This window comes from Carya illinoinensis, chromosome 7, assembly GCF_018687715.1.
Source record: "Carya illinoinensis cultivar Pawnee chromosome 7, C.illinoinensisPawnee_v1, whole genome shotgun sequence".
NCBI classification, from domain to species: Eukaryota; Viridiplantae; Streptophyta; class Magnoliopsida; order Fagales; family Juglandaceae; genus Carya; species Carya illinoinensis.
The window spans coordinates 4,348,988-4,421,076 of NC_056758.1; the positions used below are offsets into that span (position 1 = coordinate 4,348,988).

The 72,089-nt window shown below is 35.3% G+C and overlaps 4 protein-coding genes and 2 pseudogenes across 6 annotated transcripts; 2 read left to right on the forward strand and 4 right to left on the reverse strand.

The window, feature by feature from the left end:
* Positions 1–3,003: 3,003 nt before the first annotated feature.
* LOC122317264 (trafficking protein particle complex subunit 4-like) lies at positions 3,004–6,713 on the reverse strand. Of its 2 annotated transcripts, none has more exons than XM_043134250.1 (3): positions 6,526–6,713; positions 5,741–5,909; positions 3,004–3,496 (listed from the first exon to the last, which is right to left on the reverse strand). In XM_043134250.1, exons 1-3 carry the CDS (start codon positions 6,583–6,585, stop codon positions 3,300–3,302), a joined length of 426 nt encoding a protein of 141 aa, XP_042990184.1. In that variant the 5' UTR covers positions 6,586–6,713; the 3' UTR covers positions 3,004–3,299. The 2 variants fall into 2 exon arrangements, with proteins under 2 accessions (XP_042990184.1, XP_042990185.1); XM_043134251.1 differs by having other exon boundaries at positions 5,741–5,957; positions 6,526–6,667.
* Positions 6,714–9,577: 2,864 nt separating this feature from the next.
* On the forward strand, positions 9,578–23,272 carry LOC122314781 (annotated as a pseudogene).
* A 5,799-nt stretch (positions 23,273–29,071) lies between these two features.
* Positions 29,072–32,750, reverse strand: LOC122316654 (ADP-ribosylation factor). The gene is made up of 7 exons (XM_043133340.1): positions 32,595–32,750; positions 31,658–31,817; positions 31,402–31,472; positions 29,824–29,943; positions 29,582–29,700; positions 29,406–29,487; positions 29,072–29,317 (listed from the first exon to the last, which is right to left on the reverse strand). Exons 2-7 carry the CDS (start codon positions 31,803–31,805, stop codon positions 29,312–29,314), a joined length of 546 nt encoding a protein of 181 aa, XP_042989274.1. The 5' UTR covers positions 31,806–31,817; positions 32,595–32,750; the 3' UTR covers positions 29,072–29,311.
* Positions 32,751–52,301: 19,551 nt separating this feature from the next.
* Positions 52,302–57,098, reverse strand: LOC122315251 (WAT1-related protein At1g09380-like). Of its 2 annotated transcripts, XM_043131067.1 has the most exons (7): positions 56,709–57,094; positions 54,361–54,423; positions 54,036–54,152; positions 53,671–53,926; positions 53,295–53,453; positions 52,906–53,057; positions 52,302–52,653 (listed from the first exon to the last, which is right to left on the reverse strand). In XM_043131067.1, the coding sequence occupies exons 1-7, from the start codon at positions 56,882–56,884 to the stop codon at positions 52,398–52,400; spliced, it is 1,179 nt and encodes a 392-aa protein (XP_042987001.1). In that variant the 5' UTR covers positions 56,885–57,094; the 3' UTR covers positions 52,302–52,397. The 2 variants fall into 2 exon arrangements, with proteins under 2 accessions (XP_042987001.1, XP_042987002.1); XM_043131068.1 differs by lacking the exon at positions 54,361–54,423 and having other exon boundaries at positions 56,709–57,098.
* Positions 57,099–67,297: 10,199 nt separating this feature from the next.
* LOC122316752 (GDSL esterase/lipase At1g09390-like) lies at positions 67,298–71,108 on the forward strand. Its single transcript, XM_043133516.1, has 5 exons — positions 67,298–67,657; positions 69,058–69,246; positions 69,755–69,915; positions 70,045–70,309; positions 70,695–71,108. Exons 1-5 carry the CDS (start codon positions 67,405–67,407, stop codon positions 70,928–70,930), a joined length of 1,104 nt encoding a protein of 367 aa, XP_042989450.1. The 5' UTR covers positions 67,298–67,404; the 3' UTR covers positions 70,931–71,108.
* A 374-nt stretch (positions 71,109–71,482) lies between these two features.
* The window catches only part of LOC122316103, a 2,586-nt pseudogene continuing 1,979 nt past the window's right edge, over positions 71,483–72,089 (reverse strand).

A 72,089-nucleotide genomic window follows, 5' to 3' on the forward strand; every position in this document is an offset into this window, starting at 1 on the left:
TAGTCATGCTGGGTTTGGCAGCATTGGAGGCGGGAGCTCATGGAGGGGAAGATCTAATCCCTAATGCCTTTCTGATTGACCCTGCAGTGCCTGCAGCGGACCCTAATTCTCTAGTAGCGGGTCCTACTAAGTCTAAGGAGGATTCCGAGACCCCTTAGGCTTGGCCTTGCATTCCTGCCTTTTGCTTTATTTCTAATTTAAAGAAGTATATCCGCACCTTACCCATAAGGTGCTTTGAAGGGGGAGGATTTGTCACAATTCAATGGCATGAAGGGAGATCCGCTCATATGGCCTTGGGCCACTATATTATTGTGTTATTTTCATTACATGTTGGGATTGTATTATTTTAACTGGACTTCAGTTGTAGCAGGCTAGTGGGTCAGGCCCATTGAGTACCTTTTCATTGTAGTTTGTCATTTTAATGTTTTTCATTTAGTCCAAGCCCATGTGAGGGATGGCCTACTTAGAACATCACCACTGTATGAACTGAGCCAAGGCTCTAGGGGGGCATCCAGAAACTAATAGAAACTTTTCTTTGTCTTATTTTTCTTCCTTCTAAATTTCTTGGAGGTTTCTCACCCTCGAAGTGAGATATTTCATTTTATTTATTATTAATCTGTTGGGTGTGTTACAAATTGATGATGTTTGTCTAGGGCTAGGAAAGACCTAGCGCATAGCCAACCTATGTGAGTGCCAGGACCGCTGTGGATGTCAACTACGGAGCATGGCGGTTGTTATGATTCCACATCAACTAAGTATAGGATTGGTTTGTGGTTTATAAGCCCCTAGGCACCCTTTCCTTGCAAGCCAGTTTTCAAGAGTGAGTTCTACCTACTGAGTTCATAACAAATGATATCAGAGCTACCCCACGTAAGGGCCATGTTGCAATGGTTACTGGGGATGATGCTGGCATGGTAGTGTTCGTCTGAGGCTATGAAAGACCCATAGCCAGCCCATGCGACAACTGAGACCGCCGTGGACATCGACTACGGAGAGTGGCAGTTGTTATGATCTCACATCAACTAAGTATGGATTGGTTGGTCATTTATAAGCCCCTCGGCACCCTTCCTTTGCGAACTGGTTTTCAAGGGCGAGTTTTACCTAATGGGTTCATAACACATTTCTAGCAGTGCTTTCGGAGGCTAGCATCATTCGCTACATTCCTGCCCCATCTACCACTTAGTGCTTGTTGGATCTATGAAAATAGATGTCAATAGGAATACCAAGTATAGTATTGGGTTTTAGTCATATAGTTTGCTTTGGTCTTCTGTATATTTAAAGATGAAGACCTTCCTATACCTTCTTTTACCATATATGGTTGTGAGGACCTTGGGTCCTGCCTTTCTTGCTCAATTTGGGTTTGCCTGATATTCAAGTTTATGAAAGATAAACATATGTTGCTCTCTCTCTCTCTCTCTCTCCTTCCTTCCTTCCTTCCTTCCTTTACAAATGAGATCTTGAACTGATGGAAGATTCATTGACTTGGGTTTCCTAAATCACTAATTATTCTATAGTACAGAAACATGGCATTTCAGATCTCTTTCTAATCTTCAATTCCCATCATTAATTTTACGACGGGAAATTGGCACTTTAGTTTTTGTAGGTTGTGATATTGAACTCGATTTAACACCATATATTCTGTCCATGGAAAATTAATCAACCATTGATGTTCATTTGGAAGAATTCAGATGCCCTCAAATTCAATCCAGAATATCAGAAGTTTCTCATTTAATTAATACTCCTTTCATGCAGACCATGCAAATTAGTTGGATTCAAATCTTTATAGTCCCTTCTACATATATGAGCCTTTTCTTATTTTTAGTCGTCTTCTTTAATTTTTTTAGCATACCAATCCAAAAGGCTCCATGTCACTGGTGGCATAACCACAGCCATCCATTTATAGTCAATTTTGCTTCACTTACCCAAAAAAAGAAAAAACTAAAGGAAAAAGACAAAGCTACAACAGGTTTAACCAAGCCGTGTATATGTTACATTATTGGTAGGAAATGGGGATTTTGTAAAAGGTGTCGTTTGCTTAGAGTTTCAAGTGATGGTGGTTTTACCCAATGTTTGATAAAAAAAAATGAACTAGGTCAAGCCTATTGGAAGCTCATTATCAAGAATAAATGAAGAGATAAAATCAAATGAGGTTGACTCAAATATAAAAGATAACATAAGACAAATAGGACTAAGCTACTCTAAAGATGGAAATGGATCTCTATAAAAAGAGAAAATCTTTACAAATCAAGCCAGACTGTTGACTTTCCGTCATCTACGTCACCGCATCGACTGTTTTTGAATGTTTGAATTCAAGCAGAGTCCATGTAGGTGTTCTGCTTGGCAAGTTGGCAACCGAACTTATCCAATTCATAAACATTTACATCAGAACTTAACACAATGACTAGTAGATCTGATGGTGATATATAGTTTTGAATAGCTCCATAACCGAGAAAATTTTAACAGCTTCAACCAGTAATTTGGACAAGCTTAAGAGACCTTCTTATCCTAAGTTGAATCATTCCCATGGCCTCAGCATCACAGGACATAATCCAAATCAACCAGTCTACTTTTGTATTTTTCAACACATCCAAGTTCTAGAAGTGCTTCTTAGCCAACAAACTAAAATCCTAAAAATGTCAGAAGCAGAGATCTCAAGAGTGCTTCAAAATATTGATGATCCATTTAAACACCAAGAATGATCAAAGTAGCCTGCATCGTCTTTAGCCTGATTTCCTGTTTAGACCAAAAAAATAAAAAAAGGTTGTAACTTTAAGCACGTAGTGCTGCAGGACATTATAATTTTCTTTCAAAAGATTTGAGCATATTTTCATTTTTCATATTTTACTTTCACTATGCTTTATAGTGGAATACAAGATTCTGCACATTTTCTTCTACACACTGTAATGGACATTGGACTTCTTCCGAGAGAAAACTTGATAATTGATATTACTAGCTTTGTTATTTCATTACATTATTATCTTGCTCAACCCAATGGCAGTAATGTGAAATCCAATAACAAAGCACAGCCCATAAGATTGCTCTGATACAGTATACGAGTATACAAGTTCTTAACATTTTTTACAAGATGATTTCCAAATAATCCATCCAGAAGAAACACTCTCTCCATCACTGAGTACGCCATTCCTCACATGCTTAATCATCCAGAAATTAACATCAGCTTGGACTCTTAACGAAAAATGAGCTATTTATCATATCAACTAGAAAATAAGATTGCTCTGATAAATTGATAATGAACATTAGAATAAATCAGGGCAAATAACAAGTCCCAATTAAGGAGATTATCGGCCCAACAAGGCAACCCGATCCTTCTGTACTGCCTGTGTTAGGTTTATATCAAAAAGCTCACACCTTATAGGCATCTCCATCTCATAGAAGGGATTCTTCAAGACATAATCCGTGTACAACTCATACATGGCTTTAAGGAGACCTTCCATGTGCTGTGTACCAGGCTCACAGACCACAAAGAACTTTGTGCCTGGCAACAAGTAAATTACTCTTTTAGTCAGCATTTTCCAGAAATTAACATCAAATAGTGGCTAAAAAGAAACCTAGATGAATGTTACTCCTTTTTTTTTTTTATAAGTAGAGATGAATATTACTCCTAAAGGGCAAATTAGACTGTCATGACACCTAAGCATGCTCCCATGCTTAGAAACAAGTGATGAATCTTCAACGAATTAAGAACTGTACCCAAACTTCCCTTGTTCTGAAATATCCTAAGAACTCTCATGTGGGATTAACAAACAAGCAATTGGGAGCGGGCCCCCAATGAGAATTGGGATTGGCTCCCTCTCATTGGGGACCCTCCCATTTTAAACGATGTGGTAAGGTGTGTGAAAAATGATCTTATGGGTGAAATCTACAACGTAAAACAGCAAGTCAAAGCTTTGTATTTCTGTGCTTTGGAAGTATGGGTATGTTTTCTGCAAAACAGTTAAAAGAAATTGGCAGGGGGAAAATGGCAGGGGGAACTTATTTATAAAGAAAAAAGGCAGGGGGATTAGAGAACAGTGGCCAAAGGTTCTGCTTTTGGCGGTAAGAAATCCACCACCAGATAATGACAGAGCCATATTTGGAAGACTTATTGCAGACAGGTTTCCTGGCAATCAAATTTGGATTAAAGAAATAGCAGTGGGCTTACAGAACTGAGCAGTTCCACTGTTTCAGCCACATCCTGAAGCCAAGCAAAATTGGGATGAAAGAGGTTTCCGCAAAAATAAAAACCAAGCAAAACTTTACCAAATCCCATTCACCCACGTGTTCTGAATTTAAAAACTCCCATCTCTCCAAGTCCCCACAGCACCAACCAGCCCATCACAATAAAACAAGCCCATCTTACAAATTCAATAAATCACCCACACTGCTCCTAACACATGCAAAGCAACTCAAAACCACACAAACAGCAGCCACAAAATTCCCTTCAACAAAATCTTGACCATAAAACAGACCATTTCCTCCGGTAATCATAGCTTCCATAACCAAAGATGAGTCTAGGCTTTCCAAAGAAGCCAGTAAAACCACAACTGTGATCCATGTGACCAAAGTGCCAGGAACCATCACTGCAAGCTTTACAACCATTAAATGCACCCCAAGAAGCTCAGAGGCATAAAGGGAAGGTCAATCAGAAGGCGAGGAAGATGGCTGAGCTTTTGATTTGTACCAAGAATGCATGGATTTAAGAAAATCCCATAAAAAAAGTCATTCTAACAGCATCATTTCTAATAGCCAAAACCTTCTCTCTCATTTCCCACCTGTTTCCTTGTTTCCAAGGTTATTAACCCCTCAATTGCTTCTCAAGTTGGTCACACTCTCCAAACTGTCTTCCAACTCATTCACTGCTGATGCCACCTCCAATTCCTTCAACTAAACCACCCTATTCATCCTCTACTCCACATATAGAGGCCATGCAAACATCAGCAGGCACCAAGTAAAAGGAGTTCCAACTGCAGTGAGGCAAGAACCTTTCACTGATTCGTGACTTAGCAACTCCACAAAACCACTATCCTTGGCGCTTAGAAAATAAACCATCTCCTTGGTTCTTTTCAAGAAAACTATTAACAATGACTCCTTGAAATTTACTCTTCTTTTCTTCTTTCTTTACTTTCTTTTTTTTTTCTACGTGCCATATTCTTACCTGTTGGTGATTTTTTAAACGCATGACATGCTCCAGTTTTAAATACGGAATGGGAGCCACTTGCCAAACAACCATCCTCAGTCTTCATAAACATTTGAGATGTCCACTTGCAACAATAGGTACCATTGGGTTTTAAAATGTCCCATCATCAAGATTTCTTCATATAACTGAGTCTCAGTTAGTTAAACCATTGAAAAGAAATACTTATCAAAAAAAGATGTACAAAAAGTACCAGTCCACATCCATATGAGGCTTACTAGATATGCAAAGTTTAAGAGTGCGACAAACACCCTCAGCTTCTTGAATGCATATTGTTGAATACTTTCATATATTGACATTCACTAGATTACAACCTTAAAAGTAGCAAAGCCTGAGATGAAATTGTAATAGTAACAAAACCTTAACAATAAAATGCACGAGTTGGTGATTGGATGAGGCATACTACATTAATAATACATGGAGTACCAGTAACTACCTCTAGCTTATTGTGTGCAATATTTACTTCATCATTAATGCCCATTATAAAAATAAATAAATAAACCTTAAGAATCGCACTTGTTTGCTCCGTCATTAGTCAGAATTTACCAGTGAGTGATTGGAAACAGTGGAGATCAAATGTATCCGCTTCAAGAAGCTCAATCCCTGAACAACCAGCAACTGGCGATAATTGCTGAGAAATTGCATGCATCGAGTGCCATAAACTTGCCACTCGTAAGCTATCATTTGTATCCATCCGTCCAGCAGATCCATAATCCTAATTGTCATGGGCGCAAGTATGTGCACACAAATTTTGTCAAATAAGCTGCATTCCCCATAAACGAAATCTCTTTTATTTCTTTTTAATATGAAACATTAAAATACTTCCAGGTTAAAAAGAATCAGCACCAATCCAAAATCCTTATTCCCCCATAAAGGGCGACAATACAATTTTGGTTTGACAGACTCAATGCCTGATATGGAGGTTTCCATTGATTTTACATGTAAAAACAGTTTCCATGGAAATCCAGGAAAGGAAATAATTTACAGCTCGTTCACTAGACAAACAATCCTATGATCTGCAAATCATCAATGATTCCACAGAAAGGCTAGTCTTTCTGAGTAAAAAAATCATATATTAATTCATCTAAGAGTTCCAGTCCAAACTTATGCACTGAAAGGCTAGTCTTCTCGGTCCCAAAATTCGATTTAGTTTATTTGGTTTTCCAACAAATCCTCCGCAACCAAAAGTAAAATAAAACACCTCGTTCAATCAGCTTTCTGTAAATCTCACTTTCTATTTTAAAATAAAAAAGAAAAATTTTCTCGGGAACTAGTAGAAACTTCATCCAAGTCTAGCTTGTGACTTGTGAGGAGAAACAGAAGGGATTTACCTTGTAAAAGATCAAGCCACCAGACTTGTTGATGATGTAGAGGCTGTAAATTGCTGCCATTCTCAAATGCCTTTTCCGGAACCTGAAAACCAAGTACAGACTGAAGAAACCAGAAATTATGAAAAGGAAAGAAGCCTAAGATCGGTGAACTGTATGGTGACTCTGCAGTTGACGATGGCAGATCCGACCCGGCCTTCATCAGCCCCTAACAGTATTTTCGGGTCAGGTTCATATCATGTCATGAAAATAGATTATACAAGTCAATTCGAACCGAATCCGTGGAACGTTTCAAACCCGAACTTAATTTATTTAGATAACAGATAATGTAGTCTCACCTATTTTCATTTAATAATTAATTAAAAATAAATTAATAAAACACGACTGATTTAAACTCATTTTATATAAATGAGTTAAACTAACAATAGGGTTATGCATATGACCCGTATACCCGTTGGGTCCGATTAGAATGAACCGAACCGATCCGTATTTTATTGGATTATTATTTGAGTGGGTTGGAGAATCCAATTAATAACGGGTTTGTATATTAGAGTCAACCCGTCCGACATACTTCCAGTCCTCAAACCCTAGCCAGTAGCCACCCAAGTCCCGTTCATGAGAAATCCCATTCTCCTTCCATCGGATCAGCTAAAGGATCTTAAGGCATCTTCATGCACTGAAGTAGCGAAATGGATCAGCAGGCAAATTGTGCCGCCCATCGATTCGCCGAAGAGAAAAGAAGATAGCCCGCAAAACCAAACCTCCTATTTGACTGAATTGAAGAAACAGGCATGGGCTATGTAGATGAGGCCACAAGCAGTGGAGGAGGTGAAGAGCGAAATACCTGAGCAACAAAATGGGCACAAAATTATTTTTCATGGGTCGTGAGATTGGCCATGGCCTTCGAGCAGGGGAGGAGGTAGACAACGAAAAATTGCACCAAAATATTTTCCATGGGTCTTGAGCAGCGAGTCGAGGGAACCCAAGCACGTACTCCATGAGAATAGCGACGATGGGTGCGTCTGTGGCAGAACTTGTAGACAGTCTCACCTTCTCAGCTCGGGATCTTCTCTTTCGCCAGACCACTTCTCTCCCTTTCTTTGTGAATAATTTTTCGTTGCTATCATCTCTTTGTAAATAAAGTTTTCGTTTCTAACAGCATGAAAATGATGTTGTTTTTGAAGTCGGGTCATACGGGTTCGACCCGGTTTGGTTTTGTTCAGATCCAGTTCGGGTTTAGAGTCTAAAATGATTTCTTGCGGGGCGGGTCGGGTACAAAACCGGCTTTATCAGGCCGGGTTGCAGGCCTAACTAACATGCATAATTTATTTGACCTATTAACAAAAATTTATATAAAAATTAAAACCTATATTTATTGGTAGTAATAATATCTTAAAAAATATATATTAATATTTTTCAAATTTTAACATATAATAAAATCAATATTACAAACCATACAATAAAAAATATAAGCATAAGTCTAGAATTACAATCACAACAATAAAACATAAGTATACTGAGAAATTCCAATATTACAACTTAATAATAATAAGATTTTAATTTTGAAATTAAAATAAAATCTAAATGAGTCAAAACGGGTTGATTTCATGTAACGCGAGATTGACCCATTAATAAATCGTGTCTTAACGGGTTAATCCGTTTTGACCCAAATTTGTTAACATAAAATTCAAACCGATTAATTTCATATCGTATTTGTATTGAATTCATAAATCATGTCATATATTGTCACCCATATCCTAACTACTAAATTTATTTAACAGCAAAATATGATAAGTAGGTATACACCGAAGTTTTATTAGGAAATAATTTTATAAATATAAATTCGATTGGTATGACACATTATAAATTTATTTTTCTTATAAAATAAATATAACGTATAACATAAAATCATATTAACTTATAAATTTATTTATAGTTATACCACTTCTCATTAATTTTTTTTATTTATAAACTAAATATAATGTATTGATCCTTAAATACATGAGACATTAAACATAATGTTTAGTACATCTAATTTCAATGCTCATATAAAAATGTTTTAACAAACTTTGTTAATTTGACTGAAATGTGTTACGAAATTAATAGATTAAAATTAAAAGATCGATCTATTTAATCAGCTGAATGAGATCAGAATTAAGTTATATGTGATTCAAACTTGATTTGGTACAACTTGAATCTCACGTGTAATATTTAGAGTTGATAATTTTATGGTTGATTTTTTTATTCCTAATCATACTACTTATGTGGCATATTATGAGTGGTTTTATATATCAATCACTTGCGAACATACATTTAAAATATAATTTCAACAAATACAACTCCGATGACAAAACTAAGAATGATGACAAAGTAATGAAATTGCTCATTTACTTGCTAAACATGTGAGGTTTATGAATGACGCATTTTAACGGTGGTATCAATATCCCGATGTTATTCATTCTCGAGTGATGTTAGATATTGCTATGTAATATCTTTGTTTGAACTCAACTGTTCCTTATAAATGAGATTTGCTTTTATTATATTAAACAAAATGATGAATAGAATTATTGTGGAGTTTTATTATATACAAATAAATGTGTTAATACATTATTTACTATACTCAACTTTAAATTTTTTTTTTTTATTAAAATAGCTTACGTGGAACATTTCAATGTATAAGATAGGTAAAAAAGGAAAGGGTGTGGCTACTATGTCCCCAAGAGCATACCACTGGGCGTGCTGCCCAATTTTTTTTTTTCAATTTTTTTCACATTTTTTTAATTATTTTCTTAATCATTAAAAAAAATATAAAAATATATTTAAAATTACTTCTTTAATCATTAAGTATAAAAAATTATCTAGCGGTACAAGTGGGGTGACAAACCAGTTTTTTCAAAAGAAATTGGTATTTGTAATTGTGAAATATGTAAATATAACCTAATTTTTTTTAAAAATAATAATAAATAAGAAATTTATATAAAAAAATAATTAATTTTTAATATATTTAAAATAATTACGCAGCTTATACGGTTAAAAATGAGCATACAAAATTACATATAAATTTTTTCAGCAATACCACTTTGCGGTTGCCGGGAGGTTCCGTATTCACTCTGCCGCGAGTCAGTTTCTCGTTCTCTAGCTGATTCACTAACCGAATCGGCAAACTCGCCAACTTCGCCCCTCAACTCTCACTCTCTCTCTCTCTCTCTCTGAGGCCATGGGTGTGAAAGAAAATCCAGGGCGAACGATAGAGATAAACGGGCTGAAGTTCACGTACCCAGGAATCGACGGCCATCCTCCGCCCGGGTCCACTCCTCTGATTGACGACTTCTATCTCACCCTTCATGCTGGTGATCGTTGCCTTCTTGTTGGATCCAATGGTGCTGGTTCGTTTCAACTCCTTTTCTTTTATAGCTTCGGAATGTTGTTTGGTACTCTGTTTTCTTTAATATTCTCTGTTTGGTTCCCGATCAATTTGAGATTTTGAGGAAAATTTTGAATCAAAGATTGATGTATTTCTTCTTCTTTTTTTCATTGGCTTTCTATAAAATAAATGGGGGAAACATTAAACCAACTATTCTATCATGTTTAATCCTTAGTTCTGTCTAGTTACCATGAGTATGAAGTTGAAGGAAAAGTAAACGTAGTTAGACCTGAAATAGGAATTTTAAACGAAAGGAACTTTTAAGGTTATTGTTTTCTGTAGTTAGTTTGTATTGGGTATTCTCTGAGATTGATATGAGCATGAATTGAACCCCAATATTGGTATGCTTGTTAATGATTGCATTATAACGTGGCAAAAAACAAATTCTTTTAGCCTCGTTTTGGTTGCCGATCGGAAGGAGTAAAAGAAAAGAGAATAAGTTCCTCAGATCTTTTATTGTTTCGTTTCCTATATTGCATTTGCTTAGCAATCTACATGGTGCAGTTAAAATGAATTCTGATGGTGGGTGTGTGCTCGTTGATTGATTGTTTTTGTAGGAAAAACTACAATTCTGAAGATATTGGCTGGAAAGCACATGGTGGAACCCCATATGGTTTGCATACTTGGAAGATCGGCTTTTCATGACACCACATTGACATCTTCTGGTGATCTCAGCTATCTTGGTGGGGAGGTTCGCGTTTTGTTTTTCTTTGTCTTAAAAGAATTAATGAGTTACAGTCCCTAAAATATATGCTGCTATTATTTTTATTTCTTTTATTGATCTGATTATGCTGTTTTTGTGTCCAATTGAGATGCAAGTTTTGGTTAGATGTTCTTAGTCCTTTGAATTAGACATTGAAGAAAACAAAATAGAAAAATTGGTTAGTATACCAAAGCTATTTGATTGGTTATTTAATTAAAGAAGTTGGCATAAAAATTTCAACTGGATGGTATGTAGGCTATTCATAAATCCAGTTGGGATCAGACTCATCTCAATCACCCTTGTTTTGGTAAATTTGTATATTTGACATTCCAAATTTTAATTAAACATGCAGAAAAAAAAAATCAGACGACGTTATAAAAAAAATTGAAATCTGTTGTTTTCCCAAATTCCATTTTTCCTTTCACAATTTTGTTCCTGTACAATTCGTTAAAAATTGAATTTGCATGCCCAATAGCATTCAGAAATGTTATGTTACAGTTACTTGAGTATGTTGGAGAACACCTTGTAATAACGATCAATGGCTTTGAAAAAGTAAAATTCGATGGCTTTGGTAATTCTAATGAGGTTAAAGTTTTTTTCCCTGGAACTATTATTTTTGCAGTGGAGACGAGATGTTGCTTTTGCGGGATTTGAGGTTCCTATACAAATGGTTGTTTCTGCAGAAAAAATGATACATGGAATTGCAGGTATTGATCCTGAAAGAAGAGCTGAGTTAATAAAGGTATGATGCACTGTATTCTTTATGGAATCTTCACGAATGTGAGCTTAAACTGATATTATCCATATGTTGAGTTTGGAATTATTGAAGTCTAACTCATCAGTAGGATCAAAATAAATTCAGTTGCCCCAAATATTCAAATTTATCAATTATACAAGCAGCAAGTTACAAAAGAAGTGAACTGTAGCCATCAAGGTGGGACAGGATTCTGTGTTGGATTTACGTGTCTGAGGCTCCTTCTGTTATGAGATTGGGAGGTTCCTTGTGTAATTGAATAAGGTATAAAATTCATACTTGTAACCTAGACAAATTTTTTTTTTTTTTTTTTTTGATGAATTACTTGTAACCTAGGCAATTATCTTATAGATAGAAGTTTTGCTTGGTGTGAATATGCTACATAAGTTTGATTGATCAATTTTTCTAGGCATTGAGCATTCTTGATTCATTTGTATGAATACTTCCAAGTATCAGAGTTAATGTTCAGGAGGATTCACACAATAGCTAATTGTAACACCCCTTCCCATAGGTCAGGAATATTACGAACATTTATAACATAAGGCCCGGCAAAGAGATTTGAAGGCATGAAAATACCTCATTTACTGAATCATCAAACTAACTTAACATAACGGTCTTTGTTAAAATAAAGCTGAAAACATAATGAAAAGGCATAAACTAGTTCTATGTGGTGATCACTTATTCAAATATCATAATCATAAACTCAATCTGTGTGGAAATAACACTTATTCCAATCTAAGTATCTGAACTAATCTACTCCTGGCTCTCCAGCTCTGCGTCCTCGCAATCAATATCTAAGACATTAAAGCATAAAGCCATAAAGCAAATGAATCGTAGACTCAGTAATAGCACATCATAATGTAAACTTAACTTAGCTTATCATTAGGCTTGATTTATAAAACTTATATCCATTGTCACACACACACATAACATATAGATCATTCATTAGAAACATGAGCAGAATTACACATAATCATGGCAATACATGTAATGTGGATGCATGAATGACTGACTCCATGCATTTACTAACAATCATACATGACTTGTTCATCTTGTCTTTCACTTATTTATTGGCCATCATTAAATGTGTGCATCGGTCCAAATTTCGTTGACCGTATACAATATATCATAATATGTAGTTAAACACACTAGCGTCCGCGTTATCACTTAACATATGGTGAACCACACTTGAGTTCGTGGCACGGCATAACGTATCATAATATGTAGTGAAACACGCTTGGGTCCGTATTATCACATAACATACGGTGAACCACGCTTGAACCACGCATAACGTATCATTACATGTAGTGAAACACGCTTGGGTCCACATATCATATGGTGAACCACGCTCGATTCCATGGCACCGCATAACATAACCTATGGTGAAGCACACTCGGGTCCATGTTGTGACGCCCCCAAATTCGGCTTGGGATCAGACGAACATTTGAAGCGTCGAGACATGCAACACAAGGTTACCTGCCCCCGTTCATGACATATAAGATGCAATATTCCTAACATGCATCTAACAATATGCAATATTCACAGCGGATAAATTTTTTCTTTAGCAATACTATGCACCAAATTGAAAATATCCCAAATGCTTAAAACATACTTCATACATAAAAATCCATTGAACAACTAAGATCACAACACTAGTCCAAAATGGTTATGATCCAAAAAGTAGTAGAGATGCAACTCAATCATACAAGTAGTAATTTACGTTAATTACTATATCAACATTTATGTCGCACCGTCACTTAGTCAACTGTGTCTAGTTGATCAGCTCCTAATTCTCCTTCAGGTCCTGTAACAAGATCTACCATTCGGGGGGAATGGTAGTTGGGACTACCAAAGTGAGATTTGATTACAAATCTCAGTAAGTTAACAAAAAACTTCCACAAAAGCTAATGATGCATGGATGACAGTAAAAGCATAAATGCATAATCAAATTCATAAGTAATTAAAGCATAACTTGGAGTACAACATAGCATAATTGACATAACTTAAATTGAAACATGAACTGAACTTGACTTGACATGAACTTGATCTGAAACTTGACTTAGCTTGAACTTGCTTTGAAACTTGAATTAACATGAAAAATACATACTCCACAGTTGTTGTGGCCCCATGTATTCTACACAAACTTGACTTAACATGAAAAATACATACTCCACAGTTTTTGTGGCCCCATGTATTCTACGTGTAAATACATACTCCACAATTATTATGGCCCCATGTATTCTACGAAAACTTATTCTTTAACTGCTTAAATACATACTCTACAGTTGTTGTGGCCCCATGTATTCTACGTGTCACAATTGCTGTGTCTCACGTAGTGTATGCGCCACAATTGCTGTGACCCCATACATAAGTAATCAAGATGAAACGTGACTGGAATACGAAATGACTGAAGCCCTGACGTAACATAACGTGACTTGAACATAACTTGAAATACATGACCAACTTGAGATAGAAACATTTCGTAACATGGCATAACATATAATAGACAACATATTTAACATGACATACTTGCAACAGTGAATATTACATGACTTGACATACATGTAATAGATAGCATACTTAGCATGACATACTTGTAAGGTACAGTAATACATGACAGAATATATTATGTAACAGATAAAAATTGATGACAGAATAAATTCTGTATAATAGACAATTACGTGATAACTTGGCATGGCATGACATATATGATAACACACATACATACACTGTAGTTCATTTACTTAGCACACATACACAGTAGACTGCTAGTAAGTTAAAAGCTAACTTACCTCGATCTCCGCGTTTCTTATAAAACTTCAAGTGCGATCACGAGGAACTGTAATTAGTGATTCTAAAAGTTAGAACTAAATCACTAATAATTTGAAATATGAAAAATACTAACTTAAAGAGTAAAATTTTTATTTTACTCTCTACATGTGGGAAAATGACCATTTTACCCATAACTTAAGGATTTTGCATACTAACTCCAAAAGTTTCCAAAATTTACATTTCTCATGTAAATTTTGTCCTAAATTTAAATATCAACTCAGAAAAATTTAAAACAAAATACAACTATGAAGAACACACTATGGCCGAAACATCCATAGGTCATTTCCCTTGATTTTTGTTGCAATTCCTTCCAATATCAAAACTCATGCTTAAACCAAAATTTTGCAACAAACATCTTCCAATTCTAAGTTCAAAACCATACTTAAAACATCCATTTAGAAAAAGCTAATAATTAACACCAAACTGTTTTGTAAAAAGATCCAAGCACTTGAATCACAAGTTTTAACCTTAAATCAAAATATCTCCAAGAATTTCAAAAATCAAATCTTACTTCTAACATATTCATAATATCATCCTAACATCAACCATGCTTTAAATCATCAAACTAAAGTCACCAAAATCACAAAATAACATTTGGAGTTTTTGGTTTTACACTTAGTCCAAAAACAGAAACTTTTTCCTCAACTAGTTTTGATAAATCTCTTGATTTATGACTTATAAATATATGATCTTCAAACCAAACCATCACATGATTTAAAAAGATGTCCTAAAACATATATAAGCTTCTAATTCAAGATCACATGGTTAGAAATTAACCAAAACATAAATTTAGCCAAGAATATCCACACTTTGGCTTATTTGAATATCTCTTTGCATAAAATTTCATATCTTTGAAACTAACATTAAATATCTTCAAAATAATAATATAACATGTATATAAGATACTTAGGATCCTCCAATAAAATTATTAAAGTCATTAGAATAGGTTTAGACCACCAAAGAGTTAAACTTTTTCAAAACAGAAACTGTTTTTCTTCTTCCAGTTTCTAAGTTTCTAAATCTAAGAAAATCTTTCATCAAAACCTTTAATCATGCAAAAATCCTCAACTAATAGTCACATATACATGTTAACAATACTCCATAAAAATTTCGGACCAATATCTATCCATTAGCTTGGTCAAAAACTCCAAACTATATCATATTCTCCAATTTATCTCCCAGAATGACCTTTTTATAGTTTACACAATATTTGACTGACCAAATGATATTCAAATGGGGCAAATAAGCTATCCATGTAAACTAGACTCAAAAAGGAACAACTTATATGAAGGAGACTTTATGATAAAACACTTACAAAAGCTTCGAAATTGGTGTATAAAAGACCTCCTAAAAGCTGTCCGAGAGAGAGTGTTTGATATTCTTTCAATGAAAAGTGTAAATGAAGATAATTTCGTGGGGAGAGGTGGCTGGAGATACTTATGGATGAGATATGGAAGAGATGTGGCTAGAGTTGAGAGTTGAGTATAGTTTTCTCCTACCCAAAATATCTATAAAAGATTATCTCATAATATTCTATCCAATAGTATCTACAAAAAATCAACTTAAGATATTTTTATCTAATAATATCTATAAAATCAACTCAAAATATTTTTACCCAATAATATTCATGAAAATTACCTCAAGATATTTCTTTTTATCCAATAATATCTACAGTTTTGAATAGACGTTTTGTCTGAAAATATGAAAAAATGTTATTGCGCCATAAGACTTTAAATAACCTTCCGAGTCTAATGGCACAAACCATAATACATTTTGACACTTCTAACTATCTCCAATAATCAAAAACATACTTCTGATACCATAGTAAATAATAAAACTAACTATGTAGTTAGACAAAAACCTATACGATTAATGGATTCGTGAAAACTTATGGAGTTTTCACGAGGTTCCTAAGTTAATAGAAATTTCACAATTGAATTTCTAGCGGCTGTTACACATGTCATCTCAAAACATAATAGTTTACATGGGTTGGGCCACATTTGAGTACGTGGCTTGCACATCCAGCCATAACTTAAAGCCAATCTTAAAGCTTACTTGTCATTCATGTGTTTTTTTACTAACTTTTGTAATGCATTTGAACATGTTTGACTTCATTAAATTACATGGCAGGACATACTCTTGTGCATGACATAACATTAAACATAACATGCTAACACGAGTCTTACACAACCTAACATAGTATAGGCATGGCATAACATGATCTGACATTACATGGCATATATGATCCAAACATTATATGAATCCAACGAAGTGAGAGGTGGGGTATGGTGTGGGTTTATGAAAATTTATAAGGAGTGGGTGGTCTTGTTTTGATAGACATGTTCGTTTCGTAGTTGGAGATGGCAATCATATCAGCTTCTAGCAGGGTGTGTAGCGTGGAGATCATGCATTGGAAAGAGTTTTTCTGACTCTTTATTGTATTGCTGCTAATAGAAAGGCTTCAGTGGCGGATGTGAGGTTATTCTTTCATGGTGTTCATCAGTGGAATGTTCTTTTTATCAGGGACTTTCATGATTGGGATTTATCTATTGTATCAGATTTTCTCAACCTACTATACTCCATGGGGACTCCTATGGCATAGTGTAATCGCTTGAAGTGGAGGTTTAATAATCATAAGAAATTAATTGTAAAGGTGTATTATAAACTCTTATCATCACAAGACCATCCTCCATTTCCTTGGAAGAATGTTTAGAGGTCTTGTGTGCCTTCTAAAATAGCCTTTTTTGTATGGAACGCCGCTCTTGGGAAGATCTTGACCACGGATAACCTAAGGAAGAAAGGGTGTGTAGTGATGGATTAGTGTTATATGTGTAAAAAGAATGGAGAATCTGTGGATCACCTCCTACTACACTGTGAGGTTACAACAGAGCTTTGGGATGAGATTTTTCACAGGGTTGATGTTGCGTGGGTTATGCCCTTGAGGGTAGTGGATTTGTTGGGTTGTTGAAGGAAGATGCAAGGATGTCATCAAGTAGCAGCAGTGTGGAAGATGATCCCACTATGTATCATGTGATGTATTTGGTTGGAAAGAAAGGTGCGCTACTTTGAATACAAGGAACGCTCTATGGTAGAGTTGAACTTTTTCCTACACACTTTACTGCTTTGGTTTTCCACTATTGTACTAAATGGAGACAATGTTCATGATTTCCTATAACACCTCGTTCCTGTAGGATAGAAACGTTACTAACATATATGATATAATGTCCGGTAAAGAGACTCAAGATTTTGAAATGCCTCATTTATTGAAAACATAATTGAAAAGGACATAAATAGTCTTTGAAACTTGAAATTGAAAATAAAGTAAAACATAAACAAGTCTTAAACAAGACTAGTTATTGAAATGATGTAAAAGAAAGCTTAATCTTTGTGTAAATGACATTTATTCCTCTTTAAGTCTTTATACTAGAACTACTCCTGGCCATCTAGCTCTGCATCATGCTATAATTCATTCAAGATCGTGAAAGGAATCTAACCTTGACTTGGCTCTTGGCGTAGCATAACTAGCCATCATAAGCACATTATGTTTTCATACATAACAATAATATTTACAATACACATGCATTTATATGATCATACTATTTACCTCTAAGCGTTATTTCCTGATTTTCAACTTGTAGCACGTTACCTATACGAAATGCTAATTGTCACTAATATTTTTAGGAAAATATATCATAGCATTCTAAGTACTAAGAATCATGCCATAAATTAATTCAACAATTATTCAGCTATACTAAAATTAATATGTATATATATTATTATTTAAAACCCATAAAATATCCCTTGGTTTTATATTTAAAAAATATAACATAATAAATTTACACGCTCTGATCTGACCAGCCTATGAGAAAATTGACTAAAATAATAAGTTCCATAATATTCAATAGAATAAAGTTTAAGACTTACTTTAAATCCCCTAAATACTTTTTATAAAATAAGTTGTAAAACTTGGTTCTGGCTTAAAATCTTAGCCCATCCCCAAATTAAAGAAGCAACCCATTTAAAGTTACAAAATCAGTTTATGCAAAAACACAAGCAGCCCAATATAATCATCAAACCCAACACAATTTTAATCCACAAACTCTATTACGGTAATTCCTAAAATAAATAAAGGCCACCCAATTAAAGACAAGTCCAGAAACAACTTAAGCCAGCCCTTAATTAAACTCTTCTTAATAAAAGGCATTATGGGAGGGTGGAAAATAGAGGAATGAAGAAATTCATAGCACAAGGGGCAGCACCATGCGAACGGAAAAAAGGACTCAACTCACCGAGAGAAAAGGACTAGCTGCGATGAAGACTCTGGTGGCTGGGTTTGACCGGCGATGTAATAGGCTTCTCTGGGTAGGGTGGTGCGACAAAGTGAGAGAAAGGAATGGGTTAAAATGAGATAGGCTAAAACCGAAAAGAAGTAGAGAGGGAGGAGAGTGAGTGTGATGGCAGTGGCTTACCGGAGGAAGTGGGTTCGTCGGAGATGAATTGGCCAGCGATTTCTATGGCTAAAGGTGGTTCTCCAGCATTCTGGGGTGGTCGGCTGAGGGTGCAGGGTGCAGGAAAATTAGGCCTATGTGTGAGTTTTCTCCATCCCGTGTAAACCAGATTTGTTTATTTTCTCGTTGTGTGATGAATCTGAGTGTATCGTGGGATTTTATGGAGGAAAGAGTTTCTTATTTACGTGGGTCTTGAGGAGATTAGAAAGGATCTAGTTTGAGTGTTGGTTCTAATCTAAGAATCTCTTTTAAAAAATTTGAAACTCATTCAATATCAATAGAGGAATCAAGATAAGGGGAACTACCTTAAAAACTCATTAAATCTGGTCTATTGTCCCATTTGAAAAAAATAATAAGCATATGATAAAAATAGAAGTAAATAATAAAATGAATAAATAAACATAATAATTTTAAATTAATTAATTAATAAATAAATAAATTCTAACTAAATTAATTTTTAAGTTCTATTCTAGGTTCGGATGTTACAATCTTCCTCCCTTAAGAAAAATCTCGTCCTCGAGATTACGTACCTCAATCAAACAAGTATAGGTAATTGATCTTCATGTCTTCCTCTAGCTCCCACGTAGCCTCTTTTTCTATGTGGTTACTCCAAAGTACCTTGACTGTTGGAATGGTCTTCTTACGGAGTACTTGAGTCTTTTGTGCAAGGATCCTAACTGTAAACTCTTCATAGGTGAGATCCTCGCAAACTTGGAGGGGTTTGTACTCTAATATGTGTGTCATCCTTAACATAGCTTGTGATGAAGATGTTTAAGTCCGTGTTTCACTTAACGTATGGTAAACCACGCTTAAGTCTGTGGCACCGTCTTAACATAGCTGTGGTGAATACGCTTAGGTCTATGTCAGCCTTAAACATATTATCTTTCTTAATGCATGAGAACTTATTTAATATTATGAACTTTTCTAGCATGGCATATACTTGTAAATAGCATAGCATAACATAGCATATCCTTGCACATGACATATTCTTGTACATGACACAATATGATCTAAACATAAACATTTCATGGCATACATAATCTGAGATCTATATGAACTTTACGTAACATACTTGATCTAAATGCTTCATGACATTACATAGCATATATGATTCAATCACTAAATGAACATGGCATACATGATCTATACTCCAAAAGGTTTAGTCAATGATACAATTGGAATCCTATTGGAACCTTATAAAGAGTAATAACTTCTTCTTCCCAAGCAATGTGGGATCTCATACACCACATTCCATTATCCTTATCATATGGGGTATCACATTTCCTATCTTTAATTCATCGCTCATAGAACGTACCTAGGTGTCTTATGTATATTTCCTATGTACACGGGCTATCCCTATTTTATTTTTTGATCAATAATATTTTTATCTTACTTATCAAAAAAAACATTATATAAACATTACATGGCATACATGTGATTTTCATAACATCTCATCCATCTAACAACAATCCATATCAACATAGCAGGCATAGTCTTATTCATAAACATATCGCCATAATTCATTGAGGTTCATTAAAATGGGCTTAACTTGAATTGGCTTATAGCGTAGTATATGTAAATATCATATTTTTCATGCACAATCAGAATATTTATAGCACACATAAAGTTATGATCATGCTACTTACCTCTTAAAGTTGCTTCCACAGTCTCACGTCGTAACTCGTGACCTATACAAGGCAGGCACTAATTGTCGCTAACCTTTCTAGAAGAACTCGCCGTAGCATTCTAATTACTTAGAATCATACCATATAGACGATTAAATAACTATTCCGTTATACTAGGATTAATAGATAGTAACATTATTTAAAACTCATAACATATTCCTTGATTTTCTATTTAGAGTATAACATAATAAGTTTACTAAAATTCAATCTAAATAGACAATGAGAATATTAACTAAAATAATAAGCTCAAAAGTATACATTAAAATATACTTTAAATCCCATAAATATTTTTTGAAAAAAATTAAGTCTATGACCAATATATTTATTTAAGTAAAACTTTGGCGGACTTAAATTCCGGCCCAACCCCAATTAAGGAAAACATCTCACTTAAAATCACTAGAATAGTTTCTGTTAAAAAAAAAAAAAAAGAGGAATGCTACACATCATCCTACACCACACATTTTATATATTAAAATATTATTTTTTATTTTTTTATTTCATTTTATTCTTATTAAACTAATTGAATTATTTTATTTATCATCCATACACTATATATTTATTATAGTAAAAATAAAAAAAATTAAAATAAATATAATATGTGAAGTGTGAGGATGATAAGAAGAATTTTTCAAAAAATAATGCAACCTGGCCCACACTAATTTTAAATGGAAAGCCATGGGAAGTGGGTTGAAGGGTATTGTGTAAAACCGATAATAATGCATGGGCTTTTTGGGAAGTCTGAAACAAAAGAAGAGAAGCACAGGGGCTTGGGAGGGAGAAGCCGTGCGATACTTACCAAGAGAGAGGAGAGCCAACTGCAACTGTGGGTCTGGGTGGCTGGCTGGGAGTCACGGAAGCGCAACCGTAGGCTCCCTCTGGACATGGTGGTGCGACACAGAGAGAGAGAGAGAGAGAGAGAGAGAGAGACAGTCAAACCGAAAGCAACAGAGAGAGAGGAGGGTGGCGGACGGTCGTGGGCTTACCGGAATAGCGCGAGGTGGATGGAGGTGCTTGGTTGGCAAGTTCTGTGGCTGCAGTGAGGTGATCCGACGTCCTCTAAGGTGGCCAGCGGTGGCAGAGTGAAATACCCAAGGCCTGGTTGGTTGTTGACAGTAGTGAGAGAGTGACGTAGAGGGGTTTAGGGGTTGATGCACGTCGTGAGGGGAGGAAGACTTACCAGCGGCGTATTTTGTGGTGGAATCTGGCGAGGAGAGGGCCTCGGTTTGCTAAGAGGAAGGGCTATGGTGGTTGTGTAAAAGTGAAGTTTTGATTTTTTTCAGAGGGAGGATTCTGACCATGGTTGTTGTTGGCGTGAGGGAGGAATAATGTGAATAAAATGAGAAGATTTAGGCTAGGGTTTTGAAGTGTGAATTTGGCTACAAATTAGAAATTGTCCCACTGAAGAAATAAACGCTGAGGATGTGGGCGTGAAGAGTGGAAGAAACCCAATCATATAATAATAATAATAATAATAATAATAATAATAATACTCTTAATTCTAGATCCTAAACTAAGACCCGTATGTTACACTAATGTTCTCGGAAAAGTGCGGAAATAGTAATACAATTGGAGTCAACAATATGCTGCTGCACCAATGTCAGGATTTTCATTATAGAACTTGTTTCCTTGGTAATGTAGGTACTCGATATCGATCTATCATGGAGGATGCACAAGGCGTCTGATGGTCAGAGAAGGAGAGTGCAGATTTGTATGGGTCTTCTCAAGCCATTTAAGGTATTTCCATAATTTATAAGATAATGCATTTTAAGTGTTTCTTGTCTTCTCATGTCCCTAAATGTATCTTATTTTGCCTCCATGTTTATCTAGGTTCTTCTTCTTGATGAAATAACAGTTGACCTTGATGTACTAGCAAGGGCTGACCTTCTGAGGTTTCTAAGGAAGGAGTGTAAACAGCGAGGTGCCACAATCATCTATGCAACACATATATTTGATGGTCTAGAGGACTGGCCGTCTCATATTGTATGTCTACCTTCCTTTTATTTTTTTGAAAACCTTTTTTCTCTAATTTTAGTTGAGTTTTTACTTCCATTCAAGGTCAAAGCTATTATGTATTCAGGTTTACGTGGCCCATGGAAAGTTGCAAATAGCAATGCCCATGGAAGAAGTTAAGGGCATCAGCAGATTGTCATTAATGGCAAGTTTTTCAATTCCAATGTAGTTTCTTGCTCATCGATATTGAGTATGCGTTCCTTATCAAATGTTGAATTATGAGAGAGAGGGAGAGAGAGAGTTAGGCCTTACTGGGATTGAATTTGCAGAGAACAGTCGAAAGTTGGCTGAGGAAAGAAAGAGTCGAGGAGAGAAGAAGGAAAGAGAGGTCTTCCAGAATTTGACAAACAAATTGAAGGAAGTCGTGTGACTGGTGATCCAGCCCGTGCTGCCATTCATGCAATCAACAATGGGTGGGCAGCAGGACGGCTGCATTCCACCATTGCCGGTGAAGAGAACTTCCTCTTCAGCTCAAATAGTGTTATGAGGTTATAGATCAATTCAACACAAGAAAATGTACCAAAGTTGATGCATTGCTCGTAAAAAGTAGTTTCAGGAATCAACTAGGCTATATGCAGTGCTTAGGCTCCCATCATTTGGAATAAAAAATTTGAATAATTCATAATCGGCTTCTTTCTATTTTAAAATCGTGTCGACCCATTTAATGGTGTTGTGTAATCATTTCTTCTTTATTACCATATATAAGGATGAATTAGTACGCGTATTGCCTTTAATTCCATCATGGCAACACTGAGTTATATCTCAGGACCTACCTCATGCAGGATGGGTAAATTATTAGGTGGTCAATCCTACCAAATATCACATTGCAATTTACTGTTGTCGAGTGATTCAATTAAAATCAAATATTTCGTAATATTTCAACAGTACGAGCCATCAAATTCAAATGTTTATCCGATATTGGTTAGAAATGGGGCGATCACGGTTTACACCATTTGCTTTATATCCTTGTGATTTGTAGGTAAAGTTCCATTCTGAATAGTGGTGATACAGCAATGGCAAAACCGTCTGTTGAAACGCATTTCATATCGATCACGCTCCAGCTCGATGCACCCGAGTCATAAATGGTGAAGTACTAAAATTCAAGTATCAACAAACAACTCTACTTCCCATATGCATGAAAGACGAAGTCTCTAGTCATTCAACTGGCTTTCTGGATCTTATGACGTCACAACCCCCCAAGGAAAAATCTACATTAATCACAAACCGGCCTGTCCCCCCATCCCCATCTCCACCTCAATCTGGCCCACTCACAAGTTCACACTATCCCTATCCAGTACACACCAACAAAGTTTCCCCCTCTTGACAGACCACCAAATTAGTACCTATCCCAATATCTTGAGCCTGACCCAACCCACTGACTAGAATCTACCCTCTAACCCAATCCTCTATCGAGAAAATCCCCCCTCAGTTATCTCAACCCAACACACCATAGGGCCTTCCATTTTCAAGATCATAATCTCCCAGTTCGACCACTTACTCCATCAAAACCATAAAGTGTCCCTCCTTGTAAGCCCATCAGGAAAAGCCATTCTCTCTCAGCCCAATGGACTCAACCCCTACGTTCCCATCAAACTCTCATGCGACCCAAAACTCATCTTTGCAGCAGCTATCCTCCTTACCAAACCAAAGCTTAACTCCAAACATCCCATTCCAACCCCCAACTCCTTCACCTATAACACCAGAATCGTATCCCTTAGCAATCTAGCCATCAATCCTAAAGAAAAGAGCCCCTCTCATTCATAGAGAGGAACTAATTCACCATTCTACTTTATCTGAGCTCATGAACATAAAAGCCCCATAGGAAGGGACTTTACATTCCCTCCCCCCCTTCAGTCCTGGATCAGAAACTCCATCAGAAGAAAACATCACCTTGGTTGCCTACGTTTCTTTTCGAAAGGGTAAGTCCAGCAACAAGAGTTGTACTAATCCAAAAAAGTCCAGACATCATCTTTACTCCAAGCCAAAGGTGTTCTCTTTAGAAAGTAGCTCCTCAAACCAAACAATCCAATTCTTCCCAATCAATCCAGAGGTTATAGTGGCAAGCCATAAGCTGCCACCCCCATCAAAATGAAGCCCATATCATGGAACTGCAGGGGTATTGCCTAACCCTGTGCCATGAGAAGTCTTAGGGCAACCATCAGGACCCACCAAGCTGATGGAGTCTTTCTTGTAGAGACACTTTTGAATCATGTAAATACTGTTGCAGTTGTAAATAGACTAGGATTCCCTTTCCATGTACATATGCCCCTACTAGGTAGAAAGGGAGGACTTTTGTTTGTATGGAAGGATGGTCTTAATGTAGAAGTTGTTCACTTATCTAGTAATATTATTGCTCTTTTGGTTTACTCTAATCCTATTCACAATCCTTAGCTACTTACTTTGGTTTATTCTCCTGCTCAGTACAGAGAAAAACAGTTATTTTGGGACACTTTAAATTCTATCATAAGTGCTTTTGCGGGTCCATGGGTAGGTATAGGAGATTTCAACTCCATCACAAGCCAATCTAAAAAAAGTGGCGGTTTACCCTTTGCTTGCCCCTTCCAACCCTCTGGTTTAATCTCCTTCATCAATAATAATGGTTTTATTGACCTTGGAGCCTCAGGCTCACCCTTTACTTGGTCCAATAAAAGACACGGTCTTGCGAATATTAGAAAGAGACTTGGTAGAGGCATTGCAAACATCCAATGGAGAACCATGTTCCCAGATGCTCATCTCCTAAACCTTACTATGGACTCATCGGATCATGCCCCTATCATCCTTTCTACCAAAGGGAGCAATAACAAAAAAAAACTTTTCAAGTTTGAGGAATTTTGGACTAGAGACCCTTCTAGTACTGATGTGGTTAGCAGTGCTTGGCACCAACCCTTCTCTAGTAATCCAACCTATAAATTATGCAGAAAATTGAAAGCCACAAAAAATGCTCTTAAAATTTGGAACAAACTCACTTTTGGCAATATCCAAGCTGGAATTTCTTCTCTTAAGGAGGCCCTTTGCAAAATCCAATCTTCCACCACTAATCTGCTAGATAGGAATTTTGAAGAAATACTTCAAGATAACCTTAATGAGCTTCTGAGAAGAGAGGAACAACTCTGGAAACAGAAATCTAGGTTGACCTGGCTAATCACTACCAATCTCAATACTAGATATTTCCACCTCTCTACTATCATCAAAAGAATGAGCAATTCTATTGATAGCATGAAAATGGGTCCAAAAACTTGGACAATTGACCAAAATCTCATTCAGGAATCCTTTATTGACCATTTCAAGACCATTTACAATACTTCCAAACCAAATATCCCTGAAGATTTTGATATGTTGTTTCCTAAAAAAATCACAAATGGTCAAAATGTTATCCTTAACTCTATTCTTGATGATCTTGAGATTCAAAAGGCCATAAAAGAGACCGCCTCTACAAAAGCCCTAGGGCCTGATGGCTTCACAAGCATTTTCTACAAAAGCTTTTCAGACTGCTTTTGTTCCTGGGTGCATTATTCAAGCAAACACTATAATAGCTCAGGAAATATTCTCTATAATGAGAAAAAGGGGAGAAGTTGGGATAATGGCCATCAAAATTGATATTGAAAAAGTTTTTGACTCAATGGAGTAGTCATTCATTATTTTGGTTATAAAAAGTTTAGGCTTTGGTCAAACTTGGATCAATTGGATTTTTGAGTGCCTCTCCACTGTTTCCTATTCAATTCTTATCAATGGCTCCCCCCAGGGTTTCATTAAGCCATCAAGGGGTCTGAGGCAATGAGACACTCTCTCCCCTTTTCTCTTTATCCTCGGCAGTGAAGTTTTCTCTAGATTTCTCACCAAAGACCTCAACTCTAATCTCCTTGAGGGAATTAAAGTCAGCAATTAGGGACCAATCATCCCCCATCTGCTCTTTGTAGACGACCTCATTATCTTCAGTAAAGCCTCAACAAAATCTGCTCAAGACATTATTCAAAGCCTTACCACTTATTCAAACTGGTCTAGACAAAAAATTCACACTAGAAAGTCCATTATTCAGTTCAATCCTAACACCTCTCCTAGGCAAATTGCTTCAATGGGCTCCCTGCTTCCCTTTAAAATCTCCTCTGAACCAATCAAACATTTGGGTTTACGCCTTATCTTGGGAAGATCAAAGGCCTCTTTGTGTACAAATTTACTTGAAAAAATCCAGGCCAAACTCAACAGTTGGGGTTCTAAACTTCTTTCCCAAGCTAGGCATTGTACTCTCATCGAATATATCATGAGCTTCATTCTATCTTACTTCATGTCCACCTACGTCATCCCTAAGATTGTCTGCAAAAAGCATGATTCTCAAGCAAAAACTTTCTGGTGGGGTTTTAACCCAAATAAAAAGTCCAATTATACCCCAAAGGCCTGGAAAGGTATATGTCTCCCAAAACACAGAGGGGGTCTAGGTATCAGAAGCACAAATGACTATAATTCTACCTTAATAGCTAAGATTGGTTGGAACTTAGCTAGCAAAGAGGAAAGCCCTTGCAACCACTTTCTTTCTTCAAAATACTTGAAAAACTCTTCCTTTTTAGAAGTTACCCCAAAGGCTACTAATTCTTGGCTTTGAAAATCTATTCTTAAAGAAAAACTCATCATAACAGCAAACTTTTGCTACCGGATCATGAATGGGGTACACACAAAAGCCTAGTTTGACCCTTGGATCCCCTCCAAAAGTTCTTTTAAGCCTTCTCTAAAGGATCAATCCATCCCAATAGATCCAGATCTAACAGTGGTAGCATTGATGTTAGAACAACCTAGAAGATGGAATGACATTCTTCTCTGCACTCTTTTCAGTTTGGAATCAATGCAAGAAATTCAAAAAATCAATTTTTCCCAGACCATGCTTTAGACAAACAATCTGGCTTAATCACCAATTTGGGTCTTTTTCTATAAAATCTACCTAGAACTTCATCATCTACCAGAAAAGCCCTCAATCTTCTGGTCCTCTTTCAAAAGCCGATTGTAAAAAAAATGTGAAGAATCGTGATCCAAGATAGGCTAAGATAGGCTAAAGCTCTTCCTCTGGAAGGTTTCCAACAATATCCTCCCCACTAGGACCAAATTGCAGTCACATTTGTCTCTCAGATTTTGAAACAATGTGCCCAGTTTGTCAATCAGAACCAGAAACCTTAGACCGCTTATTTATAAGATGCCCTCCCTCCCAAATCCTTTGGAAAAACTCCCCATAGCCTCTCAATATCTCCCATTTTGCAACTCAACCTCTTCTGGATTGGATTATAATCGTTTTAGATCCCTAAAAGATCCTGATTTCTAACCCTGATAAATCCTACAGCTTCCAACTCTTTGCCATCATTGCAAGGGACTCCATTTAGTTCCAGATAAATCAAATCAATCACAACTAGCAATGTCAACCTCCCTTTATCTTCTCCAAATTAGTGACCAAACTCTTCAATGAACATCTCCATATGTGGAAAGAAAAACTACAGGAAAAAACACCAACACCAGAATGGTCCCCTCCCCCACAAGGTTATTATCACTCCCTTACATATGATGTAGCAGTAAGTAATGAAGATTCTACGCTGCTACAATATGTCAATCTCATGAGGGAGATATCATCTTTGTAGTTACTAAACATATTACCTCAACAAATCCAACACTTAGAGAAGCTATGGCAGCAAAACTTGCAATTGAAGAAGCTACCCTCAGGAAGATCCCCAGCATTACCATTGAAGGAGACAATCAAATAATCATAGATGCATTACTGACTCCATCCTCCTCACCAGACTGGTCCATTTTCAATGTTCTTCATAATGTAAGCCACTCATTGCAATCCTTCTAGGCCTCTCCTATCAAAATTCATCGTCAACAAAATCGATGGATGCATAATATGGCGTAATGGGCCGCTACAAACAAGTGGTTTGGCAACATATCCTTATAAAACTACCCCAATGTCTTTTAGATTTCCACAATGGATAAGACCCACCTATTTTGTAATGTTCTATATTTATGTATTTATTTTTGTACTTATGTTTTCATGTTAAAGTCTCTAGTTTGTGTAAACCTCTTATTCAGTTTTCTTAATATGATCAAGCTTGATTAAAAAGAAAAAAGATTAATAAAAAGTAAACAGTAAAAACCTCTAAGAGGTCACAAACGCTGTCACAAAATGCATTTGATGTGGATCATGCATATTGGGCAGTCTCTTGTTTCTTGACATGATGCCAGGTTGTCGTATTAGGGTAATATTGGGCAGTCTCATTTCAGTTTGAGTTCAATTCAAATTGCAATGATTGTGAATATCAGTCTCGCTCGCCCGTTGAAGTGCATGGAAGTAAGAAACTTGAGAGCACATAAAAACCATTGAATTACACAATTATGGTTGGTTTGAATGGTGGAGCTGGATGACGCTTTCGACAACAGATTGTTGTTTGCGCTGTATAAAATTGTCGTCCCCACATTTGGCAACTACTCCTTTCTCCTCTTCACTATAAAAACCCGACATTTTTGCTAAAACCAACATTTAAAGCACTTGAATGTATGTGTACAGAAATATTAGATCAACTGCACCACAATCCAAGCCCTAGAAACCAAGGCATCCCCACTAAAAGACATGCTCCAATACAACCTCAAGTATCCATGGAATTAGCAAAATGAAGGAATTAGCCTTTCAACATAAAGTGGGGAGTAGCATTTCAACCATATCCATTGAAGGGGAGCCCATTACAAAAAGGATCATTTATAAAACTGTGAATCGTGAATTATTTAGAATCTACAATGCCAAATGCCAATTCCTATCAAACTGTAACAAAGATCTAAACAAGGGCAACATCCCCTTTGACCAGAGATTGCTGCCCAAAAATTTACTGAAGATTTACGGATCTCTTAAGCCTGCAAGAACACAAACAAGAAAAGAACAATTACTAAAAACCGCATAATATAATAATAAATCCATAATCAAACATGATTAGTATCGAACCTTGTTAGCAATATTATTGGAAAGCCAGTCAAGTCCCTCATAGAGCCCTTCCCCTGAAGTTGCACATGTGCTCTGGATATACCTGCAATAGCACCAACAACCATGACCAATTTAGCAGAGGGAATATCCAAACAGTGTCTGTGTGCATGAGATAGAGCGGGGGGGCATCAATATACCAGTGGCGTTGTCGGAGGGAGTGAAGACCAAGCTTATCAGTGATCTCAGCAGCATTCATTGCATTTGGAAGATCTTGCTTGTTTGCAAATACAAGCAGCACAGCATCCCTCAATTCATCCTACAAATTAAAAATAAAAATAAATAAATAAAACCCTGGACAAAGTTTATAACAAAATCTGCAACTTATACTCAACAACGCACTATTTAAGGTCCTGTTTATCATATAAATGAATCTGCCTACCTCATTCAACATCCGGTGCAGCTCATCCCGAGCCTCAACCACACGGTCACGATCATTGCTATCAACCACAAAAATAAGCCCCTGAGTGTTTTGGAAATAATGTCTCCACAAAGGTCGAATCTATATGTACACCAGACAAGACTCAGATACCACAAAAGGGATTATATGAATATCATCTTATAAAGCTTTACATGAAGTTAACAACTTGGTGTGTTACCATCCAAACAAGATCTACCTTGGAAGTAAGAAATCACAAATCAAATAAATAGGTTAGACCCCTCCTATAAGTCAGAATGAACTGGCTTTCCCAGATTAAGTCAATTTTACCAGAATCAAACCAACGACTAGAGGAATCATTAATTAGAAATGTATAGCTCAAAAAGCATGGCATTCTCCCATACTCATCAAGAGATTTCAAAATAAGAAAAAAAATTCACAAGAAATAAACGTATGTATTTAAGCATGTATAAATACATACGTATGCCCATGTTTATTATATATGCAACAATATGAATGGTTTTCCCCCATAAGCCAAGGAAAAACTGTAAAAAAAAGTTGCATAAGTAACTGTAGCTTATGATTATGTTATGTGCTGATGGAAGAACACGAATCAGCACAAGACCGTCAATAAGCACCTAAATCATAAATAACTATAACCATACACACTTCATTCAAATACAAATCCGCATAATATATATATATATATATTTTTATAAGTAAATGGTAGTATTAATAAGAATAGACAGAGTCCAAGTGCACAAGAAGGTATACAAGAGGAGCACCTATCTAGAAAAGAATACAACAATACTCATTTATGTCTGCCACAGCATGGATAGCCTTTCCTCTTATAGCCAAAGGAAAAACTGAAAGACAAGGTGGTTCAAATTAATGTAGCTTATGTTTGAGTTGTGTGCTAATTGGTTAGCATCTAATCAGCACAAGGCCATACATAAGCACATTAATTATTTTATTTTTTTGATAAAGTGCATAAGTACATTAATCATCAACAACTGTAACTACAACATAACTCAGCCCTGCACGCATTCTTGCATACACATAAAATGTTCGCCAGATATTGAATATATTTTCCTCACACATTAAGGAAAAACTAAAACAGAACACGGCTAGTAGATGTAGCTCATGATTTTGTTGTGTGCTAATCGGGAAACAGCTAATCAGCACAAGACCGTCAATGAGCACAAGCAGTGCAAGATCATAACACTAACTAGAAGATGTCAAGTGCATGTACTTGTGTAATACAGGAACAAATAAACTCATATATACATTTACACGTTCAAACTTGTACATTTGATATGTTTCTTATACTAATAAAAAACTACATCTATACCCAGAATAAAATTCAAACAAATATGCATTTGTTAGAATGGAAAATTTATTCTATACACACTGAACCAGGGTTGGAGGCTCCATTAACAAAGAGGCACCCAATATCTGCATTCACTAGTCACCATATGGAATTGAAAGGTCTCATAACATGTCATCACTAAATGGTTCTATTCCTAGTCTCATGTATTTGGTTGTCAAAGAACTTATGTAGTAACTAGTAAGATCACAAACCTTGTCCTGGCCACCAACATCCCAAACAGTGAAGCTAATGTTCTTATATTCCACTGTCTCCACATTGAAGCCTGAGTGAAAAAGGCAAATGAAGTATCAGTTACCAAAAGTTTAAGAAACAGACGAGTAGGTAAGATCCAATCATCTATAACTATAAAATAACAGCTCGTCTACATATTTGAACAATGTTGATAAAAAAAAAATATAAACATATAAAATAAAATAAACAAAAAAAAACAAAACAAAAAAATCATACCAATGGTGGGAATGGTGGTCACAATCTCTCCCAGCTTGAGTTTGTACAGGATGGTGGTCTTACCAGCAGCATCAAGACCCACCATAAGAATTCGCATCTCCTTCTTGGCAAAAAGACGGCTGAAAAGCTTGGTGAAAGACAACCCCATCTTTTATCTCAGCTGCATTCAAAAGCCCCGAGTCAGACCAAATCATGAACGCTACACACATCTCGTCATGCATACGAGCACACAGAATATTCAGAACCATGTTTATTACATAGGATCAAAATCAATACATAAGTTGGTTTTCACATCAGACTGATTAATGCATTAAAATGGTTTTCAACAAGATCTATGGATAATAGGTCTTGATTTTTAATCTTGTGCTTGGAATTTATTGGTTTATTCAGAATAACCTTACCGTGAAATAACCGAAGATCTAAAACAGCTCGATTTATCTCAGAAATGATAATAAATCCACAACACTGAGAAGATATTTACATTACATACATGAAAGCAATACACCATAAATCAGATCAACGCAACCATTGCAAACTAGATATATGAAAAACAAGATCTCGTTATTTAAACCAAAAAGAACTGATTTTTGTGAATAAATGGCCCTTATACCGATTGAGCTTTTCACGTTTTTTGAGAACAGAAACTGAGGATCTAAAACACATCCGATCTTATAAATCACATCTGAACGAGTCCTACATGCAAGAGGTCTGCGAGAACTTCAAAACCAAGACAGAAACATTCGCACAAAGCACACATCCAACTGGGTTTCCATAAACTGCACCAAAGCTATAATACGAAATTTAAAAAACCCCATAAAACGTTCAAATGTAGAACGGCGACCAAGATCCACAAACCAAATGGATATGGACTCAAACAAAAACGTAAACCTAGATCTAATCTATCCATATCCACGTCTAAAATGCGAGAGATGCTCACATGGCTAATACAGGAAGCCAAGTTGGGCAGATCTGGGAGTAGCTGTCCTGTGGGAGAGAGACGCGGAGAGGGGGAAATGAATCGGGGGAGGACGGTGAAGGTTTTATATGGGTGTTACAAACCCAAATTTGTTCGAGTGTTAGTAGGGCTACGTATGTTAGGGAATAACTTAAATTGCTAAGGGTATTATTGGCTATGTGTGTTCTTTTAAGGCCAAAGCAATATAAATGAAAGAGCACTCCTACTCATCTGCCTCCTTTTCACATACACTACACAAAATTAGTGACGTGGCTTTTATCTTTTTTTTCTTTTTTGTAAAACGCATGTGTTTTATAGTCTAGAGACCCTAAATACCCCAAATTAGTCTGAAATTGGTGGATTTCGATTTTTTTTTTCCTTTCCCATTCCTCCTCTGCCAGACTTCATGTTCGCCATCGTCTGGAACCGTCGATGAAAACGACTGACCGAGGACAATCTAGCAAAGCTTCTTTGTCTACTCAAGGCTGAAGTATTTTTTCCAGGTTCAAATAATGAAACCCACGACAGATTAAAAAATGATATCTTCTGTTGAAGCCAACCCATACAGGACACTTTCATGGCAGCAAACACTCCTACAACCAAAGACCAGAGATTGGTTAAAAAAACAAGTGTCAAATCTTCAAGTTTGTTTTAGAAAAAAAAAAAAAAAGCTTGAGAAGTAAATTGAATTTCTCACAAGAGCTGAACATATATTAATATTCTCTAAAAGCACGATCGTTTTCTACCGTATTCTCTTTTACATGCATAGCCATCAAGACTCAAACCCACACACTTCTGCTTCGTATACTAAGTTATGAAAGTTGCGCCCTACAATGGCCCGTAATACATTTTGATAAAAATAATATTACATGCGCACACAGAGTAATGATGAAATTTCGGACAATGACCACTTAAAAAAAATTCTCTATGCATTCTTTTAGTCATTTGATAGACTCTCACGTGTAATGGTTGGTGATCATACCGAACGACGGTAAAGGAAAAGCAACTTGTAACAAGTGAAGCTGGAAATCTAGGATTTGTCTTCAGTTAACACATAGGAGAAGCATCGAGGGAAGTTTGAGTTCAGTGTACTTGGATGCTAAGTATCATTTGGTCTGTTACACAGCCAAACTCCTCAAAAGTCGAGAATCACACGGTTGTGGATGGGGGGGGGGTGGATTTCTCTAATGGGATTGGTAACTAGGTACTTATGGGTGAGAGCAGGGGGAGAGCAGGGTCTCAGATGGGAGAAGATGAAACATCTGGCGCAGGGGAGAGGGATTCAGAGGGAGGGAGAGACATTTACGAGGGATTTCTCACGAGAGGGGGAGGGAGGGAGGGAGAGGCATTTCGTGATAGAGATTTTGTTTTAGGTACTAGACCGGGCTTCAAGTTAGACCAGATTTACCACGTTAGATTCGCGTGGTGTGTGATTTGAAAACCAGACTAGGAATAGATTTTTCCTAAATGAAATCATCAATTAGAATCACAAAAAGCCGAGGGCATCATTGGAGGGTTTGGCTCCTCGAAATTGCCATAATTTACCTAAGTAAATTTCCTTGATTATAACAAATTGGTCTCAAAGCCATGTTCCTGCAACATGGTTGAGAGGACACGACTATCATAGTTATCAAAAATAGTAAATAATTTACATGGGGAGACCGCTGCACTAAAAGAGGAGTAGTCCAGGTATGGAATGCTAATAGAAGGAGTGTTGCAGTAACTCAATAATTTGGCATTAAGCTATGATAGCTTGGTACAAATTACAACTAAACTCAGCTCAAGGGAAGGAACTTTTAACAATGTTAAGGTGGATGCTAATCCACTTTTTGATGGGCACAAGAGGATCCAAGCTCGATCTATTCGGTTGGACTTCCCTCGTTTTGATGGGGGAGATCCCAGTGAATAGATCTTGAAGGTGCAGCAATTCTTTAATTATTTTGAGACTCTAGAGGATCACAAGTTAAAAATCGCTTCTTTTCACATTGAAGGAAATGTGCTAACTTGGTATCATTGGTTGAAAGAATCAAGTCCAGTGACAAAATGGGATGACTTTTTAAAGGCCCTCCGCACTAAATTTGGGCCTTCGGCATACGATGATTCTATGGGTGCTTTCACCAAGTTGAGGCAGATAGGGAGCATAGAAGAATACTAAATTGCTTTCGAGATCTTATCCAACAAAATAAGTGGGGTAAGTGAAGAGTTTTGTATAAGTACTTTTATAAGTGGTTTAAAATATGAATTGTGAATTATTGTTACCATGTTCAAACCTAGTACTCTCATTGTTGCTTTTGGGTTGGCTCAGCTACAAGAAGAAGAAGTGACTAGAAAACAGTACCCTTACCAAAACACTCAAACCCAAAATAACCCATATTCACCCTCACTCAAGCCCACTCCTCTCAGATTACTAGGACAGAATTCCATACCCAGATTACCAGCCCCAAACCCGGTATTGAGACTTCCAACTTCCCAAAACCCGAGACTAAACCCACCATTCCAACAAAGAAATCATTATCCCATAAAGTGTGTAAGTCCCAAACAAATGCAAGAAAGAAGAGACAAAGAATTGTGCTATTTTTGTGATGAAAAGTACCATTGGGGACACAAATGTAGCAAGCCTAAGTTATACTTATTGGAGAGAATGGAATTTGAAGGGGGAAAAAGAAGAGGAATTCAAAGAAGAAGAAACCCTTAACCAACTCAATACAATGGCCCTACCTACAACACAGCAAGCTGAATTATTGGGCATATCCCTGCATGCCATTGCAAGGGCATCTTCTCCTAAAACTTTGAGGTTAGTTGGAAAAATTGGTACGTGTTTAGTTATTGTTCTCATTGATATAGGTAGTACACATAGTTTTATTGATGTGAATGTAGTAAGAAGGGCAAAACTACCAGTAGGAGAAGGCCACTTGGCAATCCAAGTTTCTGATGGGGACAGCCTTCTTTGCCTCATTTGCTGTAAGGTAGTCCTTTTGAAGATGCAAAGCTGTAACATTTTAGCCAATTTGTTCTTATTAACCCTTGGAGGGTGTGATGTTGTATTAGGGGTTGATTGGTTAAGAAGTTTGGGAACCATCAAGTGGAATTTTGCTAATTTAAGTATGAGTTTCTTTGTGGAAATGGAGAATTTATTTCTGCAAGGTTTGAGGTTACCAAAGAAGGCCATAAAGGAAGAACACAATTTGAGCAAAGCTGCCCTTATAGAAGGAAGAGGAATATGGCTACAATTTATGGAGATCAGTGACAAGCCAGGAGGAGCACCCATAGAGCTTGCCTTACAAGCTGTTTTGAGTGATTTCAAAACAATGTTTACGGAACCTCGTGGACTCTCACCCCCCAGGAGTCATGATCATTAGATCCAACTCCAAGAAACAGCTAAACTGACATGTGTTAGGCCCTATCGATACCTCTATTATAGGAAAGAATAGATTGAGAAGCTGGTCAGGGAAATGTTAAAAGCAGGGATCATTCAACCAAGTCAAAGTCCATACTCTTCGCCAATCCTTTTGGTGAGGAAAGCAGATGGGAGTTGGCACATTTGCATTGATTATTGGGCTCTAAACAAAGACACCATCAAAGATAAGTTCCACATTCCTAATATAGATGAATTGTTGGACGAGCTTAATGGTGCTAAGTTATTTTTTTAACTTGATTTACGATCAGGCTATCATCAAATCAGGATGAAACCTGAGGATGTGCCCAAAACTGCCTTTCGTACACATGAGGGGCATTCTAAGTTTTTAGTGATACCCTTTGGGCTCACCAATGCTCCATCAACCTTTCAAGATTTGATGAATGAGATATTTAGGTCATATCTTAAGAAATTTGTGTTAGTTTTTTTTCTTTTTTTTTTTTTTTATGACATACTTGTGTACAGTAAATCTATTCAAGAACATGTAGGGCATCTCAAAGCTATCCTAGAAGTTTTGAGACAACACCAGCTATATGCCAAGACTTCAACATGTGTGTTTGGATGTAAGGAAGTAGAGTATTTGGGCCATTTTATTTCTAAAGAATGAGTCAAAGCATATCTACTAAAGATTACAACCATGATGGAGTGGCTTGAACCTAAGAATCCTAAAGCTTTAAGGGGATTTTTAAGTTTAACAGGTTATTACAGGAAGTTTGTAAAAAGATATGGAAGTATTGTAGCTCCTATAACTGCTTTACTTAAGAAAAAATCTTTTAAGTGGAATGAGGCGTTCTTGGCTTACCAAATTTTTTCAAAATGTTCGTAGCGGAATGTGATGCTTCTGGAAATGGTTTGGGAGCTATTTTAATGCAAAAATGGAGACCTCTAGCTTATTTGAGCCAAGCATTAAAAGATAAAAATTTATTTTTATCCATTTATGAAAAGGAATTATTAGCTCTTGTATTGGCTATTCGAAAATGGAGGCATTATTTATTGGGCAACAGATTTAAAGTAAGGATTGACTAGAAAGTCCTAAAACACCTGTTGGAGCAAAAGGTTGGAACTCCTTCCAATAAAAGTGGATTGCAAAGTTGTTAGGCTTTGATTTAAGTGTGGAATATCGCAGTGGAAAAGGAAACAAGGCAGCAGATGCTTTCTCTAGGTTACTAAATAGAAGGACAGACCTAAGATGACTTTGACTAAATATGGAGAAGTCATGGCTATCAATATGGTTATGGTTAATTGGTGGGAAGAGCTCCACCAAGTATACTAGCAAGACCCCCAATTGCAGCAATTACTCAACCACGACCATCAAGGTGATCTTGATCCCCTCAAGTACCAGCTTAGAGGAGGGTTCTTATTCTACAAAGGAATGTTGCACTTGGGAACCCTCAAGGCACAATAAGAGCAAGTCATGTAGCAATTTCATAGTAGCTATGACGCTCCCAAATTCCGTTTGGGATCGGACGGACATTTGAAGCGTCAAGACATGCAACACAAGGTTACCTGCCCCCGTTCATGACATATAAGATGCAATATTCCTAACATGCATCTAACATTATGCAATATTAGCAGCAAATAATTTTTTTCTTTAGCAATACTATGCACCAAATTGAAAATATCCCAAATGCTTAAAACATACTTTATACGTAAAGATCCATTGAACAACTAAGATCACAACACTAGTCCAAAATGGTTATGATTCCAAAAAGTACTAGAGATGCAACTCCATCGTACAAGTAGCAATTTACATTAACTACTATATTAACATTGACGTCGCACCGTCGCTTAGTCAACTGTGTCTAGTTGATCAACTCCTGATTCTTCTTCAAGTCCTGTAACAAGATCTACCATTCGGGGGGAATGGTAGTTGGGACTACCAAAGTGAGATTTGATTACAAATCTCAGTAAGTTAACAAAAAACTTCCACACAAGCTAATGATGCATGGATGACAGTAAAAATATAAATGCATAATCAAATTCATAAGTAATTAAAGCATAAATTGGCGTACAACATAGCATAATTGACATAACTTAAATTGAAATATGAACTGAACTTGACTTGACAAAAACTTGATCTGAAACTTGACTTAGCATAAACTTGATCTGAAACTTGAATTAACATGAACATGATATTAAACTTAATTTATCATGAACTTGTTCTGAAACTTGACTTAACATGAACGTGATATGAAACTTGACTTATCATGAACTTGTTCTGAAACTTGACTTAACATGAAAAATACATACTCCACAGTTGTTGTGGCCCCATGTATTCTACGTGTAAATACATACTCCACAGTTGTTGTAGGCTCATGTATTCTATACAAACTTGACTTAATATGAAAAATACATACTCCACAGTTGTTGTAGACCCATGTATTCTACGTGTAAATACATACTCCACAGTTGTTGTGGCCCCATGTATTCTACACGTCACAATTACTGTGTCTCACGTAGTGTATGCGTCACAATTGCTGTGACCCCATATTTCGTGTGCCACAGATGTTGTGGACCCCACGAAACTGAATGTACTCAAGATGAAACGTGACTGGAATACGAAAGGACTGAAGTCCTGACGTAACATAACGTGACTTGAACATAACTTGAAATACATGACCAACTTGAGATAGAAACATTTCGTAACATGTCATAACATATAATAGACAACATATTTAATATGACATACTTGCAACAATGAATATTACATGACTTGACATACATGTAATAGATGACATACTTAACATGACGTACTTGTAATGTATAACAATACATGACAGAATATATTATGTAACAGTTTTCATATACATGACAGAATATATTATGTAACAGATAAAAATCGATGACAGAATAAATTCTATATAACAGACAATTATGTTATAACTTGGCATGGCATGACATATATGATAATACACATATATATACACTATAGTTCATTTACTTAGCACACATATATAGTAGACTGCTAGTAAGTTAAAAGCTAACTTACCTCGATCTCCGCGTTTCTTATAAAACCTTAAGCGCGATTACGAGGAACTATAATTAGTGATTCTAAAAGTTAGCATTAAATCACTAATAAATTGAAATATGAAAAATACTAACTTAAAGAGTAAAATTTCCATTTTACTCTCTGCATGTAGGAAAATGACCGTTTTACCCATAACTTAAGGATTTTGCATACTAACTCCAAAAGTCACCAAAATTTACATGCCTCATGTAAATTTTATCCTCAATTCAAATATCAATTTATAAAAATTTAAAACTAATCACAACTATTAAAATTCCATAGGGCCGAAATTCTCATATGCTATTTCTATTGATTTTTGTTTCCAACTTGTTTTGATCAACCTTTTGATCTATGACTTATAAATATGTGATCTTTAAACCAAACCATCACATGGTTTAAAAATATGTCCTAAAACATATAGAAGCTTCTAATTCAAGATCACATGGTTAGAAATTAACCAAAACATAAATTTAGCCAAGAACATCCACACTTTGGCTTATCTGAATATCTCTTTGCATAAAATTTCATATCTTTGAAACTAACATCAAATATTTTCAAAATACTAATATAACATGTATATAAGATGCTTAGGATCCTCCAATAAAATTATCAAAGTCATTGGAATAGGTTTAGACCATCAAAAAGTTAAACTTTCTCAAAACAGAAACTGTTTTTCCTCTTCCAGTTTCTAAGTTTCTAAATCTAAGCAAATCTTTCATCAAAACCTTTAATCATGCAAAAATCCTCAACCAATAGTCATATATACATGTTAAAAATACTCCATAAAAATTTCAGACCAATATCTATCCATTAGCTTGGTCAAAAACTCCAAACTATAACATATTCTCCAGTTTATCTTCCAGAATGACCTTTCTATAGTTTACATAATATTTTACTGATCAAATGATTTTCAAATGAGACAAATAAGATATCCACATAAACTAGACTAAAAAAGGAACAACTTATATGAAGAAGACTTTATGATAAAACACTTACAAAAGCTTCGAAATGGGTGTGCAAAAGAACTCCTAAAAGCTGTCTGAGAGAGAGTGTTTGGTATTCTTTTAATGGAAAGTGTAAATGAGATAATTTCGTGGGGAGGGGTGGCTGGAGATTCTTATGGATAAGATATAAAAGAGATGAGGCTGGAGTGAGAGTTAAGTGTAGGACTCTCTTACCCGAAGTGAGAGTTAAGTGTAGGACTCTCTTACCCAATAATATCCACGAAATTAGTTTAAAATATTTTTATCCAATAATATCCACAAAATTAGCTTAAAATATTTTTATCCAAAAATATCTACAAAAATTAGCTCAAGATATTTTTATCCAATAATATCTACAGTTTTGAACAGACGTTTCGTCCGAACATATGAAAAAGTGTTATAACGCCATAAGACCTTAATTAACCCTCCGAGTCTAATGGCACAAACCATAATACATTTAGACACTTCTAACTATCTCCAATAATCATAAACACACTTATGATACCATAATGAGTAATAACACTAACTATGTAGTTAGACTAAAACTTATATGATTAATGAATTTGTGAAAGCTTATAGAGTCTTCACAAGGTTCCTAAAGTCAATAGAAATTCCACAATTGAATTTCTAGCGGGCTGTTACAGTAGCCCTATGGGAGGGCATACTGGTTCACAAAAGACTCACTCTAGGCTCGAGAGGGAATTCTTTTGGCATGGTATGAGGAAAGACATCAGAAAATACATAAGAGAATACAAGGTATGCCAAAGAAACAAAATAGAAAACCTTAAACCAGTTGGGGCCTTATAGCCTCTGCCAATACCTAATAAAGTGTGGGTGGATATTAGTATGGACTTTATAGAGGGGTTGCCTCTATCTAAGAGATACAGTGTAATCATGGTAATGGTAGACAGGTTTAGCAAGTACAGTTATTTCCACTAGCTCACCCATACACAATAGCAATAGTCACAAAAGCATTCATGGAAAACATATTCAAATTAGATGGCATGCCACATAGCATAATCAGTGATCGAGATGCAATATTCACAAGCCACTTTTGAAAGGAAATCTTCCATTTAAGTGGAAGAAAGCTACTAATGAGTTTGGCGTACCATCTCCAAATAGATGGACAGATAGAAGTGATGAACAAATGATTAGAAGGATATCTCAGGTGCTTTACTAGTGACAAACCCAAAAATTGGGCTAGTTGGCTAGCCTTAGCCGAGTGGACAAACAATACCTTAGAGCACTCTTCCACAAGGTTTACCCCCTTTGAGGTATTATACGGACAGAAGCCACCATGGCTCCTCCCATATGAGCCTGGAACCACGGCAGTACAAGTTGTTGAAGATGAAATGCAAAGCCGAGACTTCATCCTCACCTTGGTGTGAGAAAACCTACAAGAAGCTCAGACACAATGAAGCATTACGAGGACAATAAAAGAACAGAAATGGAATATAACATGGGGGATTGGGTCTATTTGAGGTTAAGACCCTATAGGCAGACAACGACCGTAGTGAGGAAAAGCTTGGAGCCTTCCCCACGGTACTTTAGGCCTTTCCAAATCATTCAAAAAATTGGAAAAGTTGCATACAAGGTCGATTTGCCCAAAGAATCCAAGATTTACCCAGTATTTCACATATCTTGCCTCAAAAAGAAGCTTGGAACCCAAATAAACCTTGACCCTAGATTGCCAATAGTGATGGAAGATGGCACAATGGCTCCCAAACCAAAGAAAATAATAGAGAGAAGGCTCAAGAAAAAGGGAGATTGTGCGGAAGTTGACTTTTTGATTCAGTGGAAGGGAGCTAACAAGGAGGATGCCACCTGGGTAGATGCAGGAGAGCTACGCAAGGCATATTCTGAACTCGAGGGCAAGTTCTTTTGAAGGAATGGGCTATGTTACATGCCCAAATTTGTTCAAGTGTTAGTAGGGCTACGTATGTTAGGGAATAACTTAATTTGTTAAGGTTATTATTGGTTATGTGTGTTCTTTAATTTAGTTGGGTCTAGATTGAGTCAATGGGCTGTTATAGTTAATGGGACATGATTTATAATGGGTTGTTATTTGCACTAGTCCATGCTTAGTGGGTCAGTTATTTTCCGTTGAATGCAAGTCTGTGTTGCCTATTTAAGGCCAAAGCAATATGTGAATGAAATCATCAATTTAAATCACAAAAAGCGGAGTGCATCATTGGAGGGTCTGGCTCCCAAAAATGCTAGAATTTACCTAAATACATTTCTTTGACTATAACATAGGGGTCGGAGATAATGGTAATTTTGATGTCGTGTCCATAAACATTTGGTGCTAGTTGGTTCGAAGAAAGTATTGGAATTGAAGCTCAATCTCTCTCTCTTCTCTATATCTTTTCCTGTTTGGCCGTTAAAACTTGAAAGAGCCATGCTACATCAATCCTTGAGACTCGTCTCGACAAAGAGTAAAAAGTTTCTTTTTTTATTTTTTTATTTTTTATCCAATTTTTTATATTTTTAAATATGTTTTTTAAAAAATTCACAATATCACTAAAAAAAAAAAATTTAAGCACTAATTAAAAAAAAAGAAAAAAATTTTATCAAGACCCAAATTCGATAGGACTAGCATTTTTTAACTTGAAAATCCTAAAATTTATTTTTTAAAAATCTAAATTATTAATCGGATGAGTTTTTTTGGCCAAAAACTCAAAAATTAAAAATGATGTTCTGGTTATAATTATAAGGTTAAGTGCATGTTTATGATTGTGGTGGAAAATATAATGTATAGTTTTAAGATTTATAGCTTATAACTTAAGTAATAAGATCTACTATTAAAAGGTTATTTATTATTTAGTAACCATATATTTAAAACACTTTCAATCATGTTAAGTTTATTTGAAAACAAATTAAAAAAATACTTTCTGATGTAGAAATTACGATTATTTAAATTTTTAAAAGATTAAAATCATCTCTGAAAATTTGAAAATTATAATTATCTTAAAGTTGTACAGGTATTTTCGTCTATTGATAGTCTTTTTAAAATTCAAATTACATTTCGTATTATCCAAAAACATACTTTTTAGAAAAATTATTAAAATGATATTTTTTTTCAAACATACTTTTTAACTTATTTGAGATTAAAAGTGTTTTGATATATAACATCTAAATAACCTAATTTTTATATTAAAGAGCTTTTAAATCTATTTAAATACTTTTTAAGATTCTTATCATAATCTCAAATAGGCTCTAAAATATGTTAAGATAAATATAAATATAAATATATATAATTAACTATAAATTTTAGAAGACGATCAATTTCAAAGAAGTGGGTGGACTTATTGCTCTCAACAGTACTTTTGAAACTAGTCAAATATACTTGCTTCCTTTTTAAGTTCTAGCCGTGTAACAAGGTATTTTTACATAATACAAATATTATTAAATTAAATATTTTATTTTTAAATATTACTTAAATATAAATATTTTGTTATTTTAATCATTATCTAATTATTACAAATTTTTTAAACAGAATACAAATTTTTTAATTTTTAAAATAAAAATTATATTAAAAAAATTATATTCAACCAGTTTTTTAACTTTAAAATATTTTTATTCAACTTTTTCTTTCCTTTCCTAAAACTCATAAAGACATTTAATTTAAATCATTTTACTATTATTTACAAATTATTTCACCACCAATTATAAATATTTTAAAATATTTAAATGTCCAAATGAGCCATCTTGTTATAACAAAATATAAGAGTATAGTCTTTTTTTGTTTTATATGTTTGTCAACGACGTGGCCTAGAAAATGTGCAATGGTATATCGACAACTCTTTTATAACTCATTTCAAACAATCAATGAAATCATGTCACTCCATTAAAAAAAATGTAATATTACAAAACCATCCTCCATTTCATGTAGAGTTGTAAAATAGTTGTTAGGTTATCATTATTTTTAAAAATATGCATATCAAGAGGAAAATATGAAATATACATATCAATATATTGTAATTAGAAATATGTATATTTTATAATTTCTTCAACTTATTTTTAGTATTGTGAAATCACCATTTGTCCCAAAACTTTAAGATAATGGAAAAATGTAGATTTTATTATTTGTATTATATTATTAACATTATCGCTCACCTATGAGCCAAACTTTTTCTCAATGAGTAGGTCCAACTAGGGGTGCTACCCTCCCCTGCATGGGCGAGGGCGGGGTACCCCATTCGATAACTGGGGTGTGGGGTGGATATCCAACTATTCGCCCCCCACATGGGTGCATTTGGGCCTTTGGCTCATTTCAATTATTTTGAGCTAGATCAATTTTTTAGGTTCAAAATAGCCCAAAAACACATTCAAACATATTTTTGGACCTAAAATTTAAGTACAACTATATTTATATATTAAGAAAACTAAAACAATTATGAATAGAAACTATTAACTATATACTAATTATTAAGTTCCAAGTTCCAACTAATACTATTAGTCTATTAAGTACTAAGTAATAACCATCACTAAGGCATTAAGATATTTCAAATTTACAAATGATACAAAATAAGACAACTAATAAACTATTACAAAATTACAAAGACATATAAAAGTAATAAATACTACAAATTGTACTATTAACGTTACAACTAATTGTAAATTAACAAAATCATAACATTGGAAAGTTTGATTAATTTTGGGCAGCGGTGAGTTCATTGAGACTCTGAGTTGTGTTCACTGTTGAGTGCTATGAGAATTAAATTCAAGATCATAAAACCTGCAATAATAATAAGTTAAAAATAAAACTAATTAGTATTATAAATATAAAGTTATAACTTATAAAAAAATATTAAGGGATTAAATGTGCAAACCATGAACAATGGTGGGTCTAGACTCTAATATACACGAAGTCATACTGTAGTTGAGGTAGCCGTAGACGTCGTCTGAGGTATCACTACAACAATTCAATTTAAAATTAACACCAATTAAATGAAAATAAATAAATTAAAATAAGAAAATTGAATTCAAGTAATAAATTACTAGTTGTAGGCTCATCAACACCCTCCTCCTTGGAATCGATGTGATAATAATCAATAACATATGGAACATGAATTGAACTCACCGTGATCCAATTTGAAATGCAAATCAAAATCTCGACAGTGGTAGGATCTAATAAGCTCCAGAATGAATCCAATATGTGCCTTCCGATGCTAAAGACTGATTTTGAGGCTACGGTACTAATTGGGATGACCAAAATATTGCGGGCTATTTGTGCAAGGACGGGATACTTGGGGACATGTATCATTTACAAGCTAAGATATCAAAGTCTCGTACATATGGTTCAAGATCCGCTGCAAAGTGTCTATCAATCTCTGACTTAGCCTTTGGAGCATTACTCGTGAATGGGTTCTGCTCCATCCTGTCACCCTAGTCCAATCTATGTTTTTTCTCAGCCTTGGGATCTGGAACTAATGGGGGGATAGATATAGGTGCCGCAATATTACATCCCCACAATGGTAAACTCATCAAATAATCTATTAAGGATTTTCCTAACTCTTGATGCAATATGCTTTGCTCATATTTGCTTGTAAGCAATAACCAATTCATATATAATGCCATCCACATTAAACCAGGGATAAAGGACAATAGCAACATATAACAACATATTATCCCTATCGAAATCTCCCCCCTAATACTTGTTGTGCTTCTCCCTTATCAACAATGCCATCTCCAGCAACCTAGTGTGACAGCCTGCGATAATCTTCTCTAATTATTCTTTTATCTTACATATTTGTTGACAAAAATGATTAGTAACCTCGTAGAAAAGCCTTAGAAAATCTATGAAAGTAGATACAACATCCCAGTTCTCAGTCATAAGCTTCCCTAATCCCGAGTGATCATCAAAATATTTTACATATTGAATGTCTTCCTCATCCAATAATGCAAATGCTAACTTATACTCGTGAACCGCCTCCAACATAAAAAATATTGAGTTCCATCGTGTAGTCAAATTAGTACAAAACTCCTTCAATATTAGGCCCATAGATCTCACACCAACATTGAATTTCTTCAATCTCACATGAGAAGGTCTCAGCCATCTCACAGCAGTCCTAACCCGAGCAATCGAGTCTTGAAATTTTTTCATATTATCATTGATAATAAGATTAAGAATATGTGCCGCATATTTCACATGCAAATAATCACTATCAAAGATTGTTTTATTTGTCTATCTAAGAAAGGTCTTAAGATATCCTTATGCGACATCGTTAGATGAGATATTATCACTATAGATGTCACAATGCATGTCAATCCCCACTCCTTACATTGAATTTCTCCAATCTCATATGAGAATATCTCAGCCATCTCACAGCAGTCTTGACTTGAGCAATCGAGTTTTGAAATTTTTTCATATTATCATTAATAATGAGATTAAGAATATATGCCGCATACTTCACATGCAAATAATCACTGTCAAAGATTGTTTTATTTGCCTATCTAAGAAAGGTCTTTAGATATCTTTATGCGACATCGTTAGGCGAGATATTATCAATATACATGTCACAACGCATGTCAACCCCCACTCCTTTATAGTGGCCTCTAAGACCCTCTCATTCGTCTCATCCTTATGATTGGTAATTTGATAAAATTTGAGAATTTTTTTATGCAATGTTCAATCACAATCAACAAAATGACAAGTCAAATATATATAATTAAAATTTTGGACCAATGTCCAACAATTAGTGGTGAGACAAGCAAGCTGACCTAACAAAAAACCCCTTAACTTTTCTTTTTCAGATCAGTAATATTTTTTTTACATCATTTGCCACTATGTGGCGAGAAGGAAGTTAAAACCTTGGTTCCAAGTAGTGAGAATACACTTGGAACCCTTTCACATCCACAATTGGAAAATGTAGATCATCCATGATGACCATACGAGCTAGGTGTATCCTACATTCCTTAGAATCATACTGATGAAGCGCTAAAACTGCATGATTAAGTTATTTAAGTGAATAAATTGTTTAATAAAAAAATGATTTAAGTACTTAATTATGCAATAGATCACAATACTTGAATCAATTGATAATTCTAATATTCTTAGTGCTTTCGAAGATTTATAATGCAATTATTTCACATGAAAATAAATATTTCAATTTTATTCCTCTTATAACAGGAAAGGTTTGGAAGAGAAATGGAAGAATCGAGAAAAGCCCAAAGAGCGAGGTGTGGAAGAATGTGAGAAGAAGAGTAAATGAATTTTGAGACTAAACATTTCTTCAATAACGGGCTTGATGGGCTTGCTAGTAGCTAGACAGGAACCTTTGCTGGGAGTGCTGGGCTTCGAGAGATTGAGAGAGAGATCATCTGGGTTTCTTTTGTTATTTTTCTGTTTTTCTTTCTTTTGGCTGTTGAGGTGCAGACCATAAAAGGCCCTCTCTTCAGTTATTTTATTTTATTGTTTTTTCCTTAGTTTGAGCTGAGTGGTAGTCGGCGTGAGGTTGAAAGCAGAACTGAAGCTCACACATGCATCAAAACAGCAACTCACAGCCAGCCACTCACACATGCAGAAAACTTGGGACCACAGCAGCTCATACATGCAGAAAACTTGGGAGCATCATCACTCACGGATGGAAAGCAGCAGAACCAAGCACATGGCTGGGCGAAAACTTGATTCTCTTTACTTTGCTGAACATGGCTTGAACATGGTAGGATGCTGGAACTCACGGATGGAAGGGAACCAAATCAATAAACACAGCAGACAGCACGCAAGAAAGCAACAGAATCATGTGCTGGACCAAAAACAGAACCGTGCACATGGTCTACGGGGCTCCAGCTCTTTTTCTTTTTTTCTTTATCATTTTTTTTGTTATTCTTTTGAGCTGGCTGTAAGCTTACAGACCTTATAAAATTGGGGGCTTGAAGCTTATTGGAACACTCATTTTTTTTTTCTTTTCTTTACGTTGCAGACGGGAGGTTTACTTTTTTTTCTTCTTTTTCATTCGGCGACAGCAGAGTGGCTAAGCTGGGAGTTGTTAGTTTGTTCTTTCATTTTCTTTCTTTTTCGTTTAAACTGGGAAACGGCAGAGTGGAGTTTTAGTTTCTATTTTTTTTCTTTCTTTCGTTCAGACAGAGAACAGGGGCGGAAGCTCGCATTTTTGGATTTGTTTCTGTTATTTTACGTTCTTAGTGCAGATAGTAGACGGCTGGTTTTGTTTTACACACATTAGTTTTTCTTCTTCTTTTCATTTTCGTTCGGTGCAGCAGCGCAGCAGAGTAGTCCTGAGTGTTATTTTTCTTTCTTTTTCATGTAAACGGAGGCAACTGTTGTTGTCTACTTCACCTCATTTCTATTCAGCAGTAGCTTAGTTGGAGTTTTATTTTCCTTCTTTTGTTTCAGACGCTACAGCAGAGGCTGATTATTCTTTCTTTTGTTTTATTCATTCTTGCTTTGCTTTCAGCTAGGAGAGGCGGCTAGTTTTCATTACTGGATTTTTTTTACGTTTCATGTTTTATTTTGGACATCGGTTGGGCGGCTTGATTGTTATTATTATTTTTTTTTTGTTCTTGTTAGTTCAAACGCAGGGCGGTGGGTTCTCTTCTTTCTATTACTTATTTTCAATCCTTGATTTTATGGTGGTGCGGACGGACGGCATTTTATTATTTGAGGTATTGTTTTTTTTCGTTTGGGTAGAGACGTAGACCTTCGGCGCTGTTTTCAACCTTTTTCTTGTTTTTTTTATTTGATTAATTTTTAGTGGTTCAGACATTTGAGTTGGCGTTGGGCTCTCTCTTGGTTATTTTTATATTTCTTCTCACAGATTTGTTTTAATAGCTTTGTTTAGATTAATTTTTGTTGCTAAAAATATCATGCGTAACTAATTTATGAAGCTTGGGTTGTGGAATGAAGCTTGATTTGTTTTGGATTCTAGATCGATGCAATATTTTGTTGATAATTGTTGATTTCACTATGTTACTAGTCGAATTTAAATTGAAAATAGATTGCGGTTCTTGCCCTTGTTTTGTTGTTGACGTAAGGCACAACAAAAGCTTGAAAACTATCAAGGCCTCTCTCAGTTGTTTGTTAATGTGTGTTTAACTAGTAAAGTAGAGAATCCCTTAGGAAAATATTGCAAAACTTGAGCTTAACTTTTTATCTTCCGATTATCAATGCCTTGATTGGGTTGTTAATCGAGAAAATTATCAAGAATCCAAAATAAAGAGAGTCTCAAACCCAACCCAAGTGTTTGTTAATTTGCCTTTTTGATTAGAAACTCTAATTTCAACTTCGATTATTTTTTTTGCATTGCATTTTAATTTTATTTTCATCTCTGTCGACACATTTGTTACTCAAAAATCTCATATACGCTTTGATAACCCTTTGTCCCTGTGAAATACGATCCTGTACTTATCCTTGATACAACTTGACACTTCTACACTTGGAAGCACATTCGAAACCGAGTCACATACTTCGTGTACCCCTTCAACATTGCACCCAACCACTCCCATCCTCCATTTTTTTAAGTCCAATTTTTAGCCTAGATTGGCTCTTCTCTTATAAAGATATTAGAATTAGACTTTTTTTACAATGTTCTTCTAAGAGCACATTTAATTGTGAGGTACTATGTTTCCTATAGTAATATCCATAAATTTTAAAATAATGGTTACACTTGGTTTAGGGGTTATTAGGGTTACTATCCTCTAGTTTGGTAAAGTGAGACCAAACTATGGAAACAAGTTTCTTGTTGGGCTTGGGGGCAGGGCAAGGTTCTTGGGGGCAGGGCATAGTGGCAAGGTAGGGATAGGGCTACCTTTAATAGGGGAGCTCATACTAGAATTTGTCAGCATTTCCATTAACTCAAGCAAACAACAAATATGAAATTATAACAAACATGAAAATTATTAATATCCAACCAAGTGCAATGCATTCCAAAACAGATTTTATTATTTTTAGGATATAGTTGTTCACCTTCTAATTAAATAAATTTTTAATATATATATATATATATATATACTTTGATCTATATGATCAAAGACTTTAAATAATCAACTTTCTAGAATTAATTTTAAAAGTGGAAAATTATGTTATTCTACAGGATAAAATGGAATGAACAGGTTTTATATGAATTGAGATGAACACGAAAAGAATAATAATAAAAATGAAAAAGTAAAAATAAAAACTTATGTTTAAAATGTCCTATATATTTTCTCCATATCATGACTGATATCACAAGACACAAGGTATTGAATCTCTAAAATACAAAAATGCATGAAGGGTACAAGACAAAAGTAACATCTCCTTGTCCCAGCAAAACCTAAACATAATCGAAAGTTGTTCATCAATTTGAACAAGAAAACTCATTTGTAAAACCCAAATCCAATCGCAACAACCCTTAAAGAGACAAGAAAAAAACACGATAGAGAATTTCTCCAAGGCCGTAACACACCAGATCTCACACTTGCAACAATTAATCCACCATTAGATCCCATTAACAAACTGTTTACTACAAGTTTCTTTATCGATTTTTGTGTTCTTGTGTTCATCAATTTATGTGGTGATGAATGGTTGAAGGAAAACTAAAGGTGGAAGGAAAAATGCATGAAAATTGAAATAAATCACAAAATCCTAATAAATCACAATCCAAACATTTAATCACAATCGGATCCATCACACACATGCACAATCAATCCTCCACAGTACACAATTTACAATCTCATCATCTATCTTCATTAATCTCATCTTCCATTTAATTCCATAAACATATAAAATTAAAAAAAAAAAAAAAAAAGGAGATGAGATATTCGGAGTCTTGGACTTACCTTTGGCAATGACGGCGAGCATAGATAGTGAAGAGGTTAGCTGTGGTGGCGATAGGGGGCTGTGACTGGGGAAGTGGAAGGAGAAGGACTGCAGAGTATATGGGTAATGTGGATTGGGGCGCAGGGCTTCAGTTCTAATCAAGGGGGGGTGGGTTTAGGTTAGTAAACTCGTGCACTGTTTTAAAAAAAAAAAAAAATTCGGGGTGAGTTTACTAACTTAATTTTAAAAAAAAAGAGGTTTTTTTTTATAAATATATTATATAAATAATTATATAATTATATATAATATTATTAAAATTGGGGCGGGGTTCCACCCCATCCTACCCCTGTCCCTGCCAAAGACCTCAAATATAGGCGGGGGACCCTTGCCCTCGTTATGCTAATTGAGTAATCTGCCCAGCCACACAAGGGCGGGGTGGACGAGCAGTAAGGGCGGGGCTCCGCTATCCACCCCTAGGTTCAACATATGAAATTACCACTTATTCAACAAGTTTAAATTAATGGAAAGAGATAGATTTAATTATTGGTATTATATTCTTGAGGTAGAGTCTTGCCTACACATGAGATGAAGTGTTAGAAATATAATACAAATAATTAAACCTACATCATTCTTATCACTAGACAAATAGTCAATTGCAAGTCTGTTGTACTACTGTTTGGCTGGTTTTTAAATTGGAAAATGCTGCTGTGCTGCCCGGGAGATATCGCTCGAGTGTACCGCTCGGAAAAACAAAAATTTTTTTTCACTTAATGATTAAGAAAGTAATTTTAAGTATATTTGTGTATTTTTTTTATTTAATAATTAAAAAAATGATTAAAAAAATATGAAAATAATAAAAAAATAGCACTGGGTACGCCACCATCGTTTTAAATTAGCTGTCCAGGACTCCAACGTTGCAACTATTGTTGAGCTGTCTTTTCTACACCACAAACAAATACTTGGTAATCTGTCACAATTTTAGTCACCATTTTTATTGGCCAACTTCAACCAACATTTTTTATCAACCAAATTAGGACCTAGCTAGGATTAATTTCTATTAATTTTTCTTTGAAATCTCAACCTAATATAATTTGAGTAATACTACATACAATCGTGGAATTACAAATACTGCACAATCGCTTTGAAAAAGAGTGAGGTCCACGATTAAAAAGTTAGTTTTTTTTCATGTGGATCCCATATTAATTCATTTTTTTCAAAGCAACTGCACACCGCTTGCACAACCACGACTGCAAATATCATTTCTCATATAATTTATTGCATTTCTTGTAAATTTTTTTAAAATGTACTTTTTAACTTATTTAAAATTAAAAATACTTTAATATATGACACTTGAATAACTTAATTTTATAACTAAAGTTATTTTTAAGGCTATTTAAGATTTAAAAAAAAAAAAAAAACTCTTAACGCAACCCTAAACACACTTAGTATTTGTAGGGAAAAAGTTATGTGAGGAATATTACGTATGTGTGGAAATTATATATATATATAGATAGTGAAAGTGGACATATTTAGAGAAAAAAAAACTTAATTTATTGGAACTGATTGTAATTTAAACATCAAGATGGAACATGATTCTGCATGTAAATAATATTGATCAACTGGATTACGGTTTGTTCCCAGCTTGGTTCTCTTGATCTCTAGCTGTAACATCATGATGATGATGATGATAATGATGGTTGCCATTTGATTTTCCATTCAACTGCAGCTCCAAGTCATGATCAACATTCTCCATCAATATCTGTTGACCTAGCTTTCTTGATGCTGCTGTCTCTTCAATGGCACTCGGTCTGATCATCTCCCTATTCTTCCCCCATAGAACAGCATACAGCCCCATCACAATGACAAGAGACCCTAAAGCTCTGAATTTACCACAAAAATTTAATTAGTACCAGAAATATGTTTGAATATCAGTGATTCACCTTGTTATAATTAAATACAAGTGGCACAAAGAAAAGATGTATATATCCAAACTTGCAGGCAACAATCAGAGAGACAGTGTTCTTGAATTCGGTTAGTCCAAAGAGATTTCCACATAATGTGCAGAGACTTATATATCAAAGTGAATTCAAAATTAGAATAAAATGTCTGAGAGGAAATTGCAGAGTACTTACGTTCCAACATATAATTTCTCACGAAGCAGAGCCCAACTAGAAATGGCAACAATGACGAGCAACAAGGGGCTGAACACCGAGACGTAGAGAGGACCTTTTATCTGTATAGCCCATGAACTGAGTGCAAATGCTATTGCAGAACACACAATTCCCTGAAATCAGCATTATATAATATGGTTTTCAAATCAATACCTTAAAAACTATCTCCAATTCGCATTCACAGATAAATTTATGGTTTTTATAAAATCAATACCTTAGCTTCATCAACTCAACCAGAGGTATATCTAAGAAAACTCGTCTAACAAATAGAAAGAAAAGAAAAAACTAATCCTGCCAGCTGCATGCATGCCTAGTGTTATTGAGAAAGCTGAGGGAACCATATTGCATACTGCGTAAAGAGAGGCAATAAGCCGGACTGGATCGCTCAATGACCATGCAGAAATGTCGTGTTTGGATATTAATGCAATGCTCCCACACTCAAAGCTGGCCATGAAACACATCAGTGTGGTGTTTGTGAAAGGAGCTGGAAACCTCTCGCTCATTCTTGCCTGCATGCAGATCGACATTACATACAACAATTAGTACAAATTAATGAATTAAAGCAGAAACTTGCACTTAAACTAGAACCGTATACGTGATATATATATACCCAAGATCTGAATAGTTGTGCTTGTGGAGAAAGATTAATTTGGTGAAAGCTTTAGACCTGTGATCATCAGAGCAGTTAAAGGAATGGAGCTGAGATCGATTGAGAGTACTACTCACTTGGAGAATGAACCACATTGCCCAAGAGAGGGAACTAGAGATTAGGAAAAAGGGTCCCAAGATGAAGTTCCCCTGGCCACTGGAACCTGACCTCTTGGTTTCCATATTCTCTGCATAAGTCCAGTGAATGCTGGACTTGACTATATTTATGGTGTGTCCATGGTAGAATGACAGTAAAAGAGCTCCTCCTACGCATAGAATCGTCCCCATTACCTTAGCTTGGCCTGGCTTTGTCATGATTCCCACATATTCTTGCCTGCCAAACATATCATCAACTTGAAACTTTTACTTCATTATACAGAAATATTGCTCACGATCATGAGTAGTAGTACTATGTGATAGTGATGAGAAGTAGAATTAGGTACCGGAAAAGTACAGCAAGAATGAAAGTGAATGCTGGAAGTGTATTCGTTAATGCGCACGCGATTGTTGGGCTCGAGTATTTTAACCCCACAAAGTAGAAAAGTTGGTTGCCTGTCGCCCTGCATGCGTTAATTTTAAGCTAATCATGAGGACGGACTACAATTACAATTAATAAAAATGATTTCTGTTCATATGAAACATGTCGAATGATCAAACTACTGCCAAGCAATGAGTTCAGATGGGACACTGGGGCACACTTACTAGAAAATCTTACATATAAATAGATCGAGGCAGATCACTTTATTAAAAACTTACGTACGTACGTACCCTGTTAAGGAACACAAAAATATCTGGAACAAAATTGGTATTGTAATCTTGGGTCTCTTCCTCCTGATCAAGAAAGAAGATCGATTACATAATTAATTAAGCAATATTAACATATTATTCCTACGTTGAGTACGAAAAAACCCAATCAAGAGCCAATATTCATGATCTATAAAATACTTCACCCTATGCATAGTACCCTGTTATCAAGTACTGAAATGGCAGCAGGGCGGGTGACAAAAAAGGCCGGAGAGATCAGATAGATATATCTCGCCTAGCTAGCTGCCTAAGGATGATTTTCAAACACTACTCATGTAAAACGGGATACAGCCAAAGACAATTAATTTGAAAACACTCGAGGAAATTAAACTTGATGATCAGGAACTGAAATGTGAAGGAGTTGAGCTTGAAAGCAGTAGATCATGAAACATGCATATTATAATATATTAAGAATAAATTTCTATTTTGTAGTGACAGCTGATCATCAGATCCATTAATTCTTGATGTGGTAGCTATAGCTAGGCAAACAGCTTAGGCAACCACGAGTGCTGGCTACAATAATATCGCACTGTGAATGCAGGATGAGAGGCCGCCGTGTAGCTCGGCATCTGTCATCACTGAGCATATATAACTAGCTCTATCAAAAACAACTTGCGTTCGCGTCAAGGACTAGCAAAAACTACGTGGTGAACATGCCTGCATGGCCTCTATCCTGCCGTAATACAATTTACCTTTTTATTCTTCTTGGTCATTCACACGTTTTCCCACAGGTACTCAACATCATTCAAGGAACTTTTTAATTGATTGCAATTTCAGAATTTTCTGATTACATGAATATGCTCTTCGTTTTGTCTTCAAGCAATTAATATATGAGGACGAAAATACAACGATATTCTCCTCCCAAATAGTAATTAATGCATGGTTTTTTTCCCAATACTGAGTTACTACCAAGAACTTCTATCCCTATAATGAAAAGTTCCAACCTCATCTCTACAGTGAATATGCAGACAAATTGAACTAACAAAGGGAAAAAAAAAAACATACTGTACGTTACTTTTTCGAGTTCCATTAATCATGACTCAAGAAAGTCGGGATATCAGAAAGAATAACTGTATGCTTTTTGGAGGAAAAGTTCAAAACCCCACCAACGTCTCCAAATTAATTAAGCAACAAACAAGCAAAATGTGACTAAAGCAAATCCGTGCATGCATGCGATAACCCGGGAGGAAGTTTTGCATGATGTCTCAGCAAACCAGCTTTGACTGCATGGTGAACTGAATTCTAGAAGTGAGAAGGGGCCTTGTAAGCATATATATGAGAGAAAACAAATGGCTAAAATGATAGGCTTTCTAAATAGTCATTTAAAAAGGGAGCTGCCACAATCATCAAAGACATGCAATTTCAAAAGCTTTGGGAAAACCTACGAGGAATGGTATGCAGAAAGGGGTTGATTAAAGCATCAAACATGCGTGCAGTACTAATAATGATAGCCTTACTACTATTTAACCATTCCGCTCTTTTTAATTTTTTAATTTTTTTTAAATTTTGTTTTACTTAATGATTAAGTAAATGACTATCACTAAAATTATATATTTTTAAAATTTTTTCTTAATGGCCAAAGATACTTACTTTAAGTGTTGAGTTCTATATATGCAAGCACTTAAAAAAAAGTCTTTTTTCTGGGTCTCAATCTATCTGTATATCAACAACAAAAAAAAAAAAAAAAAATACATAAAATAATCTTACAAGCTGATGCAAACCACATCGTTACGCAACATTGCTTTTGTATAATACCTTTCGTCACTAAAGTATTTCCCTATCTTTAAATTAATTACAGTTTCAAGACCTTATTTTTCTCTGTTTATATATATATATATATATATAAGAAAAGCTGAAGCCAAATAAGATAGTAATATTGAGTCTTCTAGACACGAGACGTTATTTGCTGCTCATTTCTTAAATGTTTTAATTAATCTTAGCCAACTTGAATGAAAAAGGAAGAAGAACTAAAAAAACTATCTTTACGATGAGAACTTTCAGCCTAATTCACTACGAAAGGAACTTAATGTTAACAGTACTCAACCTGCACGACAATCGATCTATTGAAAGAAATGAAAAAAATTTAAAAACATGAATCAAACAAAAGATCAAAGAAAGTAGTGTGTGTGTGTATATGAAAATTGAAGTACATATTTCAAGAAATACAAGAACCAGAAACATGAGTTGACTAATTATGGAAGAAAACTCCAAAGAAAAATAGACATGCAAAATGTGAATGAAGCGAATCCATGCACACAAGAAAACCGAAACAAAGTTATATATATGGTGATCGTTAGTTTTTGAGTTTTTACCACTCCATGAAATAAGCAAGGGGAGCGATTGCTATGGTGGCGAAAATTTGCCGGTAGGAGACGAGTACAAGTGGGTGCATGCCGGATTGCATGGCAAGCGTTGAGATGATGTTCATCCCTGCATACCCAACTTGCAGCAGAACGTTGGCCAAGAAAGGCATAAGATCTCCAGCCATTGTTTCTTGCACTGTTTCTCTCAGCCCTACCACTCTTTGATCTGTTGTTTGATAGAGATGGCGATGAAGGTTTAGAACTGAGAGAGCAAGAGAGAGAGGCAGAGAGATCAGTTCATGGAATGAATGAGAACTGGAGAGGCCATAGATATATAGCGGAGAGCTGCAACAGAAAGGGATTAAAGATCATAATTTCGCATGGAAAAAAGAGAGAAACCGTTGAAGATTATTGATATCTGGCAACACCTGGGCGTCGTGGGAATTACAAGTGAATATTGCCATCAGTACTACTTCATAAAGGCGCTTTCAGTTTTTGTCCTGTGCTGCAAAAGCTTTGGTTACGTACGTTCAGACTTCGGACGCTTCAAGCAACCAAATTCCTCTGTGTGTGTGTATATATATATATATATATATATTCTATGAAAATATATCAGCAAAAACAAGAATTGGGACCCATTTTGTTTGGTGGGTTCTGGCCGGCCGTTACAATTCATCGTATTTTATTATTCTTTAAGCTTCGTGTGTGCATGTATACTAATAGCAAATAAGAGTCCTGCCACATCCATCCTTCCGAGAACCAATAAGTCAGTTTTTTTTTTTTTTTGAATTTTTTTCCTTTATTTTTTTATATTTTTAAATATTTTTTAAAAATAAAAAAATTCACAACATCATTAAAAAATATATATAATTTTTTTTAAGAAGAGCCGGTAGCCACTCACATAGCAGCTACGTCCCAAGTTTATTAAAAAGTTTTCACTTGTGACGGAAGAATACCGTGATTACAACTCTTGGCATGGGAGCTACAAATAAAAAATCATAAAAAAACCACAACCACAACCACAAAGCACAAAAAAAAAACATAAAAATCATTAAGAAATACATACTTAATCATAAAAAAGAAAAGAAAAAAAATTATCATTCCGGACACACTTTGGAATCTAAAGCATTTTCTTAATAAATAAAACGTAATTTAATATAATATGTTAAATTATAAAATTATTTTTATTATAAAATAAATTTAACATATAACTATATTAATTTATTAATTTATTTTTATGAAATCTATTTCTTACACTACTTTCTTCTACCAATTGGTGCAAGTAAGGATGGTTGCTAGTTTAAACAAGCAAAGCCCACCGAGCTCTTTGTCCCAGAGAAAGGGTTGGTTCCTAAATTTGCAATAACTTCTCTCCACCAGTACTATATATACAAAATTAATAATACACATCTAATGTACTCGATTTGATGTTTGCTGTCATTTTGACTGAGAGCTGGCTGAAATTAAGATTTCATTTGGATATATAATTTAAATAAGTTGAGATAAAATATTTTAAATAATAAAAAAATTAGATAAATTAAAATGAGATAAAATAATTTATAAAATAATTTATGTTAGGATAGTGAGATAAGATGAAATAATTTTAACTTTTTAAGATTTGATAAAGTGATGGATCCCATCAATGATTAAAGATAATTTAATAATTATTAATTATATAATTATTAATATATTAATAAAAAATAATATATGGATGAGTAATTGAAAAATAATGTATAAATATTCTTTTCATATCCCAAAATTTCCGAAATTACTATATAATCTAGAAAAATAATTTTGTTTTAAAACATAGTCTAATTATGAACTATTTATTTTTCTAAAATATAGGAAATTTGAAATTTTTTTCATCTCATAAATTAGAATATTATTCTAATTATGACTTTTTATTTTCCTATATATAGGGAATTCGAAATTTTTTACTATTTTTAAATTAGAATATTAATCTAATTATGACCTATTTATTTTTCTATATATAGGAAATTTGAAATTCTTTTCTATTTATAAATTATAATATTATAAATAGAAATGACCTATTTATTCTTCTATATATATAAAATTCAAATTTTTTTTCCTTATTATAAATTAGAATAATTATATGAATTGTAATAGATAATTATATATGTCCCTAAAGTGTTGTAAATTTTTTTCTTGTTTGAATTACAAATTCCTATTAAAACCCCAAATTGCATAATTGAACAATAGTCACAAAAATATCAAATTCCAAGTGTGTAATGTATCAAAGCGCATATTCCACTCACAAAATTATCTACCTCCCATACAAACTACACCATTACATAAATTTTTTCAAATACTAATATTCAATTCTCACCCATAGCTACCCACATTGATGGTGCAATATTATTTTGTATTGTACCCATTGCTTGGGCTGATGCACTTGTCATGTCTGCTTGGTCAGATGATGATGCAGCCTCATCCGGGCCAGTTGATTGGTTAAGGCTGATCTGCATGCTATGTGCGTTCGCAAACAACTAGTCATCTGGTGTTGTAATTCTAATAAAATTATGTAGCGCACAACATGCGTTTATGATCTTTCCTTGCCTCCCAACCGAGTAAGAAGACATTAAACTTAGATTCTTTCATCACACCAAAGGTGCGCTCAATAACATTCCGCAACGAGGAATGATGAAAATTAAAATAATCTCGATAGCCAATGAATGTACGTTGATTATGCCGGTCGCTTCTATGATATCGTTCTCTTGGTATGGTGGCATATATTCAAGAGAAAGTGCAAATGCCAAATCCATAAGATAATAGCGACTTGTACATATTTGTGTAGTATTCAACAATGTAAAGTTGAAAATATTATAAACACTATTCAAGGAATTCGAAAAAAATAATCCCCTAGTCTAAAATAAAAAATATTTTACTAGTTAGAAGTTTATAGTACATAGTTGGGAAATGGATGTTTGACTGAGTCATCGCATTAATTAAGACACGTGCATCATGAACTGTACCCTTCCATCCTGCGTACACAAATGTGAACTTTATGTCGAAGTCATATGCACATAATACATTTTGTGCAACTCGTTCTTTCTAGTTTCTGTATGGCTCATGTACCCCAGCTGGTACGATCGCATCAATCATCGTTCTGTCTATTGCCCTAATGCATCCCTGTAACACCACAAAAAAAATCAATCAAATGCCTAGACTTATTTTTCCCCCTTTTTTTTTATTTTTTTATATCCACTTACAATTCAATAACGAAAGTGCAGAGGAAAAAAAATATGTTGCTTACCTCAAACCATGGCATATTCCGAGGGTTGCCCGCAATATAGGGATGGAGTTCGTCTGTGTGTGTTGGCCTAATAATATGCCTCCCAAGCTCACATAGTGCATTCATTACTATACGCACATGACGATTAATGGTTTCACTGCTATGTTGAAACCTGTTCGCGACCATACGTTGCCCTTGTGGATGTCCCACCAAAATACAAAAAATGGCTACTACTTTCTCTACACTGACCTCACGTCTATAATCCATTAAAAATTCTTCTCCACGCAAAGTCGAGCATAATGTCCAAAATGTGTCCACCTCTAATCGAAACAACTCTTTACAATTTCTGGAGTTACCATTTAATATTTTGTAAATATATTGATGGACACGTAAACCAATATTGTGTTGGGGCATTCTAAGATTAATGCCCATTTCATCACACAAATTCAAATAAGCACGATGATCTAATACGTCTCATGCTCGAAGTCAGAACCACTAGAAGTCGACCCTAACTCAGAGTTTACCTCTCCTCCATTGCTGTCATCATCTATTGACGAACTATCCGCTGAGCGATTATCACTATCCATTGTCGAAGTGCGTATTTACTGTAGTGAAAAATATGTTACCAATTGATAGATAAAATTAAAGTTAATGTAATGGTGGAATGAGCTAATGAATTAAAACTTGTAAAATAGCAATAAAAATTGTCGTTACTATTTTCTTCTATATTTTCTAGAAGATGATAAGAATGGATGAGTTTTACAATGAGTATACGATCATAATTAAAATACAAATTTATTTGTATTCAAAAGAGATTAGTGATAGAAGATAGAAGAGAAGATAATTTTGAAGCATGCCCCAGAATATTTGCCTCATACTCATTAGTTGTAAAATCACTCAAGGAATTTTCCTCATACTCATTACTCACACAAGGATTTTGGCAACAGTCAAGTAAACATGGCACACACAATGTAAAAAATAAACACTATTTTTTAGCATGCCCATGTGCCCAATAACGGCCATCAATAATAAAACCAATCAAATGTCAGTCATTTCAAATATAACTAAGCATGCCCACAACCTGAAAATAATTAGAAAGCTCCAGAATCATTCGTTTGCATGTCCCACCAAATTCTGGTTTGGCAAACAGAGAAAAACCACCCTATTCTAGTAGTCTCAATAAAAAAAATTTGGCTCCAACTCTGATATTAAATAATATGAACTCAACCACTCAAAGAAGATGGGGAGAAAATGCTGATGAAACTCAAGAGCATGGCCAGACATGCATGGAACACAGATCTTTCGCATTCCACATAACAAACTCTCATTCCATATTCAAACACAGTTCAATACACATTTCTACAATGCACAGTTAATGCACAATTAACATTCCACATAACAATTCAATGGTGCCCAGAATCATGCTTCAATTCCCAAAACAGCAAGCTGTAATTCCATATTCATAGATTTGGCATATAATCTTGTTTCAATTCCATATTCAAACATTCCACATATGCATGAAATTACCCCACAAGCAGTTTTGTTTGTAAGTAATAAACTAATGGCAACTGAAAATTTTCATCACACATTAACGTTAACAAAGCAGTTTGGCATAAACATTCCACAAAGCATAGTTACTAACATAAAACTAACCATTAACCAAGTTTTTGCATCACTCCATAGTTACTAATAGAAAATTAAAACCAAGAAATAACAAGTCCATATCATAGATAAATTAAATTATGCATGGCTACCCGCCAAAGCATCCTCAAAGGCTCATGGCCCAAAGTCCCCTATTTATAGGTTCTAAAACAAGGAAGCCATTTTGATGCTTGCTGTCCATCAATGAGTTGTAAGCACGGAGGAAATTTTCTAGCGAAAGTGGAGGTTCAAGCTATTGCAGTAATTTTACACATTGAGTGTGCTGATCAAAATGAGCATCACTCTTGGAACTATGTGTGTTTCTACTACGCTTCGAACCTGAAGCCTCATCCCTTTCTTCATAGCGCTTCCGTCTCGCTATGGAAGTCCGAGCTAACTCGGACAGGCAGTTCGACATCTCTTGTTGTAACCCAAGGGTGACTCCTCTCCTTCGACAGCGTGGATTTTGGCCTGAAGATACGGATGATTGCCCACATCCAAACAAGGCATCCGTCTCAGGATTTTCCATCATCGCACCATCTTGATTGCCTACATTCATGTGACAACGCACATTGGTGCGACTGCACATATCTTCATTACGCTGGACCTCCCCCTCAACAGTTGGGGGTGGTTGAGTTGACGCATGCGCATGTGCCCCAGTGGCTACAAATGCCTCGAAAATAGTGCATGGCGAAAGTTCTTCCATTGTGATTTTGCCTAACACAAACGTAATAGGCATTATTAATATTCTAATTGGATAACTATACGTCAACCCAATTTGACATACTATATTTTATAATTGTTCAAATACTAGGGCTAAGTGCTTACCCTAATAGCATGGGACCAATGCTCATCACTAGCAATGACCGTTCCGGTCTCTGGATCCCAACCTATGCGAGTTTGACTGATTAGGTCGGAGAAAAGGCGCTGCTTGCCTTTGAGCCTTTGTATTTTGCCTTTAATTTGACTAGCATCATATTTGCTTCTGCCCATCGCTGTCAGGCATTGAGCATAAATAGCATGGCTGCGGGAGGTGATCCTCCCTACCCTTATTGCACCAATAAGGGCATCCGCATACAACAGATCAATCAACTTTTCCTCCATCTCATCAGACCAAAGCTCACAATCAATGTGTGTATTTTTCAGATCATCCATGTGAAGTAGCTAAAGCCAATATTAACAATATACATATATACGTAAGATGATTAAGAAATTTCTTTTCTGAGTATGTAAATAATGTTGCTGGTTAACTAACAACCCTGTTGGTCGCCATTAATCAACCTGATGTAAATAATCTAGCAATACATTACATAAGTGTAGGTAGGCAGTTGGGTAAAATAATCCAGTAGTATATAGCATAAGTGTAGGAAGGCAGTTTTGGATCTATATATATCATAAGTGACCCAATATTGTTATTATGCATATAAGTTAACTCTACTTAAAAATCCAGTAACAAATTATTCCCCGAGAATGACAAAAAAGTAAGCAAGAAAAAGATAGCTAATGCAAGGTCAAATATAATAAGTTGTAAAATATCATCGCATGCATCAATCCAAGATCATCCCATTTGCCATTAACACACAAGATTATAGCAAGAAATCTAGTAAGTGAAAAGGAGCAATTTCAACTCATACCTTTGATAGGTGCCTTTCTTGGTAGGAGCGTAGTTGGTATGGCTATAATCGAAAGAAGCACAAGTTAAAAAGTTTGCATAAATCCATACTCAAAGCTGATGGATACAGCGGTTAACATAATAATAATGAATATATGTCCCTAACAAAAAATAATTGCTTGAAAGGCTAAAAATATAAATAATACACGATGGACATTAGCCTACTTTTAGCATTCATTCCTAATGGTTTTCAAGTTTATAATAATGTGCTTTGCAAAGTGATTATAAAGCCAATCAGCAATCCTCTATAAAGTAGATCTCTATCTCAATCCCCAAGTCTTTCCAAGTTTCCAATGATAAATTGATTACTTTGATTATTAAGTATGCTAGCTAGCTGCTTGCTTGTTGAATGGGATGTTGTTGATTTTCTACTGCAGATCATTAAAATAAAAAATATATAATTACTCATCGCCATATGCATGTTAAGAGAAGAGACCAGGCAGACCCACCTCTTATATTTGAAAGTCAAGCTTTTACTACTCATCCCCACTAGTCATTCTTTATGTTTGCATGGCGCTAGTAGCTAGTTATTATTGCTATATCTACTTGTCTCTATGTGTGTATTTATAGTAGGGGTGAAAACCGATCCCTTCGGCGCGGTTTTTGGGCAAAACTGCCGTCGACCGATGAGAGTTTGAACTGTGGAGCAATCAACCATAACTGGTTGACGGAGAGGAGAACAACCAGCCGTATCGACTCCGGTGATTCTTTGGCAGTTCTCGGTTCCCCCCGACGGCATCGTTCATCTGAGAGAGTAGAGAGAGAGAGAGTTGCAGAGGAGAGAGAGAGAGGGTTAGAAACACAGAAATGGGGAAGAAGGACGAAGACGGCGACTGTGTAATATCTAAACGGTAGATGACGCCGTTCTACTTTTTTTCTTCACCTTATAAACAAAACGACGTCGTTTGGTTTAATAACAAACGTCGTCGTTTAATTTGTGTGTAAAACATAAATGTCTAAGTGAAACGACTTAAGTGGAACGGGGTCGTTTAATATTGATAAAATTTAAAAAAAAGTATTATTATATCGGCCGGTTCAGCGGTTTGAGCCGGCCTCAAACCGCGACCGAATCGATGATAGTCGGTTTTGCTTAAACGTTGCCACCCGCCGACCGGTTCCTTGGCGGTTTCGGTCTTTTCTTGCCTCCGGCGACCGGTTTGAGTCGGTCATGGCCGGTTCCACAGTTTCTTATACACCCCTAATTTATAGATAGTCATCCCCAAAGGTAAAGTCTCAGTCCCTGCAGGATGAATATCTCATGTGTTATGTTCTTCTTGAATTCCAAACCATATACTACTTGTGGCCCACCAAAGGGGCAATTATAAGTAAAATCCAACTGGGCAGGAATAAGTTTATGGCCCAGGAAAATTTCGCCAATATTTTTTTCCCCTCTATCCTTTTTCCAAGTAAATTGGGATTGATCTATTACATGAATAAATCTACTGCTTATAAATGTTTCTTAATAAATTGAGAGAATTTATGTCAAGGAAATATATAGGACCAAAAGAAGATGATGGGAGTCTACTTTTCTTGATGATGGTCTCTGCCCCCACCAAGAAAGTAATCTCTCTAGCTAGCTCTACTTCTCCCACAAGGAAGGATAGATTTCCTCATTATTTTTTATTTTTTTCTACAGTGTGGAACAAAAATATTATATTTATGAATGAGCCAATATTGTAAAATACTTCCTTGTTTAACAACAAATTAGCAAAGCTGAATCTGAGACACATTCCCCTATATATATGTAGCATCTTACCTGTACAAATTTCTACAACATTACACATATCCTAGTAATAAATATATGTGGAGAGTACTTTAGGCTATGGGTGTGCATGTTTTATATAAGAATGGAGTTATTATTGTAATATGTAATGGGACATGCTAGCTCTGAATAAGCAGGCAGACAGAGTTGTATACTTTGGTTCTGCAAGTACTAATATGCTTAAGTTGAAAGTCATTCTAGGATCAAAGAAGTCGAGTTTTGTATTATTTGAACCAAATCCTCGCATTCAACTGTGTATTCAAAAACCTTATGTACAAACATCTATTAAATTTGAAAAATGTAGATCAAATAAGAGATGTTTGTAATGGCTATCAATGCATGTGGTGTGATAAAACCCTAGAAAACATCTGTTAAAGTTTGGGTAACGACTATCCTCTAAGCCATATACAAGTGACACAATGCTAAAGCACTGATACTCAAATCGACTATTTGTTCAAACTAAATCAAAATATGAGATTATAAAAATATCAAATATATATCAAACAAATGGTAGTGGCATAATTACTAGGTGCACATAAATATATTACCTTGAAAGATCGCGTCTTAGGAGCTGTGGCGGCTTCCAAAAATATGCACCGTTTAATAGTGGTCCTAGGGGCACCAGTGCGACACTTCCAGGCAGTGGAGATGGTGGGTTTGCTGAGTAGAGTCATTTTGAATTTATAGGAGGAAATTGGCATAGGGAAAGAAACGGACGGGATTTTTTTTTATAAGAGAAATCAAAAAAGGCAAATTCCCCCACATATAACTTCAGAGGCGTAGGGAATCTATAGTACTCTACCACTGCAGCTAAAAAATTGTGTAGAGGAAAAAAAAAATTTGTACTCAGCGGGGAAGAATAAAAAAAAATCCTTAGATGGTATGAATACATTTTTATTCGGCTCCAACATCCCCGTCAACCCCCAACGCTGTCTAGGTGTATCAGTGCTTGGGCTGGAAATGCTGCAGCGCAACACAGGAACGAGAGGTAGCGCGAGGGTGGTTTTATTGCGAAATGGATGCCGTTTCTCATGGCTAGGGTGAAGGCCACAATGGCGTTGCTGTGTTTTCCAAATGAGAAGAAAAAATATAATGGTAGAGACGAGGATGACGACAGTGCTTTTTCCTGTGTTCAACTCTTTTTAGTTTACTTTTTACTATTTTCTATCAGATATTATGATAGTGGTTGAAAACATTAGAACTCATATGAGATTAAATAAAGATGCCTGGATCTCTATTTGATTATGCAAAACTCTTCTTCATAGAGTTTGGGATGAGGTGTTTTCATCTCATCTTGGTAAACAAATGGGGCCTAATGATTTAAGCTGCTAGATACTCTTTATTATTGAAAATATTAATTTGCTACAAAATGCTAATTTCGCTTGACATGTTAATTATATATATATATGTCAACATTAATTACATGATTAAATAATGACGTAATTTTCTCATTAATTAGTTTGTCCATCGATCCAGCTAGCTAGCATGACAATTAGCAGATCCAGACAACATTAATTTAAGGAATAGATATAATAAGATGGAAAATTCTTCTTGTCATCCTTACACTTCACACATCATACTTATTTTAATTTTTTTTTTCATTTTTTCTATAATAAATATATAGTGTGTAGATGATAAATAGAATAATTCAATTGGTTTAATAAGAATAAAATGAAATAAAAAATAAAAAAAATAAAAAATAATATTTTAATATATAAACTGTGTGGTGTAGGATGATGTGTAGCATTTCTCTAATAAAATATATACTTGAGAAAAATTGAAAAATCAAATAAATTTCTCCAAAAATATATATTATATGGTACTTTCTTCCTAATCACCAATTAAGAGAATTTTAATTAGAATCAATTTTATTTATTTATTTAGTATATATAATATATTGTATAAACTTACGCTAACTTATAAATTTATTTTTATGAAATCTCTTTAAAACCATAACACTTATATCTATCGAAACAATTACACATTTTTATAAAAGAAGTTCAAAACTTACAATATGCATGCATAGCACTCCTCTCAATGCATAAAATCGATAAAGACTTTTGTAAATGCTGCCAATATATGTAGAGAATGTTAGAAAAGAAACAGAGCACGTTGGAGTTGCTTGCAAATGCATAGAGCACAGGTTTAATGGTCACGTGATTGTAGTGACTGACGATCACATGCAAATGCCTAAAGAAGAACAAGCAACGTGACACTGACTGAGCCCCACGCCCACATCGTCCTTTAATAGCATCTCAACAATAAAATGAAGGAAAATGAAAGTAGTCCGAATGCCCAAAACCCAACGCTAAAAATAAACAGGAAAAGCAGTACTGCCCAAAGCACGAGAAAGAACCTCCCACCCACTACTCCCACTATGATCTCTCACTCTCTTTTCCCCCTCTCCTTCTTCTTGCTTCTTCCATTGCTGTCTCTGCACTTTCTTCCGCACCCTGTTCTCTGTCAGTGCAAAAGACCCCCGGTTATCTTCAACTTCGGAGACTCCAACTCCGATACGGGTGGTCTCGTCGCCGGTCTCGGTTTCCCTGTCAACTTCCCAAATGGCCGTACCTTCTTCCGCCGATCGACTGGTCGGTTGTCCGATGGCCGGCTCCTGATCGACCTCCTCTGTAAGTGGGCCCCTCCTGTCTACATTACTCCTTTCTATTCATTTTAAGTCCACCGTCCAATAACGTTGATGATGTATGGTCTCAACGGTTGGGATCTCTTGTAATGAGTTTTGCTTGCACGCGGTTAAAGGGATAAATTCATGTCACTTTAAATAATCTAATAATAACATCGTTGGAGGCCAACAACTTCGATGTCTTCATCGGCGGGTCCCATTCAAATAGCTTGGGGTCCCACTTTTGACTGTTACTTGAATCTTATGATTTTGTTTTGTTTTAATGGGCATTGAATTGAATTGATTTTATATAGGTGGGTCCGGAATTTTAAAGGCATTAGAATTATTTAGTTTTACAACGTGCAAGGTAAAATATCTCAGGTTTTTTTTTTTTAAATTATGTAAAATGTTTTTTAAAAGAGTAATATTCTAGGATTACGGTTGTTTTGAAAAAAAAAATAAAATTTATTATTAAAAAAATTAGTTTTTTATATAAATTTTGTATTTTTTTATTTTTTTTTAAATAATTACACAACGATTACAACTGTAATTATGATTGTTATTTGTAAAATATATTAATCTAATTTTTACATTTTACTTATATTCTTTTTTAAAAAAATGTACATTTTACGTTGAAATTATTAATTTTTTACTGAATAATATAAAATAATTGTTATCATTTTTCACTTCCAAGTTCTCAACTTTGGTATTCTTAATTCTGGATTTTCAGTATTAATTAACTTTGACATTATTATATGTATTTTTTTATATAATAGAAATAGATGATGTGACCATGTCTTAATTATTGAAGAATCTTAACGTAATTCTGTCTAAAAATTAATAACTCAGCTTTAACTTTTGGGTTTTGCTACACAACCTTCTAACACCCTACATTTTCTTTAATTTTTATTATTTTAATTTTTATTAAATATTTAATATATAAATAATGAATAAAATAATTAAATTAATTTAAAAAGAATAAATTGAAAAAAAATATTAAAAATTTGAAAAAAGGTAGAATGTTGGAATGTTGAGAGGTTGAGTAAATTTTTTCTTAACTTTTATAGTTTTGAAATTATATTATATATTAATTGTAGTTCAAGATCATGAAGTATGGCTAAAAAAATTAAAATAAAAAAATCAATTGATTGACTTTACTATAGTACTTAGAGGTGTGTCGGTGCACACTTGGGCCATTCACGTACGATCTATCCGGCCAGCGTGTGTGCTGGGGACAAACATATCTGTCTTTTTGCTTTCTTTTCTTTTGTACCTCAGAATTTCGAGGACCCATCAGGCGGTCTGCAAGGTTGTCAGGACGAAGGATCCGAAGTTGCAAACTTGTATACGTTATCTCTAATATCTGAAGATGTATATAATATATCATATTTGTGTGTACTGGTGTAGGCCAGAGTTTGAATGCAGGGTTTCTGAGGCCATATCTAGATTCCTTGGGTGGGGCCAACTTCACAAATGGTGCAAACTTTGCAGTTGTGGGCTCCTCTACTCTCCCTCGATATGTCCCATTTTCTTTGAATATTCAGATCATGCAGTTCCTTCGTTTTAAGGTTCGCTCCATTGAACTTGTTACAGCAGGTAATATTACATCTTGCATTCCCATTGTTGGCTCATCTACCTCTTTTCCATTAAGAGTAATATGCCATATACAACGATGGATTGTGCAAGCGGTGTCTTTTTTTTCTTTTTTCTTTTAAAAAAAGACTGAAATTCACTATTAAAAGATTAATTTTTTCATCTAAGTTGTATATATACTCATATTTTCAAAAGGAGTGTGGGCGCTTGTGCATTTTATGACTACCAATATCATTTCTCTTTTATTAATACATTTTGCCCCTTCAGTTTTTATTTATAAATATATAAACGGTATATACAGATATCTTCTAAATATGTCCTGGTATGTCTTCCATTTGTAATATCAGAACGAAGTTGGGAGTTTTGATCCCCACGGGTCAGTGGAATGGAATGACTTTTTTTTTTTTTTTTTTAATAAAAAGAAAAGAAAAGTGAATTTGAGTGATAAAAAATAACTTGTTATGTGAATGAATGAGATGTTTGAGATAGAAAAGGCATTTTGTGAACATAGGTTCACGGAATATGGTCGATGATGAGGGATTTCGGAATGCACTCTACATGATTGATATGGGGCAAAATGACCTCGCTGATTCATTCTCCAAGAACTTCTCTTATGCACAAGTTGTAAAAAGAATTCCATCAATTCTTAGAGAAATCCAAAATGCAGTCAAGGTGAGTTGTTATATATATGTCAAAATTTATACTCTTGTTGGCATTAATGTATCACATTTTTAAGTTAGACAAGCACTCGTTCTTGTAAACACTGGTTTTTATTTTTATTTTTTGTTACTCGAAATGCAGACTTTGTACAATGAAGGTGGCCGGAACTTTTGGATACATAGCACTGGTCCTTTGGGTTGTCTACCTCAAAAGCTGTCTTTAGTTCAAGACAAGGTTTTGGATTCCTGTGGATGCCTTTCAGCTTATAATTCGGCTGCAAGATTGTTCAACGAAGGACTGCACCGTTTATGCCTAGAGATGACATCTGAAATGAAGGGTGCTAATATAGTCTATGTAGATGTATATGCCATAAAGTACGATCTCGTTGCCAACTCCACCAAATACGGTAAGTTTTTTGTGTAATACTCCAGTTTCATATTGAGAATGTGAATAACTCACACAGAATTGGTAGCATGCAATGGCTAAGGATTAGCTAAAATACGAAATTAGGAGTATGCGGACAGATAGTTACATGATTAGAGAACTGATATACACTAGGATAATGATCAACTCACAACTCTTTATAACTCTATATTAAATAGAGCGTAGTTTTGTAATTGAAATTCATTTATAATGAAGTTGCATTCTTGCATTGATTGATGGTAAAATGGGTTGTAAAAGAGTTGTAGTGTATCAGTACCCATTATATTATTATGGAAGTAGTTTGTGAACATGAATCCAGCTCAAGGAATGTTGTTTTGAGAAGTACCCCTTGTTCCACTACCTTGCAGGTTTCTCAAATCCCCTAATGGCATGCTGCGGCTATGGCGGTCCACCGTACAATTACAATATCAAGGTGACATGTGGTCAACCCGGCTATCAGGTATGCGATGAAGGTTCAAAACTCATAAGCTGGGATGGGATCCATTACACCGAAGCTGCAAACACCTTTGTAGCCTCAAAAGTACTCTCCACATCTTATTCTACACCACGTACCTCATTTGATTTCTTTTGTAGTGGCGGTTGACTACCTAGGGAAGTCATCAATGTGCAAGCCTTGATGATGTTCATATGTCTGTCTTTCTTTGTAATGGTGCCACAAGCATGGTGATTCTGCTTTGTAAAAGGTCTTAAGATTTTGGTCAAGTTGAAGAGGGTTGTAAACTTATTTGCCAAGCAAAAACAGCCTATGGAAGATTTACCTCCCTAGCTTGTTTTGGATAATAATTTAGCAAGTAGATATATAAATAAGGGACAATTCAAACTTGGCTCCCCCTTTTTTTTTTCTAGGCAAATTCATTATATTACCATGAAGGAAAATGTACATGCCAGACAAAAAAAGGAAAAGAAAAAGAAAAGGAAAAGAAGGAAAAAAAAAAATACTAACACAATGAGCTAAAGATAGAGCTCAAATTGCTTGGTTAAAAAATTCAAAAAGAGGCGCTTGCCTTAGAACATTTGTACCAAAGGATGGTTGTCCAGCATGAACTACCATATTTTTCTTTATTTATTTATTTTGAGGATACAAACCCATGGGTTAGTGGATAGAATTTACTCTTCAAAACCGGCTTGTGAGGGAAACTAGGGCTGAACATTGAAGGGTTCGACGTCGGTTTCAGTGGCAAATCGAAACCCCACTGACACATGAAATATTCAAACATCTCGACCAAAACCGACCGATAGGAAAGAAAAGAACCATTCAGAGTTTGATCAGTTGGCAATGATTGGTTCGGTTTCCACTTTCTATCACAAACCAACAAATCCACATAATAGATTCAACATAATACCATAACATTCACATTTCAATTTTTACAGCAACAAAACTCAACCAAAAAAAGAGTTAAATGAACAAAGAACTCGTCAATCGCAATCACAAGAGATCTCAAGTAGCGTGAGTCTTGAGAGGTTACAGAGGAGAGGTTGAGGCAAAAATAGAGGCGTTCCTATTGCTGTAGTGGGAGTTCCTCGGTGAGAGAGGAGGAGGTAGTGGCTGCAGCCTGCATATGAGGTTGTGAGTAACGGCGAAGTCGAGAGAATTTGCCTTTATCACCCTAATGGGCATCCCTTCTGGCATCTTTAGGAGTCCATAGACTACAGCCAGTTTCTCACTATGATACCCCAAGCTCTGCACCTTCTCTTCTTCATCCACATCATGCAGCACAACGGTACCATCAGGGTAGTACCCA

What these genes read in the sequence shown, in the direction of transcription:
- LOC122317264 (XM_043134250.1), bottom strand. Translation starts at nt 6,585, where the DNA reads ATGGCAGCAATTTACAGCCTCTACATCATCAACAAGTCTGGTGGCTTG. An exon ending in GTGGCTTGATCTTTTACAAG is followed by an intron (nt 5,910 to 6,525) that starts GTAAATCCCTTC and finishes CATGACAATTAG; the next exon opens with GATTATGGATCTGCTGGACG. An exon ending in CTGTTTCCAATCACTCACTG is followed by an intron (nt 3,497 to 5,740) that starts GTAAATTCTGAC and finishes ACTTGTTGCCAG; the next exon opens with GCACAAAGTTCTTTGTGGTC.
- LOC122316654 (XM_043133340.1), bottom strand. Translation starts at nt 31,805, where the DNA reads ATGGGGTTGTCTTTCACCAAGCTTTTCAGCCGTCTTTTTGCCAAGAAG. An exon ending in GACCACCATTCCCACCATTG is followed by an intron (nt 31,473 to 31,657) that starts GTATGATTTTTT and finishes TTTTTCACTCAG; the next exon opens with GCTTCAATGTGGAGACAGTG. An exon ending in TGCACCGGATGTTGAATGAG is followed by an intron (nt 29,701 to 29,823) that starts GTAGGCAGATTC and finishes TTTAATTTGTAG; the next exon opens with GATGAATTGAGGGATGCTGT.
- LOC122315251 (XM_043131067.1), bottom strand. Translation starts at nt 56,884, where the DNA reads ATGGCTGGAGATCTTATGCCTTTCTTGGCCAACGTTCTGCTGCAAGTT. An exon ending in CTTGCTTATTTCATGGAGTG is followed by an intron (nt 54,424 to 56,708) that starts GTAAAAACTCAA and finishes TTTCTTGATCAG; the next exon opens with GAGGAAGAGACCCAAGATTA. An exon ending in GAGAAATTATATGTTGGAAC is followed by an intron (nt 52,654 to 52,905) that starts GTAAGTACTCTG and finishes TGGTAAATTCAG; the next exon opens with AGCTTTAGGGTCTCTTGTCA.
- LOC122316752 (XM_043133516.1), top strand. Translation starts at nt 67,405, where the DNA reads ATGATCTCTCACTCTCTTTTCCCCCTCTCCTTCTTCTTGCTTCTTCCA. An exon ending in GCTCCTGATCGACCTCCTCT is followed by an intron (nt 67,658 to 69,057) that starts GTAAGTGGGCCC and finishes GTACTGGTGTAG; the next exon opens with GCCAGAGTTTGAATGCAGGG. An exon ending in AAATCCAAAATGCAGTCAAG is followed by an intron (nt 69,916 to 70,044) that starts GTGAGTTGTTAT and finishes CTCGAAATGCAG; the next exon opens with ACTTTGTACAATGAAGGTGG.